General features: G+C 42.3%; 1 long non-coding RNA gene across 5 annotated transcripts; it reads right to left on the bottom strand.

The window, feature by feature from the left end:
- Nucleotides 1-37128: 37128 nt before the first annotated feature.
- LOC123092119 (uncharacterized) lies at nt 37129-41750 on the bottom strand. Of its 5 annotated transcripts, none has more exons than XR_006444262.1 (7): nt 41147-41749; nt 41018-41075; nt 40058-40608; nt 39802-39941; nt 38668-38743; nt 38228-38307; nt 37129-37675 (listed from the first exon to the last, which is right to left on the bottom strand). It is a non-coding gene; the product is annotated as an uncharacterized lncRNA (long non-coding RNA). The 5 variants fall into 5 exon arrangements; XR_006444261.1 differs by having other exon boundaries at nt 41018-41085; XR_006444260.1 differs by having other exon boundaries at nt 40058-41075; nt 41147-41750.
- Nucleotides 41751-72089: the final 30339 nt, after the last annotated feature.

Raw genomic sequence — 72089 nt, forward strand, 5'->3', positions numbered from 1 at the left:
TATATATGGAGGAAGAGAGGGGGAATTTCGTGGCCCTTGGTGGAGGGGTCTGAAATCAACCCTATCTCTGGTTTCCCCACACATACAGACTCTAAAAATAGCCTATACTAATGTATTTCGAAATTACATGGGCCTGGCCCAATAAAAAGGTGACGCATCACCTATAATAGCCTCTGGACAAAATTTATGAAGTGGCATCTTGTATATTTCGTCCAAGGCTTCATGCACTCGTTATGGTGGCTTCAAAGACCTGAAATCATCACTCGTAACTCCGTTCTTGTTCCCCTTGCGCATGCCATCATCTCCGTGCTTTCTCTTGCTCCAATGTTCATCCTTCTCCAAGATAGGCCCTTCATTTGTAAGCAAAACAAATGTATCCAATTTAGGCAGCATCATATTCTCATGAACATTAGAATCATTACCAAGAAACGAAAGTACCTGGTAATTTAGTTGGCGTGCGCGAGCTCTAGTAATTGGTCCAGTATGTATAGCAGCAGGGGCTGTGGGTGTAACAATGGTATTGATGTCCTCATCACCGACTCATTATTATTCCACACTCGCTATCTATAATATATAGTAATATATTCTAACTTTATGATAACATCACCTATTTTTATATTTTAGTTCTCCGATATCATGCAAAGTTATCCTCTTCATACCCACACCATAGTTTTATTTCTTGTTTCTATATGGAAGCAAACGTTCGGTGTACGTAGAGGAGTCGTATCAGTGGCAGATAGGAGTTGAGATAATATTGATTTTACCTTTAGTTCCTTATGGGTTCGACACTCCATACTTCTCACTTCCACCTTTGGAAAATGCTATGATGATTCCTTGCACTTGGGGATTACCAGGAAGCTGCTTAAATAGGCAGGGGCTAGGGTTTGAGTGTTTGGGGGGGGGGGGGGGGGGTTGGACTCTCCGATCGAGCTGGGATGGTTCAAGACAGAGGGAAGGGGAGGGATAATGGGCTGTGTAGGAGGGGCCTTGGGGTGAGAGATGAGAAGGGAAGAGCGGCCCAGCCCGGGTTTCGAAACACCAAAACATCCGAAGATTTTATCCGGCTATAGTGCCGCTATAGTTTAACCATTTGTGTATCAAACAGACTTCGAACGTGATAGAATTTGGTAGGTGGTCTATATAAAATATAATAAGACCGCACACAACCTTTCAACCCATTCCGAGAACATTTTTATCCCACTTAAAAAAATTCTGAGGTGCCGCTGGCGCGTTCGTGTGTCTGGTCTTGAAATGGTCAACAAAGAGAACGGGGTGAACCGACAACTATGAACGGATGCAAGTTTTGAAAGAATGACGGACAGAGTGCCGATGCAATGCGAATGAAGTGATGATGAATGAAACAAACATATAAAACAGACGCCGAAAATGAAAATAAATCGTAGGCAGCTGGAGCGTCGGTCTCGGGGTGTTATAGTGTGTCTCAATGTGGTCAGGCAGTTGGGTTAGCGTTGTGTAAGTGCATCTAGGGCCACCCCTAGCTGGTTTTAGAGTATTTACAAAAAACATGGTTGAGGGACTAATGTGTTTGCGAGAATGGTAGGATAACAAAGGTAGAAGTCCCTCATTGATGGTTTACGTACCAGAGATGACCCCTAAAAATGTATGAAGACATTAAAGACAATGGTGGTTCGTGAAGACATTCACGTTGAAGATAATGACGTGTGAAGACATTCACTTGAAGACTATGGAGTGCGAAGACATAGTTTCTTTCGTAGTTTCAGTTTCTTCTTTCTTGAGTCATAGGAACCACCGAAGTGTTAAGTGGGGTCCAGGTGAACAAAGTCAGAAGACTGACATGATGCTCAACCCAAATCCTATGTCTTCGAGTGAAGACAATGAGAGTAAATCTTATCCAGAGTTGGATGAGTCAGCTTTGCTTCTAGCCCAAGTCAAGCTGCCGCGTCTGTTTGAAATCCGACCGTTGGACACGTGTCGGTTCCTTACTGAACCAGGGTCATTTCGGGCATATCATGTCGGGTTGCCTCCTAGCTATAAATAGTCCACCCCCTACACAATAAATTGGTTGCTGCTTAGAGTTAGTGCACGACTTTTCTCGTTTGAGAGCAACCCACCTCCGAAGCATTTGAGAGAGAATCCTTGCGAGGACAAAGCCCAAAGCACCCGGAGCCCAAAGAGTGTTTGGCATCACTGAAGTCTTTCTGTCCGCGTGATCCGAAGACTTATTACACTTGAAGACTGTATATCTTCCAGTCAGTTAGGCGTGCATTCTGAGGATCCTAGAGTCATTGTGGATCGCCGATGAATGTAGTCTGTGAAGGTTTGGAAGTCTACCTTGAAGACTTACCAGAGTAATTGGGCGAGGACTAAGTGTCCTTAGCTCAAGGGGAATAAGGTGAAGATGCGGTCTTCTGAGTTCAATCTCAACGTCCCTAACTAGACGTACAGTTGTCACAACAACTGGAACTGGTCTACCAAATCCTTGTCTTCACCAAGCAACTGGTTATATCACTTCACCCTTACTTGCTGTTTAGCTTCGTGAAGTCATTGCCTGTTTACCCTGTTTTACTTCACTAAGTGAAGACATTCTCTCTGATTGCATAATTGGCTTCATACTATCTTCCTATTCTGATCCACTCTACCTAGCTAATGTTTGTCTTCATGTTTACTTCGTACTCTTTACTAGACTGTGGCTTGGCTAGTGTAGTTTATCTTCTTCTGCATACTGTATAGGTTGTATATGGTTGTCTATCTTCGAAGACATTGCCTGTCTTGAAGACTTCCATAAAAATTGCCTATTCACCCCCCTCTAGTCGATAACTAGCACTTTAAATTGGTATAAGAGCAAGGTGCTCCCTTGTTCTATGTGATTCGGTTTAACCACCTGGAGTTTTAGCTATGTCAACTACAGGGATAATCAAAGTCTTCGCCCTGTACCCCATCTTCGATGGCACTGATTACCCCTACTAGAAGAATAAGATGTGCATGCATCTTGAAGCCATTGATATCGACCTCTGGTATGTCGTCAAGACTGGCATTCCCAAAGTTAGTGAAGGCGTCACCATTGCTGATGTCAAGAGGTTCGCGCAACTGGACTCAACAGCCAAGGACATCATCTGTGGCCATCTGACCAAAGGACAATATGTCCATGTGAGTGCTCTAGAAACTGTGAAGTTAGTCTGGGACTGGCTGTCCAAAGTCAATGAAGGTGTTTCAATGCAGAGAGACTCAAGAATAGGGGTGCTTTATAATCTCTTCAAACGATTCAAGAGGAATGACAATGAGAATGTCCAGCTCACTTTCGACCGCCTCACTGATATCACAAATGAGCTTCGCGCACTTGATGCCATTGAGATCACCAAGCATGAAATAGTGAAGAAGCTACTAAGATCACTTGACAACTCATTTGACACTTTGGCCCTGGTGATCTAAGAGCGCCCTGACTTCAGAGATCTCGATCCATCTGACATACTTGAGAGGCTCAACACACATGAGTTCCAACTATCTGAGAAGATAGATATCTATGGTCCCAATTACGGCCGATCTCGTGCTTTGATGGCAAAGGTTGTATCCTCGTCTGAAGGATTTGACTGCATTTCTGATGATCCTGAAGACATCGGCAAAGATCTAGAAATGCTTGTGAGAAAGTTCCAAAAGTTCTCCAAGAAGAATCGCTTTTGAAAGTCTTCAAGATCCAGCTCCAGGAACGACGAGGCTCCCACTCGTGACCACTAGAAGAGAACATGTCACAAATGCAAGAAGCCAGGTCACTACATATCTAAATGCCCTCAATGGGACAAGGAAGCAAAGAAAAAGAAGAAGAGCAAGGAATATGACTCCGACGACAAGAAGCAGAACAAAACCTAAAATTCTTCTTCAAAGTCTTCATGAAAGTCTTCATCTTATAAGAAGAGCTCATTTGGCAAGGCACGTGCTTTCATTAGGAAGGAAATGGATTTAGAATAGGAGTCTGCTTCTGAGGAGGCAGAGGTGGAGTCTGAGGAGGAGTCTGATTCAGGCGTGGCAAGCTTGGCTCTAGCTTCGGCATTCATCGCCAAGTCGATCTTCAACACTGAAGACAATGGTCACGATGCCAACGCTGAAGAGAATGATGGCGACGATTCTGCTCCCACCTACTGCTTCATGGCACGAGGTGCCAAGGAAAACTCTCGCAATGCTTACTTTTAGACCTCCAGTGAAGATGACTCTAAATGTGAATGCAAACCCAGTTAAAAGACTCTTGCTAAAATTTCAACAGAACAACAAACAACCATGGAAAAGATTCAAAAATTGATAGAGAAAAGCGATGACCTGTTGGACGAGGAAATGAATCGAACCCAGTCCTTAATCAAAGACATCAAAAATCTTCGCGTTAAGTACGAGGTGCTTTAAAGTTGTCATGAAACCCTCTCAGCTACTCATGAGAAGCTTTCCTATGATTATATTCAAAGGAAGCAAGATCTAGAGAAACTGAGAGCGTCTCATGGAGATTTTCAAAAGGAAAATGATTCACTACTCGCTCAACAGATCAGTTCCACTCAGGAAGATTTTGTGCCACCTTGTTTAAAATGCCTTGAGCGTGACAATGCTATCTCTATTGCTAAATGTTCTACTACTTCTGAAGTTGCAATATCTTCAACTGCTGATGTGGTAACTAACCGCTCATATGAGGATGCCACTACTATTGCTGATGAGAATGCCAGGTTGAAGACATTGCTTGAAACATGCATGTACAAAAACCTCAAAGGGCATCAAACACAATGTGATGTCCTCAAGAAACAGATTCTGAACCGAAACCCTAGGAAAGAGGGTGTTGGTTTCGAGAGGAAAATGAATGTTGATGGTTCATACTGGAAGCCTGAGCAGTACCCCAAAACCACATGGGTTGCCACAAAGGGTCCTTCAGTGGATCCATCCACCTTATCTAGCTTCACTTGTGCTAACCCTATTATCATTGATGAGTCATTTGACTCAACCTATAAACTGTTCAAGAATCAGAATGGTGAAGTGTTTGCCAGGTTTATTGGAACTAACTGCATGAATGGGTCATCTATGAAGAAGATTTGGGTTCCCAAAAGTAGCCTTGAGAAGCTTCCCGTGAATGTCATCATGACACCACCAGGGAAGAAGACAAACCCCAGATCAAAGGTTTCATATGGCCCAAAGGCTTCATATAGACAAAGGACCTCACAAGGTCACCCTCAAAGGTGAAGTGTTTTGTAGGGAAATTATCATCAAAGTCATGAATATGAGCGTGTTTCTTCCAACCGCTATGTTCACAAACCAAAGATTTTTTCTGCATATTTGAGTACTATTCACCTCCCACAAAACTATTTGCTAGGGCTCCAAAGCCAAAGTTCTTAGAGACTTCACTTAGACTCATTAGTTCTAAGCCACCCCTTAAGTTGTGGGTGGTTAATAAGAATTAACTTCTCTTGCAGGGTCGCGTCTCCAGTGAAAAATCATTGACTTTTGAAGATAATGCTAGGGACCTAAAATATCTTGTGGGACGCAAGATAAAGTGCCATAATGGTCTTACAATTTATTTCGTCCCTGGATTTCTTGATGAACATCCCATCTTAGCATCCAAGAATATTAATTTTGATAGTATGCTTGTTCTTCAAATGTTTATGCTTCACAATACTCTTGGTGAAGCCTATCCTACTAACTGCACTGTAGGGTACAACTCCAAAAGCTACTGAATGGATTATGGATAGTGGATGCACTAACCACATGATTGTTGATCGAAGTCTTCTCATGGATTCAACTCTTCGACCATGTACTAAAATCCATATCACATTTGCTGACACTAGTAACAGCAAGGTATTGGGCCTAGGTAGAGTTGCTATCTCAAAGGATCAACACATTGATAAAGTGATGCTTGTTGAATCCCTTGGATACAACTTAATGTCCATCTCAATGCTTTGTGATCTTGACATGATTGTGATATTTGTAAAATATCGTTGCCTTGTGCTTATGGCTTCTGACAAATCTCTAGTCTTCAAAGGTTATCGAAGAGGTGATCTATATATGGTAGATTTCTCCACAGGACCACAGCTTGCCGTATGTCTTCTAGCAAAAGCTTTAGAGTGTTGCCTTTGGCATCGAAGGCTAGGACTTGCAGGCATGAGGAACTTGCACACTCTCGTGAAGAAGCACATCATTGGCATCGAGGGTGTCGAGTTCAAGAAGGATCATCTATGTGGTGCTTGCGAAGCCGGGAAGATGACTAGGGCAAATCATCCCTCGAAGACAATCATGACGACTTCACGTCCCTTCGAGCTGTTACACATGGACTTATTTGGCCCTCCTCACTACTCTACCCTTACTACCACAACACATCTTTATGGCTTTGTGATTCTTAATGATTATTCTAGATACACTTGGGTGCACATAATTCTCTATAAGACTGAAGTGCAGGATATCTTCAAACGATTTGCCAATCGTGCCATGACTAACTATGGCATCAAGTTCAAGCACATCAGGAGTGACATTGACATGAAATTCAGGAACACTAGCCTTAACACTTATCTTGATACATTGGGCATCACTCATGAGCTCTCTGCTCTGTACACACCTCAGCAGAATGGCGTCGTGGAGCGCAAGAACAAGACTCTTATTGGGATGGCTTGTACGATGCTTTATGAGTACAAGACTACAAGAAAGTTCTGGCCTGAAGCCATTGATACATCATGCCATATCATCAACAGAGTTTATCTTCACAAATTCTTCAAGAATACATCTTATGAACTACTCACTGTTAAGAAGCCAAACACAAGCTATTTCAAAGTGTTCGGTGCTAGGTGTTGGATAAGGATCCACATCACACTTCCAAATTTGCACCAAAAGCACATGAAGGTTTTATGCTCGGTTACAAAAAGGATTCGCACACCTACATAGTCTTCAACCTCTTTCACTATGAAGTGATTGAAACTATAGAAGCGCGGTTCGATGAGACTTACGGCTCACAAAGAGGTCACATGCCAAATGTGCTAGATGAAGCGTCTCCTAGTGAATCTATCAAGCTAATGGGTACTGGAGAAATCATACCCACCAAGGAACAGGGGGAAGAGGAAATTGTCATTCCAGCTCCTGCTCAACATGAAGACAATGTTGAGCCTGAAGACAATGCTGAAGATGAAGACAATGATTAGCAACAGCAAAATCTTTGCCCTGTTCATCCTCGTGTGGCCAATGAAGTTCAGATTGAGAAGATAATTGATAGCATCAATGCACCTGGTCCGCTTAATCAATCAAGAGCAACACAACTAGCAAACTTTATGGGCACTTTGCATTCATTTCCATATCCGAGCCCAAGAAAGTTGATTTAGCCTTTATGGAACCAAATGGATTCAAGCTATGCAAGAAGAGCTTTAACAATTTGAGCTCAACAATGTCTGGGAGCTTGTGAAACGTCCTGATCCTCGCAAGCATAATATTATTGGCACCAAATGGATCTATCACAACAAGCAAGCTGAACATGGTCAAGTTGTTAGAAACAAAGCTCGTCTCCTTGCTCAAGGATACACACAAGTAGAGGGAATTGACTTTGATAAAACCTTTGCTCCTGTGGCTAGGCTTGAAGCCATTCCTATACTGCTAGCCTATGCTAACTACAACAACATCCTCCTGTACCAAATGGATGTGAAGAGAGCTTTCCACAATGGCAAAATTCAAGAAGAAGTATATGTAGCACAACCACCTGGTCTGAAAGATCCAAAGCATCCCGATATGGTATACAAGCTCAATGAGGCACTGTGTGGCCTCAAACAAGCCCCTCGTTCTTTTTATGACACACTCAAAGACTTTCTAAAGAGCAAAGGCTTCAAACCTGGTTCTCTAGATCCCACTCTCTTCATGAAGACATATGATGGAGAACTGTTTGTATGCCAAATCTATGTGGATGACATTATCTTCGGCTGCACTAACAAAAGATATAGCGATAAGTTTGGGCATATGATGCAAGAGCAATATCAGATGTCCATGATGGGAGAGCTGAAATTTGTAGCGACCAGACCTCAAACAATCTGATCTCTGTGCATCAAAGTCATCCCTGGATCGATAACGCTGACACTCACAGTACTCGAGGATTTATAGCAGAGTTTGAATCACACACTTATTACATCGAATGTCTCAAAAGAGAGCTTATTACAAAAATATGGCTTAAGGCCATCTAAAATCGATAACAGCGGAAGGCTTGGAAGAATAAAGTGAGTCCATCAACTCCAACGACATCACTGAGTGAAAGACAACGACCTATGGCACCTTACTCGTCGTCTGAAAAGTCTGCAACATGAACGTTGCAGCCCGAAATGGGTCAGCACATGGAATATGCTGGCAATGTAACACAAGATAGTAATGAACAAAATAAATGCTATCACTACATGCATGTATGGCTGGTGGAAAGCTCTATGGTTACAGTTTTGCATAAAGCCAATTTTCCCTACAACAAAGGAATACATTTTATTTAACTATCATGGTGGTTGTTAAACATTGAGAAGGTTCCTCCAACTCAATCCCAATTAAGCATCATCATTAAACCCAATCAAATTATACTAAGAGTGATGAGATCAACATGATATTCCAAGAACTAGATACTCAAGACGTCCATAACCAGGGACACGGCTAACCCTGATTAGTTTGTACACTCTGCGTAGGTTTGCGCACTTTTCCCCATAAGACTCGAATACATCCATGATCGGAGAAACGATACATAGTCTTTCTGAAACAATAACTCTTTACTCTGGGTGGACAGTTACACCTACTTTCCCCTACATCTGCTAGCCCACCACTGAAAGAGGTCTTGAAACTTACTCAACTATGCTAGAGCCCATAATAGCTTGTGGCTGCACACATAAGTTTCTAGCATGAATAATCTTATGATCCCTTTGAGCCTGGGTGGCGGACTGTAGGATGATCACACGGGTACGTCGGGATATCCTAGGACAACACTGGATACTCTAGGTGCCCTGACAACCACTGGGTACTCCAGGGTGCCTTCAAGCAATCCACCCAGATGTGTATTAAAGTAGCCACCTTAAGTTAACCGTTAATAATAACTCTCACATCTGTCATGAATCACTCGAACCAAACCATGTCTACAAGCATAGCATAGCAATATAAGCATATACGTAAAAGTAAGCCCCAAAAGTTTGATAGTAAACAGGGTAATAGGTTCTACCTCATCATCTACTTCCCAAAACCCACATATTAATCAGATCCTAACCATGCAATTGTTTGAGGATTGATCTAATGCAATAAAACTGGGTAGCAAAGAGGTATGATCAAAGTGTTACTTGCCTTGCTGATGATCCGTGAAACCTAGAGACTCGTAGTAGCACGCTTCGCACTCCGGGTACTCTATCGAAAAAGAACAAGCATACAATAAGTACTCAACTAGTAGCACGGGTAAATCTCCAATAATAGATCTAACCAGAAAGTTCAACTTAAGAACTCCGGTTTGCAAAAAGAATCAAATCAAACGAGCAACGAAACTCAAACTGCGAAAGAAACAACATTCATTTATTAATCTGGACTTAAGTCAAATTTTACAGTACCAAAATCTTGTTCAAGTTGGTTAAACAGAAAGAGGGCTTCGTGACGAAGATCTAGGCGCTTGAATCGCCTGATTCCGATAAACGGGCAAAAAGAAAAACTAAAACGAAAATCAGGGCAGAAATCGCGATCGAAAATAATTGTGGAAAAACCCTGGAAAAGGAAAAACTGACGAATAGGCTAACGAATGAACGTTCGCTGTCTGCGGCTAACGGGTGAACACCGTTCGTTAAAACGAACGTAGGGACGAACGCCGCTATTTAGGTAAACCGAGAAAACCGAACTGATCTAATCTAAAAAAAATAAACCAAGGTTTTAAAAAAACCCGAGCGGGTTTAAAAAAACGAATTGGCGGAGGCGGCGGTTTCTACCTCCAGTGAGGCTCGGCTTGGGCAGCGGGGCAGCGAGGGGCGACGACGACGTCGGGCGGCGGCGGCTCGCGGCACGGCGGCGGCGGCAACGACGGCAACCAGTAGCGCCTGCGGGTGCGGGGCGGCCTGGTGGTGGGTGGTGGTGAGGCGCCGGGGGCAGCGGTATATATATATAGGGGGGTGGGGGCATGGCCGGCTTGGGCAAGGGGCGATGACGGCGTCGGACCCCCCCCCCCCGAGTTCGGCGGCGACACGGCGAGGCGAGGCGGCGGTGCTGGCGAGGCCGGCCCGGCTCGCCCAGTCGGGCGCACGGACATGTTTTTTGTTTTTTTAAATAAATTCCGCCGAAACAAAACAAATCCTAGAAAATAAAATAAAAAAAATCTAAAAATGCCAAAACAAATTTTCACCATCTAAATAAAATATTTAGAACAAGATGAACATTTTATTGGCCTAAAAATGCAATTTTTGAAAACGTGCAATTTTTCTAATCCAAATAAAATTGCAACAAAATCAAAATAAAACTATTTTTTTGATTTTAATATTTTTCCTCCAATATTTCATTTATTTTGGAGAAGTCATATTATCTCCTCTCATATATTTTTATTTTAGAAATATTAGGGAAGAAAAATAATTAAAACCAAATGATCCTCTTTTCAAAATTTGAGAAAACTCAAATATGAAAATAACGAAATCCCCAACTCTCTCCGTGGGTCCTTGAGTTGCATGGAATTTCTAGGATCAACCCAAAATGCAATAAAATATGATATGCAATGATGATCTAATGCATAACATTCCAAATTGAAAATTTGGGATGTTACAAACCTACCCCCCTTAAGATGAATCTCGCCTTCGAGATTCGGGTTGGCTAGAAAATAGGTGCGGATGGTCCTTCCATAGGTCTTCCTCTTTTTCCCAGGTGGCTTCATCATCGGTATGGTGGCTCCACTGAACTTTGCAGAACTTGATAACCTTGCTACGCGTAACTCGGCTATCAAACTCGAGAATCTTCACTGGTTTCTCCTCGTAGGTCAAATCGCTATCCAACTGAATCGCTTCCAGTGGCACTGTATCTCTCAGAGGAATATCAGCCATCTCCGCGTGGCACTTCCTCAACTGAGAAACGTGGAACACATCGTGAGCTCCTAACAATCCTTCAGGTAACTCCAACTTGTAAGCAACTTCTCCCATACGTTCCAAAACTTTGTATGGTCCCACAAAACATGGTGCTAACTTTCCCTTAACTCCAAAACGTTTAACTCCTCGAAGTGGGGACACACGAAGATATACTCTATCCCCGACTTCGTAGACAGTCTCCTTGCGTTTAGAATCCGCATAGCTCTTTTGCCTGGACTGGGCTACCTTGAGTCTATTGCGAATTAGCTTAACCTTCTCTTCAAACTCTTTAATCAAATCTGGTCCAAACAACTGTCGGTCTCCAACTTCATCCCATAACAATGGTGTCCTGTACCTCCTTCCATATAAAGCTTCAAAAGGGGCCATCTTCAAACTGGCTTGATAGTTGTTGTTGTAAGAGAACTCTGCATATGGCAAATTGTCGTCCCAACTAGATCCATAATCTAGCGCACAAGCTCTCAACATGTCCTCCAGAATCTGATTGACTCTCCCAGTCTGTCCATCTATCTGTGGATGAAAGGATGTACTAAACTCTAGCCTGGTACCCAAAGTTTTGTGCAACTGATTCCAGAACTTTGAGGTAAACTGGGTTCCTCTATCTGATACAATGGTCCTCGGAACTCCATGCAGACATACGATCCTGTTCATGTATATCTTTGTCAACTTAGCACTGGTGTCAGTGGTCTTCACTGGGATGAAATGAGCTACCTTCGTCAACCGATCGACTACAACGCATATCAAGTCATAGCCTGAACGAGTCCTGGGCAATCCCATGATAAAATCCATGCCTAGTTTATCCCACTTCCATTCGGGTATCGACAATGGCTATAGCAACCCTGCTGGCTTCTGATGCTCTACCGTCACTCTCTGACATACATCACAAACTGCTACATACTCCGCAATATCCTTCTTCATTCCGGTCCACCAGAAACTGTCCTTCAAATCCAGATACATCTTGGTATTTCCTGGGGTGAATCAAATACGGCGAATCATGGGCCACCTGCAGAATCAACTTCCTGATCTCTGGATCATTAGGCACATATACGCGGTCCTCAAACCATAAGGTATCATGCTCATCCTCACGTAATCCTTTAGCCTTTCCTTTGCTGATCCTTTCCTTTATCTCGGCAATCCCCTTGTCCGTCTTCTAAGCTTCCCTGATCTTATCCATCAAAGTAGACTGAATCTCCAATGCTGCTACATAGCCTCTCGGAACTATCTCCATACATAGCTCACGAAGATCCTCTGCTAACTCCTTGGGTAACTCTCCGGTCATGAGTGTATTGACATGACTCTTGTGGCTCAACACATCGGCTACTACGTTAGCCTTTCCGGGATGATAATGCAATCTCATATCGTAATCCTTAATGAGCTCCAACCATCTCCTTTGCCTGAGATTCAATTCCTTCCGCATGAAGATATACTTCAAACTCTCGTGATCCGTGTACACCTCACAATGGTTCCAGATGATAAAATATCTCCATGTCTTCAACGCATGCACTACGGCTGCTAACTCCAAATCGTGTGTAGCATAATTCAACTCATGGGGTTTAAGCTGTCGTGAGGCATATGAAACAACTCTTCCCTCCTACATAAGCACTGCTCCAAGTCCTCGACGAGAAGTGTCGCAATACACCTGGTAATCCTTGCGTTGATCTGGAAGAATCAACACTGGGGCTGTAACCAAACGTTTCTTCAACTCTTGAAAACCGGCCTCACATTCCTTAGTCCATTTGAACTTGGTGTCCTTCTTCAGCAACTCCGTCATGGGCTTTGCAATCTTCGAGAAATTCTCAACGAACCTCCCGTAGTATCCCGCGAGTCCCAGAAAACTCCGGATCTCTCCAGCTGACATGGGTGCTTCCCAATTTGTCACAGTGACAACCTTGGTGGGGTCTACTGCTATTCCTTCTCCAGATATAACATGTCCGAGGAATCCCACTTCCTTCAACCAAAACTCACACTTGCTGAACTTGGCATATAACTGATGTTCTCTGAGCTTCCCAAGTACCAAACGCAAATGCTCCTTATGCTCCTCTTCATTCTTCAAGTAGACTAATATGTCATCAATGAACACCATGACAAACTTATCCAAAAACTCCATAAACACCTTTTTCATCATGTTTATGAAATAGGCAGGTGCGTTAGTCATACCGAATGACATAACGGTATACTCATATAGCCCATACCTTGTGGTAAAAACTGTCTTAGGTATATCCTGCTCTCGAATCTTCAGCTGGTGGTATCCTGATCGCAGATCGATCTTGGAAAATACTTTAGCTCCTTGCAACTGGTTGAACAGATCGTTGATCATCGACAGGGGGTACTTGTTCTTGATTGTCACTTCATTCAATCCACGATAATCAACAACCATCCTCAACGATCCATCCTTCTTCTCCACTAGAAGCACTGGTGATCCCCAAGGTGACGAACTTGGGTGAAAATAGCCTTTATCCAGTAACTCCTTAATCTGCTTCTTAATTTCCTCCAAATCCTTTGCGGGCATCTTGTACGGTCTCTTAGATATTGGCCCTCTGCCTGGCAAAAGCTTAATCAAAAACTCAATCTCTCTATCCGGTGGCATGCCTGGCAACTCTTCTGGAAATACATCAGGGAAATCCTTCACCACTAGTACTTCCTCCTGTACAACTCCTGATAAGGAATTCACTTGAGTCCTCTTCGGCACATGCCAGGATACATACTTGATCCTCCTTCCTTCTGGGGTGGTGAGCATAATCGATTTACTGGTGCAATCAATGTTTCATCCATACATTGATAGCCAATCCATACCCAAAATCACATCCAAACCTTGTGACTCCAAAATTACCAGGTCTGAGGGGAAAACATGCCTACATATGGTCAATGGCATCTGAAAACATCCTTGGCTTGCCATATGCTTCGCTCCTAGTGAGCTTGCTAACATAGGTGTTCTAAGAACTTTTGGTGGGCAACTTATACTTATCCACAAATCCCCTTGATATGTATGAATGCGATACACCAGTATCAAAAAGAACGATTGTAGTAAATGACTTAACCAAAAACTTACCTATTACTGCATCTGGTTGCGCTTCAACCTCCTCCACGTTAACATGGTTCACTTTCCCCTTTTGAAAGGGTTGGGCTTCTTCCTAGAGCTTCCATTGCCATTTTCATTCTTTGCTTTAGAACACTTCATGGCGTAATGTCCATTCTTCCCGCACTTGAAACAAGTAATGTGACTTAGATCCTTCTTGGCGGGCGTTGCTGGGTTGGAATGGTTCTGGCCGTTGCTTCCTCCATTACCATTACCATTTTTGGGGCCACTATGTTTATGCAAACTCCCTCCATTGCGATTGTGACCTCCATGGTTATGGTGAAGGTGTCCTCCCGAGTTCAGGGTAAAACGGGGCCTCTGCTGAGCTCCAGAATTGTACATACTTCCTCTTGCGGTTGTCAATCTGCTGCTGCTTCCCTTCAATCATGAGAGTTCTATCTACCAACTCCTGGTAGTTGTTGAAAGTTGCCACCATCAACTGCATGCTCAGCTCATCATTCAGTCCTTCCAGAAACTTCTCCTGCTTAGCTGCATCCGTAGCAACGTCATCTGGGGCATAACGTGCTAACTTACTAAAGTCATCCACATACTAGCCCACTGTGCATCCTCCTTGGTACAAGTTGTGAAACTCACGCTTCTTCATGGCCATAGCTCCTGCTGAAACATGGGCTGTGCGAAAAGCTTGCTGAAACTGGTCCCATGTGACAGTGTCGATGGGGTAAGTGGCTGTGAAATTCTCCCACCATGATGCTGCGGGTCCATCAAGCTGATGTGCAGCAAAATGCACTCCGCATCTGTGCATCCTACAGTGGTCAACTCCCTTCCAATCTTGCGGAGCCAATCATCTGCAACTATCGGCTCGGTGCTACTGGAGAACACCAGCAGATTTAGCCTTAGAAAACGAGCTAAGTGATCAACAGGTAGTGGTGGTGGTGGGTTGTTGTTGTTGTTGTTCCCCTGATTTTGATTCTGGACTAGTATCTGCATCAAAGCATTCTGCTGCTGGATCAACTGAGTGAGCTCCGGTGGGAAAGCAAATCCATTGTCGCGTCTCGGAGGCATCTGATGGGTTTAGAAAAGATGAGAAAATAGAATAGAAATAGATCCAGAGGGAAAACACTACCCATATACGCATGAGACAAACACAAACATATCACTTCAATCAATTTCAAACAAGGGCTTACATCGATCTAACTATCGTTACAAAAGTGCTCGGACTATACTATATACATGGGGAAATACTACTACTGATATGGTGGTCGACTAGAAAACTTGATCGATGGAAGACTCCATGATATCTGCTCCAGATTCATCAACATAGTCATCATCGCTATCATCAGGGTCCGAGTCGGTGTCGTCGATGATGATGTAGTTCTCCGGACAAGTGGAATCATCATCCTCTCCTCCTGGTGCAGGGTCTCCAATGAATACTCCTAGCTTCTTTGTCAGATCGTCATTCTTCTCCACGGGTATCGTCATTTCCTCCTCATATCCATCGCGTGTAGACTTGAGTTCTTCCTCCAACTCTGTGATCCGGGTCATTGCCTTCTTCAGATCTATCATGCCTTCGCACATCTGGTTCTCCTGGCGAAGAATGTGCTGGTTTAACTCCTGGATGAAAGCTGCAATGGACCTATCCCTCCTAGTGCTGATCATCTCCCATTATTCATCTCGGCGCCCACAAATCTGGTAGATAGTATCCTTGAGATCCTTGTGGTAAATTTCTCCAATGCGTCCCATGGTGATGTGGGCTGCCATGCTCTTTCCTAGACTCCAGGTTGGTGCATCAAAGGAAAACTCTATAGGCTCAGTGACTGGCATGAACGTCTTTCCTGGAACTTGAACTCAAATCATCCAACGCTCCTCTTCTGGTAAAGTGGCGATGTAGGTCCCGATGAAGCTTGGTATTCCAATGTTTAGATATCTAGTAACTTCCTTCAAGTGTCGTCCAAAAGGTGTATCTTCATCCGGTTGAGTGAACTTGTTCCTTGTATCCGCCATCCTAAAGAGTAGAAAAGGGAGAGGAGTCAGAAATGAGAAGAGAGTAGTGATCTAGGGCTTTAGCTTAGTGGTCGTGTCTTACAGTCAGCGTGTGCTCTGATACCATCTTGTAGCGACCAGACCTCAAATAGTCTGACCTCTGTGCATTAGTGTCATCCCTGGATCGGTAATGCTGACAAACACAATACTCAAGGATTTATAACAGAGTTTCAATCACACACTTATTACATCGAATGTCTCAAAATAGAGCTTATTACAAAAATATGGCTTAAGGCCATCTAAAATCGATAACAGCGGAAGGCTTGGAAGAATAAAGTGAGTCCATCAACTCCAGCGGCATCACTGAGTGAAAGACAACGACCTATGACACCTTACTCGTCGTCTAAAAAGTCTGCAATATGAATGTTGCAGCCCGAAATGGGTCAACACATGGAATATGCTGGCAATGTAACACAAGAGAGTAATGAACAAAATAAATGCTATCACTACATGCATATATGGCCGGTGGAAAGCTCTATGGTTACAATTTTGCATAAAGCCAATTTTTCCCTACAACAAAGGAATAAATTTTTGTTTAACTATCATGGTGGTTGTTAAACATTGAGAAGGTTCCTCCAACTCAATCCCAATTAAGCATCATTATTAAACCCAATCAAATTATATTAAGAGTGATGAGATCAACATGATAATCCAAGAACTAGATACTCAAGACATCCATAACCGAGGACACGGCTAACCATGATTAGTTTGTACACTCTGCATAGGTTTGCGCACTTATCCCACAAGACTCGAATACATCCATGATCGGAGAAGCGAGACACAGTCTTTCTGAAACAATAACTCTTTACTCTGGGTGGACAGTTACACCTACTTTCCCCTACATCTGCTAGCCCACCACTGAAAGAGGTCTTGCAACTTACTCAACTATGCTAGAGACCATAATAGCTTTTGGCTGCACACGGAAGTTTCTAGCATGAATAACCTTATGATCCCTTTGAGCCTGGGTGGCGGACCGTAGGATGATCACACGGGTACTCCGGGATATCCTAGGACAACACTGGATTCTCCAGGTGCCCTGACAACCACTGGGTACTCCAAGGTGCCTTCAAGCAATCCACCCAGATGTGAATTAAACTAGCCATCTTAAGTCAACCGTTAATAATAACTTTTGCATCTGTCATGAATCACTCGAACCAAACCACGTCTACAAGCATAGCATAGCAATATAAGCATCACGTAAAAGTAACTCCCAAAGGTTTGATAGTAAATAGGGTAATAGGTTCTACCTCATCATCTACTTCCCAAAACCCACATATTAATCAGATCCTAATGATGCAATTGTTTGAGGATTGATCTAATGCAATAAAACTGGGTAGCAAAGAGGTATGATCAAAGTGTTACTTGCCTTGCTGATGATCCGTGAAACCTAGAGACTCGTAGTAGCACGCTTCGCACTCTGGGTACTCTATCACAAACAAACAAGCATATAATAGTACTCAACTAGAAGCACGGGTAAAACTCCAATAAGATATCTAACCAGAAAGTTCAACTTAAGAACTCCGGTTTGCAAAAAGAATCAAATCAAACAAAGGAACAAAACTCAAACTGTAAAAGAAACAAGATTTGTTTACTAATTTGGATTTAAGTCAAATTTTACAGTACCAAAATCTTGTTCAAGTTGGTTAAATAGAAAGAGGGATTCGTGACGAAGATCTAGGCGCTTGAATCGCCTGATTCCGATAAACGGGTGAAAAGAAAAACTAAAACAAAAATCAGGGCAGAAATCGCGATTGAAAATAATCGCGGAAAAACCCTGGAAAAGGAAAAAACTGACGAACAGGCTAACGAACGAACGTTCGCTATCTGCGGCTAACGGGTGAACACCGTTCGTTAAAACGAACGTACGGACGAACGTCCGCTATTTAGGTAAACCGAGAAAACCGAACCGATCTAATCTAAAAAACTAGGTTTCTAAAAAACACGAGCGGTTTTTCAAAAAAAAAATAACGAAACAGCGGCGGCGACGGTTTCTACCTTCGGTGAGGCTCGGCTTGGGCGGCGGGGCAGCGAGGGGGCGACGGTGACGTCGGGCGGTGGCATCGAGGCGGCGGCGGCGAGCGGCACGACGGCGAGCGGCGGCAACTGCGGGTGCGGGATGGCACGGTGGTGGGTGGTGGTGAGGCGGGGGGGTATATATAGGAGGGGGGCGTGGCCGGCTTGGGCAAGGGGCGACGACGGCATCGACTCGGGGTCGGACTCCCCGAGTCCGGCGGCGACACGGTGAGGCAAGGCGGCGGTGCTGGCGAGGCCGACCCAGCTCGGCTGGGCCGCTGGCCCAATCGGGCACGCGAACATTTTTTTGAAATAAATTCCGCCGAAACAAAACAAATCCTAGAAAATAAAATAAAAAATCTAAAAATACCAAAACAAATTTTTACCGTCTAAATAAAATATTTAGAACAAGATGAACATTTTCTTGGCCTAAAAATGCAATTTTTGAAAACGTGCAATTTTTCTAATCCAAATAAAATTGCAACAAAATCAAAATAAAACTATTTATTTGATTTTAATATTTTTCCTCCAATATTTCATTTATTTTGGAGAAGTCATATTATCTCCTCTCATATATTTTTATTTTAGAAATATTAGGGAAGAAAAATATTTAAAACCAAATAATCCTCTTTTCAAAATTTGAGAAAACTCAAATATGAAAATAACGAAATCCCCAACTCTCTTCGTGGGTCCTTGAGTTGCATAGAATTTCTAGGATCAACCCAAAATACAATAAAAATATGATATGCAATGATGATCTAATGCATAACATTCCAAATTGAAAATTTGGGATGTTACAAAATTCTTCCTTGGTCTTCAAATCCGTCAACAGAGAAATGGCATCTTCGTATCACAAGAGAAATACCTCAAAGATTGCCTGAAGAAGTTTGGAATGCAAGATTGCAAAGGATACACGATGCCAATGCCAACCAAAGGTCAATTGGGCTCCGATGACAATGGTAAAGAGTTCGATCAAAAGGTATACCACTCCATGATTGGTTCTTTATTGTACTTATGTGCATCTAGGCCAGATATAGTGCTTAGCGTTTGCATGTATGCCCGATTCCGAGCGGCACGAAAGGAATCACATCACCTCGCGGTGAAGCGAATACTTCGATATTTGGCTCACACCCCAACACTAGGATTATGGTATCCAAAGGGCTCAGATTTTGATCTAGTTGGCTTCTTAGATGCTGATTATGCTGGTGACAAGGTTGATTATAAGTCCACATCAGGCACATGTCACTTTCTTGGATGATCTCTTGTCTATTCGTCTTCAAAGAAGCAGAACTGTGTATCACTATCCACTGCTGAAGCTGAATATATTACCTCTAGATCTTGCTGCGCTCAGCTTCTGTAGATGAAGCTAACCCTCAAGGACTATGGCATCAACATGAATAATGTGCCCCTCTACTGCCATAATGAAAGCACCATGAAGTTTTCTCACAATCTATTCCGGCATTCGAAAACAAAGCACATTCAGATCCGTCATCACTTTCTCAGATACCATGTGTTGAACGAAGACATTGATATCATTCACGTCAGCATCGACGAGCAATTGACAGATATCTTCATGAAGCCCTTGGATGATAAAAGGTTTTGCAAGCTGCGGTGTGAGCAAAATATCTTAGAATCCTCAAATGTCCTGTGAATGGACACACATCCTAACGCTTATGCACATTGATCACTTAGGTGCGCAACAAACAAAGTAATGTATGTCTTCAATTCATGAAGACATACACTCTTAGTGTGAATAAATTAATGCGGAAATTGACTTTGGAGCGCCATGATAATTGTGCGCCGTGTCTGGATCTAATACTTCCTATACAGTGGGTAACGCCACCACCAACTTTTCTTGAATATTTTTGGCGCCATATTGCATTATCTTCATAGTTGGTTTGTCTTCAACATTGGTTTATCATCATGTTTTATCTTCACAATGCTTTGAATTTCATTGCTCAACTACACACACACACACACGCACACACACACACACACACACACACACATTATATATATATATATATGTATATATATATATATACACAGCCCGCAAAAAATACATACACACATGCATACATACATCTGGGCTATTCTGTTTCACGAAACAGAATATTATTCTGTTACCCTACTCGAACTGACGGTTTCAGGCCGTTGTACTGATGTTTTTGAAGCGGTTGAACTGATGCTTTCAGTTCTGTTTAACAGATCGTCTTCTTTAGTTCAATTTTTCTTTTGCAATTTTTTTGTCAAAAAGGGGCCTGTAATATATCGTTGGAAAGCTCTCGACAACCATATTCCAAGTATATTGAATGTTTTTGCAAAATCATTATGGTTTAAGAGCATTTTTCAAAAAACCATTTATTTCAAAATCGAAAACGTGAATCATATTTTGGACTGAATTTTCAAACGGTTTGTCGGAATTGAGCAAATAAGATGGCGCTGGAAAGCTGGTAAAAATATGCATCTTCCATATATCTATTGTTTTTTCAAATTCTATATGATTTAAAATTATTTTGAAAAAGTATGAAAATTTGGGCGAAATGTATTTTCGTAATTTTTTGCGAACGGTTTGTCGGATTGACGCAACTGATACGGCGTTGGAAAGCTATGGAAAATGCGCAACTTTTTTGTATTGAAATGTTTTTCTAATTCCTTATGGAAAATACAGTCAAATTTGATTTCGAACGCGTTTTTTTAAAAAGTTTGTTGAAATGAGGTAAATAATATAACATTGGAAAGATATCGAAAATAGGAAACTTAGTCATGTTGAACGTTTTCTCAAATTCGCAACCGTTGAACAGTAATTTGGATTACGGTGAGACCCATCGTGCTGTTTTTCCGTGAGAAAAAACAGAGTAGTTTTGAATGGTTCCGAAAAAAGAGTACTTTGAACGGATGTCTTTATGATTTTGTACTTGCTCCCATCTTTTAAGAGTAATTTTGAATACGATGAGACTCATCGTATTATTTTTTGTCCGAAAAACAGAGTACTCATACTGATCTATTTGTGTGTTTGTACTGAGGTATTTTTCAGGGTATTTTGAATGGTTGCGAAAAAAGAGTACTTGTTCTGATGTTCGTATGGGTTTGTACTGAGCATGTTTTCACATACTAGACTTCACTATGTTTTTTCGGTATCATAGTCCCCGAACTTGCATGGTTTATATTGTTGAACTGAATGATATTTTTTAAAAGGAAAAAAAATGTGTGTTTGTTTTTTAACTCAATTTTCTTGCAAGATGTTTTGGACTTCTCTTGTTTTGCGGTGGAACTTTTACCATTTGATTTTTTCTTGGGTTTCATTTTGTTTGAGTTTTTTTTCTCGAACTTATCTGGGACGTCGTGTTGAACTTACAACTTTTTTAATTGTGAACTTGTTGTGTTTTTACAATGCCAATATGCAGGAGAGTAGGGCGAGGGCAAGAAGGAAGCTGTGTGTGGTGATCATGGAAGCACTACACAGCTGAGCCACAACGGTGGTTGATGGCAAGCCGGCACGGCACGACGTGTGGCGGAGAGGCATGGGGACGAGTGGGCGGCGCACTGACATGTCACTTGAGAGCGCGTGCTAGATTGACCTCATTCTCCCATTTGGATGGATCAGTTGCAGAACTTCGACGTCAATGTCACAGAATACGAAAAGCTAACAATCTTTTATTTTTCAAACTGATCATTGTTTTTAATTCGTACTGATCAATATTTTTTGATTCAAACATTTTTTTATTCTTGTATCACATCAAGCTGTCATGTACTATACCTTCTTTGAAGAAGTAGCAATCATTTCATCATATACATATATTTTCTTGTCCGAACTTATTGTATCATCATCACTGAACCCGCATGGTTTCTGTAGCTGAACTAAAATAAACTTTTACCCAAATAAATGTGAACATTGGGACGTTTGTACAACAAGAACTAAATCTAATACCAATATCGAACTTGCAGGTTCCATACGCAAGCTAGCTACCAACATCAAATTTACTGATCCTAAAATCAATCACCACCATAAGAAGACAATAAAGTTCTCCAAATGATTGCTCGAGGAAGAGCTAGCTGTTGAATCCGACCACATTTACCGCTGGGAGCAGCAAACCACTAGTTTGTAGAGGGATTTAGCAACGTCGGCAGCCGCCATCTCACAACTGAGAATCAAACCAAATATTCAGGCGAATAAATAAGTGCACAAGAGATATTTCTTTAGCAAGACATTTTCACGGAATAGGCAGACCAAACTTTTTCAATGAACAGGCAAAACAATTTCTTATAAAGCTTCCTAGCCCATTAGCTTCAAGCTTTACAAGACAAACTTATTTCTAGGGGCAGAACAGAAGATGAACTTCTAACCTGCAGTTTTTCGCACTGAATTCCAATCACATGTTGAACTTTCTAACCTGCAGTTGCAAAGAAGCCGTCCAAAGTGAGGCTAGACAAAGACGTCTGGTTGGCTCTTGCCATATATGGATAATTTCTAGAATTTGGTAAAACAATTGAAGTTGCTTGGTGTGGTTAGTATCACTATCACCATAACTAGATACATGTACTACTTTTTGACTATAACAAGAAAAGAAAGCACTAGCTAGTGTTCAAAATATAGAAAGGGTGATATTTCTTAAATACAAAATTCAGAAAATAATGGTGCTCTATATCAGATTATTGATGCATGAAAATCGCATGAACTTCATATACTGCAATAGAGTTGCATCAAGTGCACACACACATTGGCGCGCGTCTTTTTTTTAGAACGGAGACGCACGATGCGTCCGGCTTTAAATTAATAAAGCCCACCAGCAGGCAGCATCCATAGGTAATACAAAATAGGGAAAACAGTTTTAACAAGCTAAAAGGGCCGAAGCCAAAAAACAAAGGACAAGCAGCTGACCGCCGCCAGGAGATATAACATAAATAGCAGTGCGACAGGCAGCCAGCCAAAGGGTAGCCAAAAAAGCTCCAAAAGCATCAACTTAGGCTCGGGCCTCAACTTGGATCGCGCGGATCCGCTCCATGGCTTCCCGCATCCGATCCGCATCACGCCGTTTCCCCAACAGAGTCCATGTCCGTAGGAACACATGGCATTTGAAAATAATATCAGCAGGGTGGTTAGGGAACTTGTGTTCGATCGTCATCTTATTGCGAATGGTCCAAAGAGACCAGCATAGCGCCCCTACGCATCGCCACAATACATGACCGAAACTGCCCCTATACGCAAGAAGGAGCCTACGCAGGTCCGACGTCGAGTTGGGGTTCCAGGTTTGGTCGAAAGCCGAACGGACGACACTCCAGGCGAAACGGGCCAGGTGGCACTTGAAAAAGATATGGTTGGCATCTTCATGCTGACCACAGAGCGTGCAAGTACCATCCGAAGGGCCATGTCTAATGGCAATGTTGTTGGAAGAAGGAAGGCGATCTCGGAAGAGTTGCCAAAGGAAAATTTTGATCTTCAGAGGGATGGCCGCTTTCCATAGCCCCCTAGCTATGTCTAGTGACGGTCCTTCGGTCATCTTGTTGTAGAGGGATTGGACCGAGAACTTCCCAGAGTTTGTGAGGGACCAAGAGACCGTGTCCTTCTCGGGGAGAAGAGTGAAGCCTTGCACCTTAGCTAGGAGCCCATCCCAGCTGGCGCGTTCATGAGTGAGGAGTGGACTTTTGAAGGAGATGGCGGGAGGGTTACATCTAAGCGCATCGGCCACCATAATGTCAACGTTGGTAGCCAGTTGGTAGATGGCAAAATGGCTCTGCCAGAGGGGCTCCGGACCAAGCCAGTGGTCGAGCCAAAACTGCGTAGAAGCCCCATTATTAACATTGAACTTGGCTCCGAGAGTGAAGGCAGGCTTAACAGCCTGGATGTCGTTCCAAAAAGATGATCCCTTCGCCTTTGAGGCAAAAAAATTTCCGTCCGGAAAGTATTTGGCTCGGAGGATTTCAGCCCAGAGCCCTTGCTCGTTTTGGGAAAGTTTCCAGATCCACTTGGCAAGGAGCGCCACATTCATAAGTTTGGAGTTCAGGATCCCGAGACCACCAAATTTCTTGGGGCGGCAAAGCGCCGCCCACTTGATAAGGTGGTATTTCTTCTTGGTCCCAGTTCCTTCCCAAAAGAACTTAGACCTGGGTGTGTCCAGTTTGGCGTGAACACCGTCGGCCAACAGGAACATGCCCATAGTAAATAGGGGCAGGGAAGACAGACTGGAATTAGTCAGAATCAGCCTAGCCGCAGAGGAAAGAAACCTGCCACGCCAGGGGCTAACCCGATTCGCCACCTTGCCATATAAGGGTTCCCATTCGAGGATTGAGATGTGTTTGTCCGAGATGGGGAGCCCTAAGTACTTAAATGGAAAACTCCCTAGTTTGCAATTAAGTAGGATGGCAATGTGGGTGGCCTGGTGATCGTCCATCCCTGTTGGCCGATTCGCCACCTTGCCATATAAGGGTTCCCATTGGCGCGCGTCTTGCTACACCGAAAGCTTGCGATGAACTGTTTAAAGTTTGAAAACTGAACCTTTTGTTCTCAAGTACTGACACTACAAAATATAAATATATATCCATTGTTTCTAACACAAAAGAGTGACCACAAATACCAGCACTAAAAAATGCACTCTACAGGTATAGACTACAACATACTTCACATTACAGGATTGCAATTCTTCTTGTAGATGATATATTTTTTCGACGAACTGATGAACTGAACAAGATTCACATGAGAGAACTGAAAACAAAAATAAATGGCCTCTGGGTTCCTCATATAGCAACTAAAACTTCAGTACAAGTACACCTTTTATTGCTGCACTACTACTTAAACAAGGTAAATCAATAAAAACTGAACTAACAAACATCTACGTAATATCTTTGTGCATGCCCATGGCGGCAGTGTGCAACTGTCGAGCATGTAGCTCGAGTGCTGGACGCAAATGCCCTAAGTGGTGGCCACTATCGCCGCAAGAATGTTGGACGTATTGCCAACTAGCATCCACGAAAACCGAGACAAAATTGAGTCTTGCACAAGATCAAACTAATATAAACGCTTGCTGCATCCATCAGCAGTCATGCATAACCCAGCAATGTGCAAAGCAAAGGGGCTGGTGTGTTCTCCCCGTGTGTGTGCTCAACTTGGACGGATGTGCAGTGCTTGGTGAAGATGGTGGCTGCAACCCATGATTCTACTTGTACTAGCGTCAACGCTCCACTTGGACGGCTGCCAGCACCCCTGGTGGATGAGCTCGCGCCCCAGGGCAGCAAGGCGGCCAATGAGAACTATACACGGTTGTTATTTTTCTCAGCAACGAACCACGACGAGGTGGAGGTGAGGAGGGGAAGCAGGGTATGGAGCAGCTCCCGCCAGAAACGGGTGCTCTCACTCGTGGCCGCCGTCGATGGGGCACCGACGATGGGATTCGATATCAGATGTGCAGCAGAGAGAATTTCATGGGGAATTCAACTAAATTCGATTTTTTGCACGCGGAAAAGAATGCCAGAACGTTTGAGACAGTAGTGTGTGAACTTGTCTATGTCATTGCCAGTACCTAACTTGCTCATCTCCAGCTCTTCGATATTTTTACTGCCGTTGTTGTTACCCCCATTTTTGAACCTATCTTAGTGCCATATCTGAACCTCCATTTACTATTTTATTGAACTAAACCAAAAATAAAAATCAAGCTTAATTTAAGTTAACTAAAATTTAGAGATTGAACTTAACTAAGATAACAAACTGAACTCTCTTTAGTTACTACTAGCTATGCGATCAATTTTTTCCTACTCAGAATAACAAAAAGTTCTTCACTCATTTACCAACTATAGTAAGATGGCATGGACAATCTTAATAAGCATAACAAGATAGCATGGACAAGGAGACCAGACTTGCAACAAGAAATTATTCATTTATTAACTCATCAAGTTTCTAGAAACTATTAGCAGGATACAAACAGTACTATCTTGTGATATATGATGGCAAAGAAAATTAGTACTAAGACAGAAAGAAGCATGCTGAAGCTCAGTTAGAAACGGAGTAGTAGTATCTTAGATGCATGAAAATGAAGCACTTTTCGGTTACTCAAATAACAAGGGGAATACATCAGATAGCTGAAGTAAAAATAAGAGTGACTTAACTTGAACTTGTGGCCGCGCACGAGATCACTACAGCATTAGCATGTCCATGCTGTTGAACTGATGATTTATTTGTCATTGCACTGTTGTAACATAAGCACTAGAACAAGTATCAATGTAAATTGATGCTTTTTTGTAGGTTTTTGGGAATGATAATTTCTGTTTTGTAAATATATAGAAGTTTTAAATACGTGTTCTGCACCATTACAAATGTTTGTACTGCACATGTCCATAATAATTAACACAAGAAAAGCACCTTGTGGGTTAGGAAGAACAGGGCACTTGAATCAAAATTGACACTAAAGAAACTCGCTGCAAATCATTACTTATCTAGGTGATATATCTAAACTTACAGAATTTTAAAATTTGAACTAACGATATTTCAGCACGCACACCAACTATTCTGTGTCTTTTCATGGACCGATGTTAGAATACACATCGAACAAATATTAAGTATAATACAAACGTTCTCTATTCATGAACTGATATTTCTTCTTCTTGTGGACTGGAGAAAAGAGAACAAAAATACACACAGAACTCACGCTAGAATAGACACTGAAGAAAAAATAATTTCTTCTCTATGAACTGATGATAGAATACACAAATATTCAGTATTCTGTCGTCAGGGTTTTTCATGCCAGAGAGTACAAGAATGAGCAGAAAAAAAGAATCATTCACATGCAAGTACCGCAGCAGTACAAGTTCAGTATCATCTCTTGCACACACACCTCCTCACCTGCTTCATGTGCGCTTCTCCCTTGTTGATGCATGCACCTGCTGCATAGCCCCTTCGCGGGTTGCACCTAGCTGCGACAAGTTTGGCATTTGCACAAACATCAACTGAGCATGTATCATAGGTTAAAAGGATCTCAGTTGGTTTGCATAAAAGAGATGTACTACTGAGAAAAGTTGTGTAGCCTGACAAAGGTTGTGCAAGCAATAAATTCAAATGTAACGAACATTACATTAGCAAGAGATGTTGGGATTGATAAGTTGAGTCCACTTGACCTTTTATTATAGCCGATAGTGCACTGACGCACGTGTATGCACAACATCCTTACTCCAGGCAATGACTGGACAACAGGGACAAAAGGTTTTCTCACCAAGGAGCCACAACCCACTGTCGACCGAAGGAACTGATAACAGAGGAGCTCGTGGACGTTCTCAGCCACAGATGTTGAATGGCTTTCCAACTGATGGGTTTTTGAGGCTTTCTGATTAACAGATTTTTGAGGAACAGAGGAAGGGGGTCTGGCCGTGGAGGCGCCGGGGGCAGCGATGATGGGACGAAGGCGGCAACCGGCAGGAGGGAGGCACGCGGCAACCGGGGGTAGGGTGTGCATCGACCGGGAGGAGGGAGGCGTGCGGTGCCGTGGGTGGAACACACGTCGGTAGGGAGGACGGAGGAGTGCATCGGCCGGAAGGAGGGAGACACGCATCCGCCGAAAGGAGGGCGGCGCGCGGCGACCGGGATGTGACCATGTGAGGCGCGTGGATGATCAGGGGAATGGAGGCGCGGGGTAGGATCTAGTCGGGGGAGGTGGAGATGATGAGACGGGGTGTTTTTTTGTTTGGGCCGTGGTTGAGCTCGATGAGCGAGCAACATCCAGCGCTAGGTGAAGATGGTGGTTGAAGTTCTGCTCAGACTATGGTCAGAGCTCAACTTGGACGGCTACCAATGATTGTGATGGACGAGCTTGTGATCGAGGGTAGCTGCAAGTAGGAGAACACCATGACCAGAGGCTGTCGAGATGAGTAGCGACCGGGGCCTATCGATGGGGAGCTAACCTGGATAGACGGCGATGATGGAAAGAAGGTGGAGAGGAGTAGCACAAACCGGACTCGGGCTGGTCGCGGTGGTGGTAGATCCCCCGGGTGGGGGCGAATCATGGCCGGGGCCGTCGAAGCCAGGATGTTCTCAGGCTGGAACCAAGGGAGAAGGTGGGCAAGGGGGCGGCGACCGGAGCCGAGGGAGAAGGTGGGGGCGGGGTGGCGAGCTGGGGGAGAGGGAACAGCGAGGCGGCGCACTGAGGGAGACGGAAATAACAGATCGCGCCCTTATAGTGGCGAGGGTACCAGAATATTTTTATGTTACTAGTAACAAAATATTATTATGTATATATATGTATGTATGTATATATATATATATATATATATATTGTTCTGTCCTCTACAACTTTCACTTATAGCTATATCTTCAAGTCGCGCTGGGGGAGAAAAGAAGGTGCAGCGGCACCCTGGAGAGAGGAGGTCACGGCAGCGCACTACAGGTGGGGAAGGTGTCAGTCGGGATGATTTTCTTTTTCCTTTCTCGGTGGGTAGGAAAAAACAGATCGCGCCGTTATAGTGGCGAGGGTACAAGAATATTATTATGTTACTAGTAACAAAAATATTATTATGTATATATATGTGTGTGTGTGTGTGTGTGTGTCCTCTACAACTTTCACTTATAGCTATATCTTCAAGTTGAATTTTTCTGCACTCAGTGAATGTGATCAGACCCTAACCCCATCCATGCTTATCTCTCCTCGTACCTCTAAATCTTCATATGCATTCTGTTGACACGTGTCGATTATCTTCATTGTGTCCTTGTCAATCGAAGATTAATAGACAAACATTTAAAAGGCTTTTATTATACTTATCCTTTTTCCTGAATCCGGAGAAGCCAGAATGACCACCTGACAAACCAGGCGCGTGTGGGGTCATGGCACAACATTTAAGTTGTTGCATGCATGCCACGTGGTGCTCAAATGTGAACCACCAGGGGCAGCTAAGTAATTACACTGCATTACCCCTTCCGTATAAATAGCCAGCCCCCTGCAGTCATTAAATCCTACCTCCCCTCGTTGTCTCGCTCAAACTCTAGCACCATCACTAGCTTCCGTCGTCGCCGAAGAAGAAGCGCTTCGCTGTCGTGGCTTCTCCGTCGTCGTCCTCACGCCGGCTGTGGATATCTTCCTCCTGCCGTTGCCGTAGGTGTCTTCCGCTGCCAAGTTAGGGCGTGGGAGATTGGACTGCTCGGCCTCCTTCCACAACTCGTCAAGCAGTTCGTGTCTGTTCTTGAGCGATAACTAAAATTCTATTTTACCGCATGCTTGATCCGTTAAAACTTTCTATATCTTCAGAAAGTTGTTTGTTCACTTCCAAATCTGGATCTTCCATACTATAGCATCTCATAACCCGCGAATACTTTCACTTATGCTTCACCACTAGTTAGATTCTTGACTTGTACTTATTCATGGATTCGTACAAATCCGGAACTAACTCATATCAATAAATGAATGTCTTTGCACTATGAGATCAATGTCTTCAAACTAATTTATCTTCAAAATCCTCTGAGAATGCATATGACCTCTTCCCCTTCCCTTGCATCTCTAATGCTGTCACAGGTACATGTCCGTGGGAGAGTCCCTTGGTTCTCATAGTCTACATTCATTTGCATAATTCTTACACCATCATATTGGATCACCTGAAGCCAGTTCTTGTCTGACAAACAGAGCGAAGCCTAACACCATTGTGTAGCCTTTCAGTTTTGTGATGCCAATGGCCAGTGGCAAATCTGCAAAGAAAGGCGGCAGACAGCACTGTGACAATACTACAAAAGACCTACCACCTGATCTCTATGAATTGTACAAGTCTGATCCTGAAGAGAGCTATGGTGAGCGCAAATCTCGCTTCTAATGGATTCAAAGATATTGGACAGAGCAGTGGTTCCTATATCACTTTGTGACTGCAGAGTACGTAGACAAGAACGTTGTGAGGCCACCCTGGGCTAATATTGTATACAAGAACTTCACCCCAGGACCAAAGCTGAAGCCATTGAGAGAGTCTTCTTTCCTTGCATGGTCCAAGGACCAATGCCATAGAATGCCGACCGATCCAGTCCTCGATGGTGTTGTGAGGATGATCTATTTGAAGCCAATCTCCAGTTTGCTAAAGCTTCAGCAGTTCAGAACAAGAGGCCTTTGGGATTGACTTCAACCCTGGACTAGCTGCACCAAGGCCCGATGGCTCGTGAGGCCGAACCAAATCTTATTGGCCCCTTTGATGACTTTGACTCATTTTTGGCACATTGTGCAGCACAGAGGGCAAGCATTGAAGAAGATGCTGAGGATGAGGAACAAATTGCAGCTCCAGAGCCCCAGAAGCCTGTAAAGAAGCCAAAAACTTCAAAGACTTCCGCTGCACCAAAAGCTTCAAGAGTGAAGCCATTGAAATATGCACCTCTTGTATCCAGTGTGCAGTCTGAAGACTTGTGTCATACTTCTGTGAAGACTAAGGCCTTACTCCAGAAAGCATTCTGTGTCATGATGAAGATGTAATTGATCTATCCAGTGATGGAGATATCGCTGATGATGCACTTGAGCTCCTGATCAAGATCAAACAGGAGGCTGAAATCTTCAAAGATTTTCCTCTGTTTGATGCTGATATTCTGAACAACTTCATCGATGAATGGTTTGAAGACACTTCCCTTACCATTGATGATCTGCAGCTTCCCGTTGGCATCAATGTGACGTTCCAAGGCTACATTGCAAAGGAGCTTGCCGTCGCTCAAAAGTTCATTGAGCAAAAAAACAAGATTGACCATGAAAAGGCTGTCTTCAAGAAGCACATGGCCATGCTTAGTGTCACAGATGTCCAGAACTTCAAGAAGATGATGGCAGATATCAAGGTTGAGTTCCATAAGCGTCGTGATGAATCCAAGGGCTCCCGAGAGCGCCTAAAATATTATGCTGAGAAATGTTTTCAGGATCACAATGAAGCCTCGAAGAGAAAAGCACTTGGGCATCAAGGCATTAACCCCAAGTTGGCTGCTAAGAAGAAGAAGCCAACCCAAGATGAAGCTGAAGCTCCAAGGCAGGAAAGGCCAAACATTGTCTTCCCTGCAAACATGACTGGCTTGAAGCCAAAGGTTCCATCATATGCTTTTGAGAGGAAGAAGACGAAGCAGGTAGAGGATGAAGCCAGGACGTGCAAGCATCAAGAAGCCTCTGATGCCGTTCCATCACATAAGAGGTTGAAGACAAAGCCTTCTAAGGCTTCACGAAGGACTCAAGCACCAACTGCCTCATTTGCTCCTGAAGAGGCACTACTAGTTGATCCCATCTCTGTTGCCTTACCAGCCTCCTCCAAACGCGTGCACCATCTTGTTGTACATGAGCCTGCTGCCATAGAGACTCAAGAGTCCAAAGATATTCCAGCTATTGATACCACCACAGCTGAAGACATTGGTCGTGAAGACAATGTAGATGATGATGAAGTCCTTCCTCAGGTTCCCCAGATCATGCCAAAACCGGTATCATCGCCTGCTCCCACGAGCAATGAACAGATGAGCATTGACGGTCCCGTGACGCCAATCACTCATGATGATTTATGGGAAGAGCAACACCCCAACAACTCACTCCATGAGTTCATTCCGCGCACTCCACCAGCTCAAGTCACTACTCCAGTGCTTGAGACTCCCCAAGAAACTCCTGAAGACATGGAGAAGACCACTCCCTCACCGCAGGCATCACCCTCTTTTTGAAGGCTTCGTCGTGGCCCAAGGCCAACGGCCTCCATGTCCAGCATTCCTAAAGAGGATGTGCAAGCCAAAAGCTCAGTAGCATGTCAAGTGCTCCCTGAAGCCATCCCCTTAGAAACTTCTCAAGAGTCTAAAGCAAAAGAGGTTGAAGATATTCCGACTGCATCAACCGAGGAAAGAGCAGAAGAAGATCAAGCTGTTATTCCCCCTTCTAAACCAAGTGTGATTCCAAATGTAATTGTGCCTGACCCTCTAGTACTTGAAGCTCCTGAAGGTACTACGAATGATGCTACTGCTGCCACTCATGCTGAAGCCAATGACGTTGTCATAGCTGAAGTTAATGTGCAACCTGAAGCCACTCTTCAGTCTGAAGCCCCTCATGCCACAGAAGACATTCAACCATGTACCTCCGATGTTGCTGCTGCTCCTCCTGTACCACACACTATGGCATGGGCCTTCAATCAGGAAGGTGAGCTGATCAGTGTCAGATGGCCTATCATGACACCTCCTGAAGCTCCTGGTCCCCAATATGATTACCACATCAAGCAAAGGCCTCAGACACAGAAGCCAAAACCAAGAATGCCCAGGCTTCCCAGTGCTGCCACCACTCAGGGCTCCTGCAGTGTCTTAAGCTTCAGAGAGCACAACACATTCTTTGATAGTGCCAAGAATCCCTACAAGAAGCCCAAGATCTCTTCTGACATGTTCTGGAGTCATCAGCAAAGCAACTATTACTCATGCATCTTGTACAACTAGGACACGATCTTCCTCACAAGCATCTGTGTTGTGATGCCATTGCTGGACTGCCTTGCCTTGAAGAGACTCTTGATTTCTTTCGTAAAGTTGGTCTGTGATGACCCACAAGTATAGGGGGTCTATCGTAGTCCTTTTGATAATTAAGAGTGTCAAACCCAACGAGGAGCAGAAGGAAATGACAAGCGGTTTTCAGCAAGGTATTTTCTGCAAGCATTTAAATTATCGGTAACAGAGAGTTGTGTGATAAGATAATTCATAACAAGTAACAAGTTATCGGTAACAAAGAGTTGTGTGATAAGATAATTCGTAACAAGTAACAAGTAACAAAAGTAAACAAGGTGTAGGAAGGTGGCCCAATCCTTTTTGTAGAAAAGGACAAGCATGTATGAACTCTTATATAAAGCAAAGCACTCCCGAGGACACATGGGAATTACTGTCAAGTTAGTTTTCATCATGCTCATATGATTCGTGTTCGTTACTTTGATAATTTGATATGTGGGTGGACCGGTGCTTGGGTGATTTCCTTCCATGAACAAGCCTCCCACTTATGATTAACCCCTCTCTCAAGCATCCACAACTACGAAACAAGAATTAAGATAAATCTAACCATAGCATGAAACATATGGATCCAAATCAGCCCCTTACGAAGCAACACATAAACTAGGGTTTAAGCTTATGTCACTTTAGCAACCCATCATCTACTTACTACTTCCCAATGCCTTGCCCTAGGCCTAAATCATGGTGAAGTGTCATGTAGTCGACGTTCACATAACACCACTAGAGGAGAGACAAACATACATCTCATCAGATTATCGAACGAGTACCAAATTCACATGATTACTTATAACAAGACTTCTCCCATGTCCTCAGGAACAAATGTAACTACTCACAAAGCATATTCATGTTCATAATCAGAGGAGTATTAATTATTATTAAGGATCTGAACATATGATCTTCCACCGAATAAACCAACTAGCATCAACTACAATGAGTAATCAACACTACTAGCAACCCAGAGGTACCAATCTAAGGTTTTGAGATAGAGATCGGATACAAGAGATGAACTAGGGTTTGAGAGGAGATGGTGCTGGTGAAGATGTTGATGGAGATTGACCCCCTCTCGATGAGAGGATCATTGGTGATGACTATGGCTTCCATTTCCCCCTCCCGGAGGGAAGTTTCCCCGGCAGAACAGTTCCGCCGGAGCCCTAGATTGGTTCTGCCCAGGTTCCGCCTCGAGATGGCGGTGCTTCGTCTCGAAAGCTTCCTTCCGATTTCTCCAGGTCATAACACACCATATAGCAGAAGATGGGCATCAGGAGCCTGCCAGGTGGCCCACATGGCAGGGGGTGCACCCAGGGGGGTAGGGCGCGCCCTCCACCCTTGTGGATGGTAGGTGGCCCCCCCTGTGGTGCTTTCTTCGCCCAATATTTTTTATTAATTCCAAAATGACTCTCTATGAAGTTTCAGGAATTTTGGAGTTGTGCAGAATAGGTCTCTAATATTTGCTCCTTTTACAGCCCAGAATTCCAGCTGCCGGCATTCTCCCTCTTCATGTAAACCTTGTAAAATAAGAGAGAAAAGTGATAAGTATTGTGCTATAATGTGTAGTAACAGCCCATAATGCAATAAATATCAATATTAAAGCATGATGCAAAATGGACCTATCAACTCCCCCAAGTTTAGACCTTGCTTGTCCTCAAGTGAAAGCCAAAATTGAAAAATATGTCCACATGTTTAGAGATAGAGGATTCGATAAAATAAAATACGGACATGAGGGCATCATGATCATCTTTAGAACAGCAGCTTATAATGTAATATAGTTTCTTGTCTTAAAGTAACAATTCATTAACAAGGTAAAGTATGAATCAAAAACCTCATTGAAAACTAACAAACTATGATCTCGGTCAGTAAATCAATTGCAATTTATCATAACATCGGAAAGAGTCAATTCAAGAGCTTTTTAGCAAGTCCACATACTCAACTATCATTTAGTATTTCATAATTGCTAACACTCACACGATACTTATGGGTTCAAAGCTTCAGTCGGACACAGAGAAAGATAGGGGCTTATAGTTTCGCCTCCTAACCTTTTACCTCAAGGGTAATGTCAACAATAATAATTTATGATAACCTACATCCGAGTGGATATATATATCTGGATCTCTCCAACACACAGTGCTTGCCAAAAGGAAAAAGTTTAAAAAGGAAAGGTGAAGATCACCATGACTCTTGTATAAGGGTAGAAGATAAAAGATAAAATATAGGCCCTTCGCAGAGGGAAGCAAATGTTGTCATGCGCTTTTATGGTTGGATGCAAAAAATCTTAATGCAAAAGAACATCACTTTATATTGTCGCTTGTGATAAAAAAACTTTATTATGCAGTCCATCGCTTTTATTTCTTGCATATCACAAGTTCTTATAAAGCTTATTTTTTCACACTAATATATCATACATATTTGGAGAGCAATTTTTATTGCTTGCACGATGACAACTTACTTGAAGGATCTTACTCAATCCACATGTAGGTATGGTGGACTCTCATGGCAAAACTGGGTTTAAGGGATGTTTGGATGCACAAGTAGTATCTCTATTTTGTGCAAAGGATTTGGCTAGCATAAGAGGGAAAAGCAAGCTCAACATGTTGGAGGATCCATGACAATATAACTTCTATTCGGATATAAGAAAACATAACCCATTATGTTGTCTTCCTTGTCCAACATCAACTTTTTAGCATCTCATATTTTAATGAGTGCTCATAATTACAAAAGATGTCCAAGATAGTATATTTATATGTGAAAACCTCTCTTTCTTTATTACTTCCTATTAATTGAAACAATGACCAAAACCATGTTTGTCAACTGATAACCCACAAGTATAGGGGATCGCAATAACTTTTGAGGATAGGGTATTCAACCCAAATTTATTGATTCGACACAAGGGGAGCCAAAGAATATTCTTGAGTATTAGCAGTTGAGTTGTCAATTCAACCACACCTGGATAACTTAGTATCTGCAGCAAAGTGTTTAGTAGCAAAAGTGGTATGATAATAAAGGTAATGGTAGCAAAAGTAAAGATAAATGTTTTTGGGTTTTTTGTAGTAGTTGTAACAGTAGCAACGAAAAAGTAAATAAGCGAAGAACAATATGTGAAAAGCTCATAGGCAATGGATCAGTAATGGATAATTATGCCGGATGCGATTCCTCATGCAATAGTTATAACATAGGGTGATATAGAACTAGCTCCAGTTCATCAATGCAATGTAGGCATGTATTCCGTAAATAGTCATATGTGCTTATGGAAAAGAACTTGCATGACATCTTTTGTCCTACCATCCCGTTGCAGCGGGGTCCTTACAGAAACTAAGAGATATTAAGGCCTCCTTTTAATAGAGAACCGGAACAAAGCATTAGCACATAGTGAATACATGAACTCCTCAAACTACGGTCATCACCGAGAAGTATCCCGATTATTGTCACTTCGGGGTTGTCGGATCATAACACATAGTAGGTGACTATAGACTTGCAAGATAGGATCAAGAACACACATATATATTCATGAAAACATAATAGGTTCAGATTTGAAATCATGGCACTCGGGCCCTAGTGACAAGCATTAAGCATAGCAAAGTCATAGCAACATCAATCTCAGAACATAGTGGATACTAGGGATTAAACCCTAACAAAACTAACTTGATTACATGGTAAACTAGTTGACCCGTTGCGCCAAATGGCGCAGAGACCTGCTGAAGACATGTTGTCAATGAAAATAGTTTAATGCTGCAAGAACCTTCAACTAAAGCCATGTTCGTGATGAAAATAGTTTCCTTTACTAAGGACATGCCATGTATATACACTCGGTTTACTTGTGGTCTGCTAAATCCATATGCGCCTTGAAAAAAACATGGTTTAATTTGCAGAGGCTAACGTGTTTCAAGTATGAATAAGAACTACGAACTCTTTTTGTGCGATTCAAACACATTTCCAGAGAGAGAGAGAGAGAGAGAGAGAGAGAGAGAGAGAGAGAAAAGAATACCCCTCTCTCATTATGATAATTATTAGAAGGTATTAAATTCGAAATAGACAATTTCATTTACTTGAAGCACTTGAAAAAAGAGAACTTTGACATACTTTTACGCAATGCTCATTTAACCTCTGAAGGACTACACAATGCTCATTTAACCTGTGAAGGACAAAAATATTCCACCGTCTCTGAATGATGAACTAAACTAAATAAGAAATACATACGGTAAATTCATTCAAAGTAGAAAAAGGATACATGGTGTTATATTAGTAAAAGAAATTACATCATTAGAAGAGAAAAGGGAAGAAAACCAAACATGAGATTGAGATTAATACATCGAGGAGGAGGTCGTAGACATCACTGTGATCATTTTGCGGCCTAAGGAGCAAAGGATCCATGGTTTTTATATGCCTTCAACTCCTTGCGAAGACCCTGCAGCCATCACAATCATTCATGAAACAAAGAGGGGAAACAGACACCTCAACAAGATTCTTGAGGAAGTGCCCAAGGAAAGAAAAAAGAATGTTAGGTCTGAACTGTCAGAACATGCTCATAAATATGAACTGTCAAGGGCAAGATGAAATGCGAGAACAAGCACTGATGAGTAATGATATACTGAAAATTTCCTTTCTTTGTTGTTTTCGAATATACATCGAGGCACTCAGGTTGTACTCATATCCACAACCCATTGAACAAATGGAGATTGCTATATGGTGGACTACCTACAGATTACTAACTTTACAAAATCCCTCGCATCCTCTCAATTTCTAATCCTATGGAAATCATTGTCATTAGGCACCTTTTGACCATTATATCCAGAATCGAACGGTTTGGGGTATGCCAGAGGGTTTAAGAATCTCCTGAGAAGCGCCAAATGCTTTATTTCACTCCAGTTTTCATCATGACCATCAAATCCTGATCATGCAGTCAACAATGCCATGCCTTTGGTGCCTTTGTTGCACAAAGGCAGAGGATATGCATCCCTCAGTTATGTATGCTAACGCCTAGATCATATTCCATCTTGTTGGCATATGCAATCAGGCATTGGGAAGGTGTATATGGAATCATTAGGTTTCCTGAATGCGATGCCCCTTATGTCACTATGGTGCAGTATTTCCAACATGTGATGCTTGAATCGACTCCATCTGCAGTTCAAAGAAACAATTCGAGTTTCATATACCACTATATCCATTTACACGTTAAGCAAAGATGGGCAAATATTCACGGGTTTATAACTAATAGAAGTGAACTTTAGAAGTCAAACAAACTGCTCCGATGAAGGCAAGTTAGGATTAGGCAGTAGGCATTAGTTTGCCTTGAAATTGTAGGTAATCACTTGCATTGCAACAAATGGAATAGTTTTTCGTTAAATTCATGAACTACCTTGTAACATGATAGAACATCTGACAGAAAGATCTCTTTCTGATGTGCTCAAATCATGATAATACTGGGCATATTATTTTTAGATGAAGATGCTAGTACTCGTTTTCATGGTTCAGATTTCGGCTTGCTGACTGCTGTCACTACAAGACTATGAGTATATTTTTCTTTAAAGGACTCCATGGCATCAACACGTAGTTTCCATGGCAAGCTTACTCTGCTCAAATTATGTTTGTTACATAGAAGAAACATGCATAGAAAAAAAAGTCTACAACAGATAACTAAAACATTGGTTGTTATTAAATGTGATCACCAACCTCACAATGATGCTATGAATTCTCATCCGACGGAAACTGGCTTTGGACTTCTTCCAGCCTGCCACTTCATGATGTACTACCTATTCAAAATAGCAAGAGTGTGTAGTAAGGAACTGGACAAGAACCATCCCTTGGAAGCTCCTGTTCTACCCCAGCAAGAAGCCAAGAACAGACACATCCTCTGTGACCATAGTAGGTACGAAAGCGCTGGCAAAGCACACCAAGGCACCATGGCTTGCAAAACAGGTATAACGGTCGAAATAAGAGCACACATCCCGCTCACACGCAACCACCAAATATAAGCATAAAACGGAAGTCACACGAGACTGGAAAATAAGACGACCCCCGGATAGATCCGCAACAGAGAGACAGTCAGTCAATCAACAACCATGACAACATGCACAAAAAGATAAATATATCTTGAGCCACAGATAACGCACATGCATTGGAAAAGGAGAGCAAATCTTGAGCAGCAGCAGCTGGTTGCAGATGCAAAAATAGAACAGTTCTTCCAACCTACAAAATGAACACGGACAGAACCATAAGAATATAGTAGGCATAATAATGTAGGCATAGAGCGCATCTATTCCATCAACCGCCCAAAATACATATGGAAGTCCATTTAGTAAGTGCAGAGCAACGTGATGGCATCGGAATAATTCTTTTTACCAAAGGAAATAACATTGCTCATTATATTAAGACACTACATTCCCAATTCCTCTGCCTCGTGAACTGGGACTGCACACTTTTAACAGCAATATCTGACATAGAGGTTGATAAAGCTTATTATACTGTCTAGGTTGTACAATTTGATTCCACACCCGCGACTAAGATCAACTTCTTTATTAAAATGTTGCTTTCTCAGGTGGATCATCTAGAGCCTAAAGAGGAAACTATGCTGAAGGTCCCTGGTTATAGCAGTCATGTGCAGTTTGTTGTGTTGAAATCCTTCGCCTATCCTCTTGAAGAAGGGTTTGACGAGATTATTGTCGCAACAACAAGAACTGAAACAGTGGTTGGCGATACAGACATAGCCGTTCATCCCGAGGATAAAAGGTATAAGCATCTCCATGGAAAGCATGGCATTCACCCGTTAAATGGCCGAAAACTCAAAATAATCCGCGATGCTGTTAGTGGAACCCACTTTTGGTACTGGAGCTTCATTTAGGTATTGTTGCATAAAGTTTATGATATGGTCTTTAAAGAATGGTTGTTGGGTTATTCCACTTGATTAGTATAAATTTAGGTGATGACATTCAATGAAATATCATAAACTATGTACTGTAATATTCACATTTATATTTTGCTAATGCTCACCACAAAAGACAAACTAGAACTTGCTAGTCTGAGTCATGGTTTTCGAGTCGCGACTCATGCGAGTCGCTCTGGGGCAGTGACTCGGAAGAAGTCGAGCTTGCGTTGTGACTAGTCGCGACTCAGGGTCGCGAGTCGACACTAAGCTAAGTCGACCATATTTTTGCGACTCATAGACTAGTCGTAGACTAGTCGCGACTAGTCGAGCGACTCAGAATCCATGGTCTGAGTGATATTGATTCTTGTATAAACATCTCTACCTTTTACATGGTTGTCCACCTGTTCTGATTAAAACTCAACATGATTGTTTTCTCCTCATCAGACTGAAGCTCGTCCATGCATGCGCGTATAGAGATGAGGATAACCATACACCCAGATGAAGGGCCAAGCTGAACATAAGCTGCAAATAAGAAACAATAGACAACTACAGAATCTGTTAAGAGCCCAAATTAGCTAATAAAAAATTAAAAGATCAGCAAGTACCAATGCAACTCTAATTATTGTCAGGCAGGTTACCTTCAACGGAAACAAATCGGGCCTTTGGTCGCTAGCCTCATGGGGCACAACTTTTGCGATTCCTCTGCTTAAATTCCATCTACAACCAGTAGCCATTGCCAGCAGGATCCATGACTCGTCTCCGCCTTTTTTGGCCTTCTACAATCTGATAATAAATTCCTAACATGGCGGCATGAAAAACCCCGCCACAAGAACTCACGTCTGCTGGGGGAGTGATAAAGGAAATATATCTGCAAAAAAAGACTAAGTGGGAAGCACCGAATCCTGTTTCCATGAAGCTCTAAAAACACAAGAACTCATGTCTGTTGGTAGTGTTATAAAGGAAATATGTGAATATGTGCATGTAAGGTTGCCTCATTTCTGAAAACACAAATCCGCCCTAACTGAAAGCACATGAATAAGTAAGAAACAAGAAGTGGAAACAGTGCCCAGCGTAGCTGAACTGAAGAAGGACCTCATCTACAATCCGATAATAAATTCCTAACATGACGGCATGAAAAACCCCGCCACAAGAACTCACGTCTACTGGGGGAGTGATAAAGGAAATATATCTGCAAAAAAAGACTAAGTGGGCAGCACCGAATCCTGTTTCCATGAAGCTCTAAAAACACAAGAACTCATGTGTGCTGGTAGTGTTATAAAGGAAATATGTGAATATGTACATGTAAGGTTGCCTCATTTCTGAAAACACAAATCCACCCTAACTGAAAGCACATGAACAAAATGCAGATTCTCTCTTCTTTAAAGATGTTACATGACTCGGCATCTTCCTTTAGGAAAGGAAAATAGTACATAATCAATAGTGCAATAAAGTTCTGTAGGTAAACAAAGAAAGAATTTTGGTCACCACAAATCTCATTTAGCCTCGTTGTGATCTCTTATCTTCCTCATGTTTACATCAATCACAAACAATAGCATCAAAATGAGATAACAAAGCTTAACAGGAGGGAGAAAAATCACCTTGATCTTCTTCAGATCTCTAGCTAAATTCTTCTTATTCTTCCCTTCGTCCTCAGATCTGCACACGTCTATGTATAGATAACTAATCAGTTTTGCTAAAGCAACGCGCAAAGCAGATCCATACCATACCTTGAGATCGCAGGAGCAGCAAAGCAGGTTGGAGGCAGCACACACGCGATCCAGCTCCAGGACCGCCCATGGCCACGGCCGCATTCCAAATCTCCAGTCGCCAACGGCACGACCACAAATGTTTCTCACCCGTCCGCCTCACACACTGCGGTCAGCCGCGAGCTCGCCTTCTCTCCCGTGCTCTACCCTCCCCCGATCCCCTTCTTCCCTCCCGTCGCTCTCTCAGTTTTCGATCTGGAGCGGGAGGGACCGACGGAGCCATCCAGCGGCGGCGGCTGCAGCCGTGGCGACGGCCCCGGCATGGGCCTGACGCGACCACGCAGCAGTCAGACAGGGGAGGAAGAGAGGTTGCGAGGTGGATCTGGTGGCGGTGATGCCGTGGCTTGAGGCTTCTGCCGATGGCAAGGAGGAGGAGGCGGGTGAGGAAGGCGGAGCTCGGGCAGAGGTGGGAAGGAGGCAGCTGCGAGCAAGGAGAGGGAGCGGCGGGAGGGAAGGAGGAGAGAGGCCGTGCGGTGGCTATGGGGATCGGGGGGCATTGGGCAAGGGGGGTAGGGTTCTTCTGGCGGCTAGAATGGGAGTGGGAGTGGGACGAGGCGAGGCTAGGATTGGACGCGGAATGCACGGAGCAGATTGGCCAAAACTTTTACACGGGGGGACGACGAACCCAGCCAACAAGCACACGACGTGAGCCCACACGTCATTGGCCAGCAAAAATGACCATGAGGTGAAAATTGGTTTTTACTGCTGTGAAGATCCAACGGCTCAAACGCGTCAGAGGGCAGATCCGACGGCCGACGAAGCTTGCAACCAGGGGAGCATTCTGGAGGAGGGTTGGCTAGCCTCTTTTTTGTTTTAAATCTCATCCAACCCATCACCGTTCAGCAAGCCTACGATGGAATTACTCACGCACGACGATGAGGATCATGAAATTGGTGATGGAGGATGGTTGATGATGACGACGACGACGAATCCCCCTCTCTGGAGCCCCCGAACGGACTCCAGATCAGCCCTCCCGAGAGAGATTAGGGCTTGGCGGCGGCTCCGTGTTGTAAAACATAATGAAACTTTCTCCTTGATTTTTTTCTCCCCAAGACGGAATATATGGAGTTGGAGTTGAGGTCGGAGGAGGTCCAGGGGGCCCACGAGATAGGGGGCGCGCCCTAGAGGGGGGCCCCCCTATCTCATGGACAGGCCGTCGGCCCCCTGGCACTAATTCTTTCGCCAAAAATTCTTATTAAATCTGAAAAGTGCCTCCGTGGATTTCCAGGACATTCCGAGAACTTTTCTTTTCTACATATAAAACAACATCATGGCATTTCTGCGTGAAAACAACATCAGTCCGGGTTAGTTTCATTCAAATCATGCAAGTTAGAGTCCAAAACAAGGGCAAAAGTGTTTGGAAAAGTAGATACGTTGGAGACGTATCAACTCCCCCAAGCTTAAACCTTTTCTTGTCCTGAAGCAATTCAGTTGATAAACTAAAAGTGATAAAGAAAAACTTTTACAAACTCTGTTTGCTCTTATTGTTTTAACATGAAAAGCCAACATTCAAGTTTCAGCAAATATTACGAACTAACCATACTAACAATAACACAAAGGTCTCACAATTACTCATATCAATAACATAATCAGCTAGCGATCCATAATAATAAAATTGGGATGACAACACTTTCTAAAAATAATCATAACATGATATAACAAAATGGTATCTCGCTAGCCCTTTCTGAGACCGCAAAACATAAATGCAGAGCACCTTTAAAGATCAAGGACTGACTAAACATTGTAATTCATGGTAAAAAAGATCCAGTCAAGTCATACCCAATATAAACCAATAATAATGAATGCAAATGACACTGTGCTCTCCAGCGGGTGCTTTTTAATAAGAAGGGTGATGACTCAACATAAAAGTAAATAGATAGGCCCTTCGCAGAGGGAAGCAGAGATTTGTAGAGGTGCCAGAGCTCGATTTTAAAATAGAGATTGAATAACATTTTGAGCGGCACACTTTTGCTGTCAACGCAACAACTATGAGATGGTTGTATCTTCCATACTACATGCATTATAGGCAGTCCCCAAACAGAATGGTAAAGGTTTATACTCCCCCAACCACCAACAAGCATCAATCCACGGATTGCTCGAAACAACGAGTGCCTCCAACATACAACATCCCTGGGGGAGTTTTGTGTAATTATTTTGATTTGCTTTGATCTTTTTGGATCATGGGACTGGGCATCCCAGTTACCGGCCCTTTCTCGTGAATGAGGAGCGGAGTCCACTCCTCTTGAGAATAACCCACCTAGCATGGAAAATATAGGCAGCCCTAGTTGAAACATGAGCTGCTCGAGCATACAAAACAGAATTTTATTTGACGGTTTGGAGTTTGGCACATACAAATTTACTTGGAACGGCAGGTAAATACCGCATATAGGAAGGTATAGTGGACTCATATGGAACAACTTTAGGGTTTAAGGAGTTTGGATGCACAAGCAGTATTCCCGCTTAGTACAAGTGAAGGCTAGCAAAAGACTGGGAAGCGACCAACTGAGAGAGCGACAACAGTCGTAAACATGCATTAAAATTAATTTACACCGAGTACAAGCATGAGTAGGATATAATCTACCATGAACATAAATATCATGAAGGCTATATTGATTTGATTCAACTACATGCGTGAACATGTGCCAAGTCGAGTCACTCAATTCATTCAAAGGAGGATACCATCCCATCATATCACATCATAATCATTCTAATAGCATGTTGGCACGCAAGGTAAACCATTATAACTCATAGCTAATCAAGCATGGCACAAGCAACTATAATATCTAAATGTCATTGCAAATATGTTTACTTCATAATAGCTGACTCAGGAACAATGAACTCATCATATTTACAAAAACAAGAGAGGTCACGTTCATACCAGCTTTTCTCATCCCAATAAGTCCATCATATATCGTCATTATTTCCTTTCACTCACGACCGAACGATGTGTTGCATTGGACTAAGCTGGAATCTGCAAGCATTCAACTCGAGAGAGAAGACAAGTAATATGGGCTCTAAATTAAATAAACAATCATGCATATAAGAGCCACTAAGCATTTTCAATATAGTCTTCTCGACCCCCAAAAGAAAGAAAAGAAAATAAAACTATTTACACGGGAAAGCTCCCAACAAGTAAAAGAAGAACGAGAAATCTTTTTGGGTTTTCATTTTAATTTCTACTACAAGCATGGAAATTAAACTAACTATTTTTTTTGTTTTTTCTTAAGGTTTATCAAACACACAAGAAGAAAACTAGAAAAAGGAATTTAAACTAGCATGGATAATACAATGAAAGAGTATGAGCATCGACGACTAGTGTGTGAACATGAATGTAAAGTCGGTGAGAAATACGTACTCCCCCAAGCTTAGGCTTTTGGCCTAAGTTGGTTTAATACCAAGGACCGCCGCTACTCTCCCTGGTGTAGTGGGAGGTGTAATCAGGATACCACTGGTTGGTCATCTCCGGATCCCACTGGACAAATGATGCACGATAAGGGTCCAGCTCAGGTTCCGGCTCAGGTTCAGGTTCCGGAGTAAAAGCTTGGGCTAGATGGTTATTCACCGCCTCCGGCATGACAAGATGACTTTTTGCAAGCAAATCAAATAACAGAGGTGCGGGCAAAATAATAAACTCAAAGTGTTTCTTATTAAATCTAAGTCTATACAGGAGCATCTTCTCTTCGTTGTCACCAATAAACTTGTGTGCTACCATGCTCTTGTAATCTAAAATGTGAGGAGGTAATTTTGTCTCCTCCTCCTCAAGGTGCCTAATGGGTATCTGAAAATGTTTGGCAAAACGTGCAGCATAGATACCTCCAAATATGGGGCCTTTTGTACGATTCAGGGCTAGCCATTTAGCAACGACGGCACCCATACTAAAAGTATTGTCTCCCAGCAAAGCATGTTGAAGAATAATAATGTCGGGAACGCTCAAATTTCCACTATTCCCACGACCAATCAAGCATCTACTAGCAAATATGGCAAAATAGCGTAAAACAGGAAAGTGTATGCTAGAGACTTTTGCCTCAGAGCCCTTCTTTGTCTCTTCTACAACAATAGTTTTAACGAAGCCATCCACATCTTCACGATGGGGTTCCTCTAATTCTCCCTCATAAGGTATCCTACATACCACGCAAAAATGACGTAAAGACATTTCTTTGAATTCATCATATAAATGAAATGATACTGCAGGCGGTGACTTCTTAGGATAATAATAAAAGTTTTGCATGAAAGTATTGGTAAGTAAGAGATACTGATCGATTCGGTTGTTCATGAAACCGGTGAGGCCTGCAGTCCCGATTAAAGCATAAAAGTCTTCATGAATTCCGGCTTCTTTCAAGAAATCCTCACACGGCCATTCACATGACCGTACTTCTGCTAAGCGAGGAAGATTATACTTGGGTTTTTCCTTCTCTTTGTCTTGTTTTTCCTTAGAGCTTTGGCTAGAAGAGCCTTTAAAGAACCTCCTTAACATTTTTTGAAAATTTCTGAAATTTTAGTTACTTCAAAATAAAAGTGAATAAAACTAAACAAGATTGATAGCAACTACTCCTACATGTGCCTAGAGCCTATATCATGCATTGGAATTACTTGGGACCTCGAAAATTTAACATGCAAGCTCAAGAACCTGGTCACCTATGTAGCAAAAATTTGCAATGAATAAAGCACTAGAACAAAAACTAATTGGACCAATGGAGGAGTCACATACCAAGCAACAATCTCCCAAAGCAGTTTTGCGAATGGAGCTTTGAGCTAAGAGATTGAAAGTCGCAGCAAAACGAGCTAGAACTCGGGCTTGAGCTGGATGGGGATTTTTTGGGTAGAAGATGAAGTGTGTGGGTGCTGGCATAAGTGGAGGGGACCCACCAGGGGCCCACGAGATAGGGGGCGCCCCCTACAGGGGGGCGCCCTCCTCTCTCGTGGTCTGGTGCTTGCCCCTCGTGCAGTGTTTTCAGAGCCTAAAATCCTCAAATATTCCAGAAAAATCATACTAAATTTGCAGGGCATTTGGAGCACTTTTATTTTTGGACTATTTTTTAATGCACGGATAATTCAGAAAATAGACGAATAATACTATTTTTGCTTTATTTATTCTAAATAACAGAAAGTAAAAAGAGGGTATAGAAGGTTGTGCCTTCTAGTTTCATCCATCTTGTGATCATCACAATGAATCCACTAACAAGGTTGATCAAGTCTTGTTAACAAACTCATTCCGAATAACACGGAACCGGAGAAATTTCGAATAACACTAAGTTACCTCGACGGGGATATGAAAATCTCCAACAATAAGAATATCATAATTTTTCTTGACAGTAGGGAGAGGAAATTCAAAACCTCCAAAAATGATAGTTGGAAATTTTTCAATAGAATTGATGTTATGAACTTGAGATTGTTTCCTCGGAAAGTGTACCGTGTGCTCATTACCATTAACATGAAAAGTGACATTGCCTTTGTTGCAATCAATAACAGCCCCTGCAGTATTAAGAAAAGGTCTACCGAGGATAATAGACATACTATCGTCCTCGGGAATATCAAGAATAACAAAGTTCGTTAAGATAGTGACATTTGCAACCACAACAGGCACATCCTCACAAATACCGACAGGTATAGCAGTTGATTTATCAGCCATTTGCAAAGATATTTCAGTAGGTGTCAACTTATTCAATTCAAGTCTACAATATAAAGAGAGAGGCATAACACTAACACCGGCTCCAAGATCACATAAAGCAATTCTAACATAATTTCTTTTAATAGAGCATGGTATAGTTGGTACACCCGGATCTCCATGTTTCTTTGGTATTCCACCCTTAAAAGTGTAATTAGCGAGCATGGTGGAAATTTCAGCTTCCGGTATCTTTCTTTTATTTGTGATGATATCCTTCATATACTTGGCATAATTATTTACTTTCAGCATATCAGTTATGCGCATACGTAAGAAAATAGGTGTAATCATTTCAGCAAATCGCTCAAAATCCTCATCATCCTTTGACTTGGATGGTTTAGGAGGAAAGGGCATGGGTTTCTGAACCCATGGTTCTCTTTCTTTATCGTGCTTCCTAGCAACAAAATCTCTCTTATCATATCGTTGATTCTTTGATTGTGGGTTATCAAGATCAACAGCAGGTTCAATCTCTACATCATTGTCTTTGCTAGGTTGAGCATCAACATGAACATTATCATTAAGATTATCTCTAGGTCCATGTTCATCACCTGATTGTGTTTCAGCATCAGAAATAGAAATATCATTGGGATTCTCAGGTGTGACTACAGTAGGTTCACTAGAAGCATGCAAAGTTCTATCGTTTTTCTTCTTCTTCTTTTTAGAAGAACTAGGTGCCTCTAAATTATTTCTCTGAGAATCTTGCTCGATTCACTTAGGGTGGCCTTCATGATACAAAGGTTCCTGAGTCATTCTACCAGTTCTAGTAGCCACTCTAACAACAAAGTCATTTTTATTATTTAATTCAACAAGCAAATCATTTTGAGCTTTGAGTACTTGCTCAGCTTGAGTAGCAACCATAGAAGTATATTTGCTAATGCGGTGACATTCATCTTTAACTCTAGCCAGATTATCACCTACGCGTCCTATCTCGAAAGCATTATTCTTTAACTCTCTACCAACATAAGCATTAAAACTTTCTTGTCTAGCCATAAAGTCATAAAATTCATCTAAGCATGGGCTATGAAATTTAGTAGAGGGTATTTCAACTTTATCGTATCTATAGAGAGAATTTACCTTTACTACCTGTGTCGGGTTATCAAGACAATGTGGTTTTTCAGGCGGTAAATTAAGACCATGTATTTCTTCAATAGGAGGTAAATTCTTAACATCTTTAGCTTTAATAACTTTTTCTTTCATTGATTTCTTTGCCTCTTGCATATCTTCAGGACTGAGAAATAAAACACCTCTCTTCTTCGGAGTGGGTTTAGGAATAGGCTCAGGAGTTGGCTCAATTGGTTCAGGAATTACTTCAAGAACTGGCTCGGGAAGAGTCCAATTATTTTCATTACTCAACATATTATTTAATAGTATTTCAGCTTTGTCGACTGTTCTTTCCCTGAAAACACAACCAGCACAACTATCCAAGTAGTCCTTGGAAGCATCAGTTAGTCCATTATAAAAGATATCAAGTATTTCATTTTTCTTAAGAGGATGATCAGGCAAAGCATCAAGTAACCGGAGAAGCCTCCCCTAAGCTTGCGGGAGACTCTCTTCTTTGATTTGCACAAAATTATATATTTCCCGCAAGGCAGCTTGTTTCTTATGAGCAGGGAAATATTTAGCAGAGAAGTAATAAATCATATCCTGGGGACTACGCACACAACCAGGAGCAAGAGAATTATACCAAGTCTTAGCATCACCCTTTAATGAGAACGGAAATATCTTAAGGATATATAAATAGCAAGACTTCTCATCATTAGTAAATATGGTACCTATATCATTCAACTTGGTAAGATGTGCCACAACAGTTTCAAATTCAAGGCCATAAAAAGGATCAGATTCAACTAAAGTAATAATATCTGGATCAATAGAGAATTCATAATCCTTATCAGTAACACAGATAGGTGAAGTAGCAAAAGTAGGATTGTGTTTCATTCTAGCATTAAGGAACGGCTGCTTCCATTTAGCTACAAATTTCTTAAGATCATTTCTATCGTTGCAAGCAAGAATTTCCATACCAGCCTTTTCATTCATAACATAACCCTTAGGAACAACAGGTAAAACATAATCATTGGGGGGACCTTCATCATCGCTATCATCAGTAATAGGATCTTCATTCCCCCTAAATCTAGCAAGTTGTTCATCAAGAAATTCACCTAATGGCAAAGTAGTATCACGCACAGAAGTAGTTTCATCATGCATAGCAGAAGTGGCATCATCAATAACATGTGACATATCAGAATTCATAGCAGTAGCAGGTTTAGGTGTCGCAAGCCTACTAATAATGGAAGGAGAATCTAGTGCAGAGCTAGATGGCAGTTCCTTACCTCCCCTCGTAGTTGAGGGCAAAATAGTAGTTCGATCGTCTTTCAAGTTCTTCATAGTGATCAACAGATATAAATCCCAAGTGACTCAGAGAATAGAGCTATGCTCCCCGGCAACGGCGCCAGAAATTAGTATTGATAACCCACAAGTATAGGGGATTGCAACAGCTTTCGAGGGTAGAGTATTCAACCCAAATTTATTGATTCGACACAAGGGGAGCCAAAGAATATTCTTGATTATTAGCAGTTGAGTTGTCAATTCAACCACACCTGGATAACTTAGTATCTGCAGCAAAGTGTTTAGTAGCAAAAGTGGTATGATAATAAAGGTAACGGTAGCAAAAGTAAAGATAAATGTTTTTGGTTTTTTTTGTAGTAGTCGTAACAGTAGCAACGGAAAAGTAAATAAGCGAAGAACAATATGTGAAAAGCTCGTAGGCAATGGATCAGTAATTGATAATTATGCCGGATGCGATTCCTCATGCAATAGTTATAACATAGGGTGATATAGAACTAGCTCCAGTTCATCAATGTAATGTAGGCATGTATTCCGTAAATAGTCATACGTGCTTATGGAAAAGAACTTGCATGACATCTTTTGTCCCACCCTCCCGTTGCAGCGGGGTCCTTACAGAAACAAAGAGATATTAAGGCCTCCTTTTAATAGAGAACGGAACAAAGCATTAGCACATAGTGAATACATGAACTCCTCAAACTACGGTCATCATCGAGAAGTATCCCGATTATTGTCACTTCGGAGTTGTCGGATCATAACACATAATAGGTGACTATAGACTTGCAAGATAGGATCAAGAACACACATATATATTCATGAAAACATAATAGGTTCAGATCTGAAATCATGGCACTCGGGCCCTAGTGACAAGCATTAAGCATAGCAAAGTCATAGCAACATCAATCTCAGAACATAGTGGATACTAGGGATCAAACCCTAACAAAACTAACTTGATTACATGGTAAATCTCATCCAACCCATCACCGTCCATCAAGCCTACGATGGAATTACTCACGCACAGCGGTGAGCATCATGAAATTGGTGATGGAGGATGGTTGATGATGACGACAGCGACGAATCCCCCTCTTCGGAGCCCCGAATGGACTCCAGATCAGCCCTCCCGAGAAAGATTAGGGCTTGGCGGCGGCTCCGTGTCATAAAATGCGATGAAACTTTCTCCTTCATTTTTTCTCCCCGAGACGGAATATATGGAGTTGGAATTGAGGTCGGAGGAGGTCCAGGGGGGCCCACGAGATAGGGGGCCACGCCCTAGGGGGGGGGCGCCCCCCTGTCTCGTGGACAGGCCGTGGGCCCCCTGGCACTAATTCTTTCGCCAAAAATTCTTATTAAATCTGAAAAGTGCCTCCGTGGATTTCCAGGACATTCCGAGAACTTTTCTTTTCTACACATAAAACAACATCATGGCAGTTCTGCTGAAAACAGCGTCTGTCTGGGTTAGTTTCATTCAAATGATGCAAGTTAGAGTCCAAAACAAGGGCAAAAGTGTTTGGAAAAGTAGATACGTTGGAGACGTATCATCAACTCTCAACAATTTTTTATTCATCATACTCTTTATATGTGAAGTCATTAATCTCCATAAGATCATTATATGATCCCTTTTTATTTCTTTTTATTCCCTCAAGATCATAGTAAGATAGCAAAGCTCTCAACTTAAAACTACTCTCTATTATATAACTCACGAACTCGATTACATAGATAGAGATCAAAACATAACTCAAAGCTAGATCATACTAAAACTTTATTCTACTAGATCAAGATATAATCAAAGGGATCGAACTAACAAAAATGATAAAAGTAAAGGTGTGATGGTGATACGATACCGGGGCACCTCCCCCAAGCTTGGCAGTTGCCAAGGGGAGTGCCCATTCCCATGTATTTATGTCTCTTTCTTCGAAGGTGGTGATGTGATATTCTTGGCGATGATGCCCCTTAGGATGTGATTCTCCTCGTCGAGCTTATTAATTTGCTGCTTAAGATTCATTATTTCCTTGTGAAGTTTACCCATGACTGCTAGTGCTCCAATCACCCATGGATGTTTCATAGCTGCGAAGAGAGAAATTTAGCAGTGGTAGGGATGACCGAATCCCTTGTTTTTGTTTTGAGTTGTTTCTGTAGCAGATTTGTAGCAAGATGTCTTCGCAAGAGTCGGTCGGAGAGAGTCGTGTCTCTCATCCGACACCGGGGCCACTTCGGGTAATCAATGGAGGAAGAGATGGAGGCTGACTTGAAAAGGGTGGATGCGATGGGGAGGATCAAGAAGATACCTCTCATCTTCAAACTAGATTCATGATGGAGGAACTTCAGATTATATAATGAGTTTTTACCGACTAAAAGAAGTAGTGTGCAAGAAAATGGAGTCCGGAGGGCACATGAGGTGGCCACAAGGCAACAGGCGCGCCCGGGGGTAGGGCACACCCTCCATCCTTGTGGTCTCCTCGTGTCTCTTTCGGACTACTTTTAATTTCCCTAATTTTTTAAATACTCCAAAACAGAGAAAAAAATGCTATTAGAATAGTTTTGGAGTCGGTTTACTTACCGTACCACATACCTATCCTTTTCGGAGTCTGAAATGTTTTGGAAAATATCCCTTATGTACCCCTCCGGTGTTATGGTATTAATTATATTTGTCTCAACATTTATGGGAGTACCTGAGATATAATGTTTGATTCTTTGACCGTTTACCACCTTCGGGTTTGTGCCTTCGATGTTGTTGATTTTGATGGCACCGGAATGACTGACCTCCTCGATAATGTAAGGACCTTCCTATTTAGAGAGAAGCTTTCGTGTGAAAAATCTTAAACGAGAGTTGTATAGCAAAACATGATCACCTACATTAAACACATGCTTTTGAATCCTTTTGTCGTACCATCTTTTAACTTTTTCTTTAAATAACTTGGCATTCTCATAGGCTTGGGTTCTCCATTCATCAAGCGAGCTAATGTCAAACAACCTCTTCTCACCGGCAAGTTTGAAATCATAGTTGAGCTCTTTGATTGCCCAATGAGCTTTATGTTCTAGTTCAAGAGGTAAGTGACAAGCCTTTCCATAAACCATTTTATATGGAGACATACACATAGGGTTTTTATAAGCAGTTCTATAATCCCATAATGCATCATCAAGTTTTAGAACCATTTCTTACTAGATCTATTAACAGTCTTTTGCAAAATCAGTTTAATTGCTCTATTTCTCAATTCTACTTGACCACTAGACCGAGGATGATATGGAGATGCAATTCTATGGTTAACATCATATTTAGCAAGCATTTTACGGAAAGCACCATGAATAAAGTGTGAACCACCATCAGCCATTAAATATCTAGGGACTCCAAACCTCGGAAAAATAACTTCTTTAAGCATCTTAATAGAAGTGTTATGATCAGCACTACTAGTTGGGATAGCTTCTACCCACTTAGTACGTAATCAACAACAACTAAAATATGTGTACACCCATTAGAGGAAGGAAAGGGTCCCATATAATCAAAGCCCCAAACATCAAATGGTTCAATAACAAGTGAATAATTCATAGGCATTTCCTAACGTCTACTAATATTACCAATTCTCTGGCATTCATCACAAGACAAGACAAGCTTACGAGCAACCTTGAAGAGAGTAGGCCAATAAAAACCAGATTGCAATACCTTGTGTGCAGTTCTATCTCCTGCATGGTGTCCTCCGTAAGCCTTGGAGTGGCACTTGCGTAGGATCTATTCCTGTTCATGCTCAGGTACGCAACGTCTAATAACACCAGTTACTCCTTCTTTCTAAAGATGTGGGTCATCCCAAAAGCAATGTCTTAAATCATAGAGAAACTTTTTCTTTTGTTGGTATGTGAAACTAGGTGGTATAAATTTAGCAACAATATAATTAGCATAATCATCATACCATGGAGTATTACAAGAAGCATTTATGATAGCTAATTGCTCATTAGAAAAACTATCATCAATAGGCAGTGGGTCATCAAGAACATTTTCTAACCTAGAAAAGTTGTCTGCAACAGGGTTCTCAGCTCCCTTTGTATCAATAATATGCAAATCAAATTCTTGCAGCAAGAGAACCCATCTAATAAGTCTAGGTTTAGCATCTTTCTTTTCCGTAAGATATTTAATAGCAGCATGATCAGTGTGAACAGTTACTTTGGAATCAACAATATAAGATCTGAACTTATCACAAGCAAATACAGCTGCTAAAAATTCTTTTTCACTAGTAGCATAATTTCTCTAGGCACTGTCTAGAGTTTTACTAGCATAATGAATAACATACAATTTCTTATCAACTCTTTTCCCTAGGACAGCACCAACAACATAATCACTAGCATCACACATAATTTCAAAGGGTAAATTCCAATCAGATAGCTGCACAAAAGGTGCAAAAATCAAGGCCTTCTTAAGTATTTCAAATGCTTCTACATAATCATCATTAAAAACAAAAGGAACATCTTTTTGCAAGAGATTAGTGAGAGGCCTAGAAATTTTAGAGAAGTCTTTAATAAACCTCCTATAGAAACCTGCATGACCAAGGAAACTTCTTATACCTTTGATATCTATAGGACAATTCATCTTTTCAATAGCATCTACATTAGCTTTATTTTAAGTGCATCTAGTGCCACCCCTAGTTGATTTTGGAGTATTGACGACAAACTTGGTTGAGGGACTAATGTGTTTGTGAGAATTGTAGGATAACACAGGTAGTAGTCCCATATTGATTTGGTTTACCTACCAAAGATGACCCCTAATAATGTGTGAAGACATTGAAGACAATGGTGGTCTGTGAAGATATTCACATTGAAGACTATGACATGAGAAGACATCGCATGAAGACTATGGAGTGCGAAGACATAGTTGTTTCGTAGTTTCCTTTTCTTCTTTGTTGAGTCATTGGAACCACCGTACTATTAAGTGGGGTCCAAGTGAACAAAGTCAAAGTGACTGAGGTGATGCTCAACCAAATCCTATGTCTTCGAGCGAAGACAATGAGAGCAAATCTTATCCAGAGCTGGATGAGTCAGCTTTACTTGTAGCCCAAGTCAAGCTGCCGCGTGTGTTTGAAATCTGACCGTTGGACACATGTCAGTTCCTTAGTGACCTAGGGACATTTTGGACAAATCTGGTCGGGTTGCCCCTGGCTATAAATAGCCCACCCCCTACACCATAAATTGGTGGCTGCTCAGAGTTAGTGCACGGCTTTTGTCGTTTGAGAGCAACCCACCTCCGAAGCCTTTGAGAGAGTAACCCTTGCGATGACAAAGCCCAAAACACCCAGGGCCAAAGAGTGTTAGGCATCACTGAAGTCTTTCTGTCCGCGTGATCTGAAGACTTATTACACTTGAGGACTATGATTCCTCCAGCCGGTTAGGCATCATGTTCTGAGCATCCAAGAGTCATTGTGAATTGCTGGTGAACAAAGTTCTGAGCATCCAACAGTCATTGCGGATTGCCGGTGAACAAAGTCTGTGAAGGTTTGGACGTCTCCCTTGAAGACTTACCAGAGTGATTGGGCGAGGACTAAGTGTTCTTAGCTCAAGGGGGATAAGGTAAAGACGCGGTCTTCTGAGTTGAATCTCAGCCTCCCTAACCATACGTACAGTTGTCATAGCAACCGGAACTTGTCCAACAAATCCTTGTCCTCTTCAAGCAACTGGTTCTATCTTTCACCTCTCTTTACTTATAGTTTGTCTTCGTGAAGTCATTGCCCATTTGTCTGATCTGATTGACTTCACTGAGTGAAGACTATTTACTATTTGGCTTCATACTATCTTCCATCCCGATCCTTACTACCTAGCTGCTGATAGTCTTCGTACTTTCACTTCATTGCTTACTTGACCATGGCTTGTCAAGTGTAGTCTACCTTCCACTGCATATCAATAGGTTCATTTCTATTGTTTGTCTTCAAAGCACCCATGTTTTGAAGACTTTCATAAAAATTGCCTATTCATCCCCCCTCTAGTCGAATACTAGCACTTTTCAATTGGTATCAGAGTAAGGTGCTCCCTTGTTCTGTGTGATTTGGTTTAACCACCTGGAGTTTAGCTATGTCGACTGTAGGGATAATCAAGGTCTCCACTGCGTTCCCTGTCTTTGATGTCACTGATTACCCCAACTAGAAGAATGAGATGCGTATGCATCTTGAAGCCATTGACGTCGACCTCTGGTATGTCGTCAAGAACGGTGTTCCCAAGGTCGGTGAAGGTGTTACTGCTGCTGATGTCAAGAGGTTCATTCAACTCGACTCGACTGCCAAGAACATCATATGCGGTCATCTGACTAAAGGACAGTATGATCGTGTGAGTGCTCTGGAAACTGCGAAGCTAGTCTGGGACTGGCTCTCCAAGGTCAATGAAGGCGTCTCCACCTAGAGAGATTCAAGGATCAGTGTTGTTTGCAATCTCTTCAACCGCTTCAAGACAAATGACAATGAGAATGTCCAGCTCACATTTGATCGCCTCACTAATATCACAAATGAGCTTCATGCACTCGGCATCACTGAGATCACCAAGAACAAAATCGTCAAGACACTTCTGAGATCACTTGGCAACTCATTTGACACCCTGGCCCTGATGATTCAAGAGCGTCTTGACTTCAAGACTCTCGATCCGTCTGACATACTTGAAAGGCTCAACACACATGAGTTCCAGCTATCTGAGAAAAGAGATATCTATGGTCCCAACTATGGCCGAACTCGCGCTTTGAAGGCAAAGGCTGTTTCCTCATCTGAAGAAGAATCCGACTGTAGTTCTGGGGATCCTGAAGATATTGGAAAGGAGATTGCTATGCTTGTGAAGAAGTTCCAGAAGTTCACTAAGAAGAAAGACTTCAGAAAGTCTCCAAGATCCAGCTCTCGAAATGATGAAGCTTCCTCTCGTGATCACAAGAAGAGAACATGCCACAAGTGCAAGAAACCTGGTCACTACATCTCTGAGTGTCCATAGTGGGACAATGAGACCAAGAAGAAGAATAAGAGCAAGGAATATGATTCCGACGACAAAAAGAAGAAGAAATCCTCAAAGTCTTCTTCCAAGTGATAGAGGCGGGGTGTCCCGATCTTTCGATGAGATGATAACTATCGATTTGGTGGAGACGACTTTGATGATCTGACTACAAACATGCACGATGTTGCGCCTTAGCAATCACTAAACCAACTCCGAGAGGTTATGGACCAAGCCGGAGCACGATCAACCTGACCACGAAGGTCTATTCCTGCAAGCAATCGAAGAACAAGCAAGAATATGATTAAGCAATCTGAATATTGCGAGTATGGATGAAGTATTAATAAAAGTGGGGTTTCATAACCGGTCTTGGACTGGTCGTTGGAAACAAACGAAGTACACGAAGTTGCAGCGATGGCTAACTTTTAACTAAATAAAACCCAAGTCTAAACGATGCCTTAAGGGCTATATTTATAGGGAAAAGAGAGGGGGTTTTGTCCACCCTTGGCAAGGTGGGACTAAAACACCTCCTAAGTCGTTTTCCCTATAACATGGACTCTAAAAATAGATTACATGTGCCTGGCCCAAAATAAGGTGGCGCAACACCAATAATAAGCTATGGATGAAATTTATGAAAGGCCATCTTGTATATTTCGTCCATCATCTTGTATGTCATCATGGTGGCTTCAAAGTCCGGAAATCTCCACTTGAACCTCCGTTCTTGTTCTCTTCGCACGCACTTTCATCTCCATGCTTGAACATGCTCCAATGTTCAACCTTCTTATCCGTGCTAGGTCCTTCATTTGCAAGCAACACAAATGTATCTAAGTTAGGCAGCATCATATTCTCATGAACACTAGAAACATTACCAAGAAACGAAAGTACTTGATAATTTAATTGGCGTATCTGAGCTCTAACAACTGTTCCAAGAGGTAAAACAGTAGGGGATATGGGTGTAATTGTGGTAGCCATGTCCTCATCATCCTCCCCTTCTTAAAAACAAAGCTGTCCTCGGTGTTGCTTACTCTGAAATCTGGCTAACAAAAGAGACAAGGTGTACACGTTGTATATGTATATGTCATCCATTGTCACTGATCTCAGTTGGGGCACATGTGACACGGTTATACAAGAGCACCCTTCAAAAGTCGTGAAATATAAAGCCAATATATTATCACAAGAAGTCAAAGGCATGAAAAAATTGCAACTCAGTTTGCACATATAAGTGAAGATCTTATTCATATCAAAAGATTGGCAATGCTTATCATTAAATCATCCCAACATTGATGAACCATCACCAAGATTAGAGGTCATATCAAAATGATTAAACATTGACACAATTATTTTCAAATGTATTTGATCCAAATTTGAGTTATTCCCTGATTCAGTTGATTCTTTTGCATCGATAGTTAATTCAATGGGTGCACTCAAAATTGTTTGATCATATTGCAAAGTCAAATCATCAACATAATCCTCTAAAATAATTGGTGTGATCAAAGTAGTGAGTAGCTCATTGCATGGTGCATTTAAATTGACAAGGCAAGCATCATACTCATGTGGAGGTGGAAGATTGGTACCTTTGTTATTACCTATTACGATCGACTCGGATGATGTAGGCACTCTCAAAGGTGATGTGTCACATGGTGGAGGTGATGTAGTCCTCACACAAATGGATGTGGTTGTCATAGTACGCATAGCAGTGGAAGGAACAACCATATCATCACTTGGAATGTGCTCCTTGCGCTTGTTCTCCTTGTAGGTAACACGTCGTTTTATTTCCTGTTCAGCTTTGCAAGCAAGACGAAACAAATGGTCCATAGGATAACACTCTTCATGAATTAGTATCTCCTGAATATCACGGTTTAGTCCATCCCAAATCTATCCATAAAATCATCTTCAGTTTCCTCTAAAAAGGAGTGCAACAAGGTAGTTTGTAAATCATCATAATATTTTATTACAGTGTCGCTACCTTGTTTTAAATGTTGTAGTTTTTTAAGCATGCCACGAGTATAATAAATATCGACGAATCTATCTCTCATGACAAGTTTTAAATCATCCCATGTATTAGGTACATAATCAGGGTATAACCGACAATGTTCACTCCACCAAACAGTAGCAAAACTAGTGAAAGTACCAACCGCGACCTTAACTTTTTGATGTTCAGAATAATTATGGAAAGCAAATATAGCATTTATTTCGAACTCCCATTCAATATATAAGTCAGGCTTAAAACGACAATTAAAAGATGGCATGGCAACAAGAACCTGATCATGTGCATTTGGATGTTTGTGCACCTCTCGTGACAGTTGTGGTGTTTGCATAGGTGATGGCACGTCTCCCACGATCGACAAACCCCATGAATTGACTCTAGATCCTGTCATGATTAGTAGAAACAAGAAACAAAATCCAAAAATAATGTCCGTATGAACTACTGAGAAGTGATGGTAAAACGCTCACAGTATAGCAAATCAAAGCCTTACAAGTTCTTACCATGCAGCAGGTGGTGACCGGCAACCAGCGGTGTCAAATAACTCCAAGAGTTGGGTAAAGTGATTGCCAGGTGAACATATGTATGCACGATGTAGAAATATGTGGAGCTGGGTTGGCTTTATATATGTGAAAAAAAATGCTACAACCACGTTAATTAATGCAAGCTGAAAATTCGTTCAAAGTGGTCGAGTGCTGGTCCTAAACTAGACTGTACTAAAGACGCGAGCCTAAGACACAAGTGAAATTCACAAGATGTTGCCAACACCACACTTTGGTACAAACCCTCTTCCACTTTTTTTCCACTCCAATGTAACTGTAGTGCGTACTGGTTTATAGCACAACAAAGCACCGCTAATATTTTTTTTTCTTTCTCCAAAGTCCAAACGTGCCCACTAGAATCTGCAATCAACAAACAAGGAAGGCTCAACAACAATGATGCTCCGTGGAAACCGAACCAAATCCTGCCCTTTTTTTCTCCTCACGTTCCTTAAACGTGAATGCCTAGGACTTCAAACAAAACAGTTTTTTTAGCTCCACTTCTCCCAAACGAATCTCCTCTCTTTCTCTTTGGCCGCACCAAACCTGCCCTTTAATTCTGCTCTTTTTTCTATCCGAAGTTACCAAACCAGGAAGATTCGGTCAGATCTGTTTTTTTTCAAACACACAACCGAGCTCTTTTTTTCCCACAGCCAAGTACTAGCACAACAAAGCGCTATGTTTATTTTTGTCTCCTTCCTTCTTTATCTCCGGAAAATCAGGGATTAACCAAACAGATCAACGCTTGCCTCTTATGTCTGGTCGATCCCTTGTTTCCTTCTATCTCTTTCTTTCTTGCTATGAATACGTGGAATATTCTTTCTTAAACACCACGTACTTCTCTCTCTCTCCTTGTTTACCACGAAAAAGGACAGATAAACGTGTTGACTATTTCCTTTTCTCTCCGCAAAAAAAGGATCAGCGCTCAACACATTCCTTGTATACCTTTTTTTCTTTCATTTTCTTTTTTGCTCTCCCAAACGCATCTGACTTTCCAAAACACCATAAGTACTTCTCCGCAACAAACCTTCCAAACAAAGGACCCGCCGATCTTGTGTATAGATTTTTTTTAATGCCAACGGTGGGTGGGCGATTCTGATTCCCTTCCAAACTCTGCCTCGTCTTTCCTTCTTTCTTTCTCTCACGCTGGATCAATGAATCGAAAAGAAGCAAGTTCCCACATGCATGTCTTTCCAAAGAAAAACAGATCGGTAAATACTTTTCTTGCTCTATCTCTTACCTTTTTTTTTCCACTCAATTTCCAGAAACGTGATGGGCTTGGACTCCAAACCGAACAGACTGTTCTTCTTCTTATACTCGCTGCAAATCCTATCCAAACTCCGAGTACACCTTTTAGTTGATTCCCAAACCAAACCAGTGTTTGTTCTCTCTCCAGAACAGCAAGCGTACCAATCAAATTTGCCAAAATCACAACTTGTAGAACAAGAACCACAGATCAGATTTCTTTTTTTCTTCTTCAGATTTCTTTCTCTCTCTCTGAGATGAATCACACAACAAGATGAAACGAGAAGATGATGACAACGAATGACGAAAGCGGATGGATGGTGGTGACGGCGGTGAACGAAATAAGTGGCAGCGGATGGTGACAATGAAGTGGATGATGGTTGTTGTGGAGACAGCGTGAACAAAACGTGACTAGAACCCGAAAATCTAAAAGTCTAGACACTAGAAACCAACAACTCGACACATGATGCAACCAAAAATTCAACAATGCAAAAACTAAGTGATTATAGCGAAAGGCTCAGACTGTCTGGGACACGGATGACTAATCTAACTTTTTTTTTGGCTTTTTCATGGACTGTAGGTATGAATGATAGATGTGATCTAAACGATGAAAAACTGTAAAATCTCACCGAGCAACCTGAAAACTGATACCACTTGATAGAGGCGGGGTGTCCCGATCTTTCAATGAGATGATAACTATCGATTTGGTGGAGACGACTTTGACGACCCGACTACAAACATTCACGACGTTGCGCCTTAGTAATCGCTAAACCAACTCCGAGAGGTTATTGACTAAGCCGGAGCACGATCAACCTGACCACGAAGGTCTATTCCTGCAAGCAATCAAAGAACAAGCAAGAATATGATTAAGCAATCTGAATATTGCGAGTATGGATGAAGTATTAATAAAAGTGGGGTTTCAGAAGCGGTCTTGGTCTGGTCATTGGACACAACCGAAGTACACGAAGTTGCAACGATGGCTAACTTTTAATTAAATAAAACCCAAGTCTAAACGATGCCTTAAGGGCTATATTTATAGGGAAAAGAGAGGGGGTTTTGTCCACCCTTGGCAAGGTGGGACTAAAACACCTCCTAAGTCGTTTTCCCTATAATATGGACTCTAAAAATAGATTACATGGGCCTGGCCCAAAATAAGGTGGCGCAACACCAATAATAAGCTATGGACGAAATTTATGAAAGGCCATCTTGTATATTTTGTCCATCATCTTGTATGTCATCATGGTGGCTTCAAAGTCCGGAAATCTCCACTTGAACCTCCGTTCTTGTTCTCTTCGCACGCACCTTCATCTCCATGCTTGAACATGCTCCAATGTTCAACCTTCTTATCCATGCTAGGTCCTTCAATTGCAAGCAACACAAATGTATCTAAGTTAGGCAACATCATATTCTCATGAACACTAGAAACATTACCAAGAAACGAAAGTACTTGATAATTTAATTGGCGTATCTGAGCTCTAACAACTGTTCCAAGAGGTAAAACAGTAGGGGATATGGGTGTAATTGTGGTAGCCATGTCCTCATCACCAAGTGTTCGTCAAAATCTTCATCACACAAGAAGAGCTCATCAAGCAAGGCTCGTGCGTTTGTTGGCAAGGAGATGGATTCAGAGGAGGAGTCTGCATCTTAGGAGGCAGAGGTGGAGTCTGAAGAGGAATTTGATTCTGGAGTAGCAAGCCTGGCTCTAGCTTCTGCGCATGTCGCCAAGTCCATCTTCAACACTGAAGACAATGGCCTCGTCACCAACGTTGATGCCAAGGATGAGGATGACTCTGCTCCCACCTACTGCTTCATGGCACGTGGTGCCAAGGTAAACTCACGCGATGCATACTTTCAAACATCAAGTGAAGATGACTATGAATGTGAATCTAAACCTAGCTACAAAACACTTGCTAAAATTGCAACTGAACAACAGAATGCTATGGAACATATTCAAAAGTTGCTAGACAAAAGCGATGACCTGTTGGATGCAGAAATGACCAGAACTCACTTCTTAATTGAAGACATTAAAAATCTTCATGTTAAGTATGAGGAACTTGAAAGTAGTCATGAAACACTCTCAACTTCTCATGAAAAGCTCTCTTATGATTATCCTCAAAGGAAGCAAGAGCTTGAGAAACTGAGATCGGCTCATGAAGATTTTCAAAAGGAGAACAAGTCACTCCGTGTTCAACAGATCAGTTCCGCTCAGGAAGGATTTGAACCACCTTGTCCATAATGTTTTGAGCGTGATAATGTTGTCTCTATTACTGAATGTTCTACTGCTATTACTATTGCAATATCTTCAAATGCTAATGTGTTAACTAACCCCCTGCTGAGGATACCACTACTATTGCTGATGAGAATGCCAGGTTGAAGACATTTCTTGAGACAGGAATGTACAAAAGTCTCAAAGGGCATAAGACATTATGTGATGTCCTCAAAAAACAGATTCTGAACCGAAACCCTAGTAAAGAGGGTGTTGGGTCCGAGAGGAAAATGAATGTTGATGGTCCTTACTGGATGCCTGAGCAGTACCCCAAAACCACATGGGTTGCTACAAAGGGACCTTTAGTGGATCCATCTACCTTGTCTGGCTTCTCTTGTGCTAACCCAATTATCATTGATGAATCCCTTGATACAAACTATAAATGTTTCAGGAATCAGAATGGTGAAGTGTTTGCCAGGTATATTGGTACTAACTGCAGGAACGGACCACCTCTTAAGAACATCTGGGTACCCAAAAGTTGTCTTGAGAATCTTCCCGTGAATGTCATCATGACACCACCAGGGAAGAAGATAAATCCCAGACCAAAGACTTCATATGGTCCAAAGGCTTCATACAGACAGAGGACTCACTAGAGTCACCCTAACGCCAATGTTTTGTAGGGAAACCATACTCAGACTTTTGAATATGAGTGTGTTTCGTCAAACCGCTATGTTCATAAAACCAATAACTTTTCTGCTTATTCTTATGAGTAATATTCACCTCCCGCAAGGCTATTTGCTAGGGCTCCAAAGCCGAAGTTCTCAGATGCTGCACTTAGACTCATTGCTTCTAAGCCACCCCTGAAGATGTGGGTGGTTAAGAAAACTTAACTCTCTTTTGCAGGGAAAGGTTTCCAGCCGGAAATCAAAGGCGTCTGGTGCTTATGCTAGGGACCTTAAACATCTTGTGGGACGCAAGATAAAATATCCAAATGGTCTTACTATGTATTTTGTCCCGGGATTCCATGACAATCATCCTATTTATCCTAACCAAGATCTAAACTTTCATAGTCCACTTGTTCGTCAAATGTTTATGCTTCACAATACCCTTGGTGAAGCCTATCCCCCAAACTGTACTGTAGGGTACGACTCCAAAGGCTTTAGAATGGATTATGGATAGTGGCTGCACTAACCACATGACTGGTGATCGAGGTCTTCTAATGGATTCAACCCTATGCCCGTCTGACAAAAGTCACATCACATTTGCTGACACTGGTAAAAGCAAGGTATTGGGTCTGGGTAGAGTTGCAATCTCAAAGGATCAACACGTGGATAAAGTGATGCTTGTTGAAACCCTTGGTTTCAACTTAATGTCTGTCTCAATCCTTTGTGATCTGAACATGATTGTGATATTTGGAAAATATCATTGCCTTGTGCTTATGGAATCTGACAAGTCTCTAGTCTTTGAAGGGTATCGAAAAGATGATCTGTACATGGTAGACTTCTCAGTAGGACCACAGTTGGCTGTATGTCTCCTAGCAAAAGCTTTAGAGTGCTGGCTCTGGCATCGGAGGCTAGGACATGCTAGCATGAGGAACTTGTACACTCGCGAAGAAGAAGCATGTCGTGGGCATCGAGGGCGTCAAGTTTGAGAAGGATCATGTATGTGGTGCTTGTAAAGCTCGGAAGATGACTAGGGCCAAGCATCCCTCGAAGGCAATCATGACAACATCACGTCCCTTCGAGCTGCTTCACATGGACTTATTCGGCCCTACTCAATACTCTACTCTTACTACCACTGCTTGTCTCTATGGCTTCGTCATTGTTGATGATTACTCAAGATATACATGGGTGCATATAATCCTCTACAAGAATGAAGTGGAGGATGTCTTCAGATGATTCGCCAATCATGCCATGACGAACTATGGCATCAAGATCAAGCACATCAGAAGTGATAACAACACAGAATTCAAGAACACCGGCCTTGACACTTATATTGATACACTGGGCATCACTCTTGAGTTCTCAACTCCTTACACACCTCAGCAGAATGGCCTCGTGGAGCGCAAGAATAGAACCCTCATTGAGATGGCTCGGACGATGCTTGATGAGTACAAGACTCCAAGAAAGTTCTAGCCTAAATCCATTGATACTGCATGCCATGTCATCAACCATGTTTATCTTCAAAAGCTTCTAAAAAGACATCGTATGAGCTACTAACTAGTAAGAAGCCAAACGTCAGTTACTTCAGAGTATTTGGTGCCAGGTGCTAGATCAAGGATCCACATCACACTTCAAAATTTGCACCGAAAACACATGAAGGTTTTAGGCTTGGATACGGAAAGGATTCGCACTCCTACAGATCTTCAACCTCTTTCACTATAAAGTGGTTGAAACTGTGGATGTGTGGTTCGATGAGACTAACGGCTCGCAAAGACAGCACCTACCAAATGTGTTAGATGAAGTCCCTCCTAGTGAATCTATCAAGCTTATGTGTACTCGAGAAATCATACCTTTAGAAGCTCAGGCCGAAGAAGAAATCATCATTGCACCAAATCAACCTGAAGACAATGCTCAGCCTGAAGTCAATGCTGAAGCTGAAGACAATGATCTGCAAGGGCAAAATCTTGGTCCAGTACATCCCCAAGTTGCAAATGAAGTACAAATTGAGAAGATAATTGATAGCATCTGCACCTGGTCCACTCACTCGTTCTAGAGCAACGCAACTAGCAAATTTCTGTGGGCACTTTACATTTGTCTGAATAACCTGAATGGATTCAAGCTATGCAAGAAGAGCTTCATCATTTCGAGCTGAACAATGTATGGGAATTGGTCAAGCATCCTGAGCCTCGCAAGCACAATATCATAGGCACCAAATGGATCTATCGCAACAAACAAGATGAGCATGGTCAAGTTGTCAGAAACAAGGCTCGTCTAGTTGCTCAACGTTACACTCAAGTAGAAGGGATTGACTTCGATGAAACATTCGCTCCCATGGCAAGGCTTGAAGCCATTCGCATATTTCTAGCCTATGCCAACCATCACAACATTCTTCTGTACGAAATGGCTGTGAAGAGTGCTTTTCTCAATGGCATGATTGAAGAAGAAGTGTATATTGCACAACCACCTGGCTTTGAAGATCCAAAACACCCTGATATGGTATACAAGCTCAACAAGGCACTGTATGGCCTCAAACAAGCTCCTCGCGCTTGGTATGACACACTCAAAGACTTCCCAAAGAGCAAAGGCTTCAAACCTGGTTCTCTAGATCCTACACTCTTCACAAAGACATATGGCGATGAACTATTTGTGTGCCAAATCTATATGGATGACATTATCTTCGGCTGCACTGACAAAAGATACAGTGATGAATTTGGGCACATGATGCAAGAGTAATATCAGATGTCCATGATGGTGAGCTGAAATTTTTCCTTGGTCTTCAAATCCGTCAGCAGAGCAACAACATCTTCATATCGCAAAAAAAATACCTCAAAGATTGCCTGAAGAAGTTTGGAATGCAAGACTGCAAAGGATACATGATGCCAATGCCAACCAAAAGTCATCTCGGTCCCGACGATAATGGTAAAGAGTTCGATCAAAAGGTATACCGCTCCATGATTGGTTCTTTACTTTACTTATGTGCATCTAGGCCAGATATAATGCTTAGCGTTTTCATGTGTGCCCAATTTCAAGCGGCACCAAAGGAATCGCATCACATAGCCGTGAAGCGAATTCTTCAATACTTGGCTTACACCCCAACACTAGGATTATGGTATCCAAAGGGCTCAGAATTTGATCTAGTTGGATTCTCAGATGCTGATTATGCTGGTGACAAGGTCAATCGCAAGTCCACATCAGGCACATGTCACTTTCTTGGACGATCTCTTGTTTGTTGGTCTTCAAAGAAGCAGAACTGTGTGTCTCTCTCCACTGATAAATCTGAATACATTGCTGCTGGATCTTGCTGCGCTCAGCTTCTATGGTTTAAGCAAACTCTCAAGGACTATGGTATCCATCTGAAGCATGTGCCACTCTACTGCGGCAATGAAAGCGCCATCAAGATTGCCAAAAACCCAGTTCAGCACTCGAAGACAAAGCACATTCAGATCCGTCATCACTTTCTCAGAGATCATGTCATGAAGGGAGATATTGATATCATTCACGTCAACACTGAAGAGCAATTGGCAGATATCTTCACAAAGCCCTTTGATGAGAAAAGGTTTTGCAAGTGGCTGTGTGATCTAAATATCTTAGAATCCTCAAATGTCCTGTAGTTGGACACACATCCTAGCGCTTATGCATGTTGATGACTTAGATGTGCAACACACGAAGTAAGGTATATCTTCAATCAATGAAGACTTACCCTCTAAGTGTGAATACTTTAACATGGAATTTGACTTCAGAGCGCCACGATAATTGTGTGCCGAGTCTGGGTCTAATACTTCCTATACGGTGGGTAACGCCACCACCAAATTCTTACTGAAGTGTTCTCTTGGCGTCATGGTTGAATATTCTTCGCATTTGGTTTGTCTTCAACAGTGATTTGTCTTCAAGGTTTATCTTCGCAATGTTGAGTTTGTCTCTATATATTCTGTCCTCTACAACATTCATTTATAGCTATGTCTTCATTCTTGAACCTTTATTTATCTAAGTTAATGTGATTGGACCCTAACCTCTTATGTGCTTCTTCCTCAAATTCTATCTGTCCAAATCATATGCACTGTATTGAAACCTGTCAATTGTCTTCTCTGAGTCCTTGTCAGCAGAAGACAAAGTGACAAACATTTAAATCTGGCTTTAATGCTGTATCCTTATTGCCTGAATACCTGAGAAGCTAGAATGACCACCCCACAATCCAGGCATGCATGGGAACATGGAACAACTTTCAATGAGTTGCATGCATGCTATGTGTCCATCAGATGTGAACTGCCAGGGGCACTTGTGTAATTGCATTGCGCTGCCCTCCTCCTTCCTATAAATACTTACCCCCTCATGGTCAATATCTGTTCTTCCACCTCGCCACCTCGCTCAAACTCCAGCGCCTTCGCTAGCTCGTGTCGATGCCGGAGATGAAGCGCTTAGCTGCCACAACTTCTTCAACGCCATCCTCATGCCGGTCGCGGACTCGTCCTCTCCGCCGCCACCGTAGATGTCTTCCGCCGCCAAGTTAGGGTGCGGGAGATTCAACTGCTAGGCCTCTCTTTCAACCTCGTCTAGCAGTTCGTTAGCGAATACTTACAGCGTCACATCGAATCTCCTGAAGCCAGTTCTTGTCTGACCAGCTGATGGAAGCCTTTCACTATGTTGAAGCCAATCAGTTTGAATCTTATGGCTTCAGAAAAATTAGCACGGAAAGCTGGAAGGCAACGCCGTGGCAACACTACACTTGATTTGCCTCCTGGTCTGTATGAACTGTACAAGTCAGATCCCGAGGAAAGTTACACCCAGTGCAAGAACCGGATTCAGTGGATCCGAAGATATTGGGCTGAGCAATGGTTCAACTACATGTTTGTAACACCTCAATATGCGGAACAGAATGCCATCAAGCGCCCATGGGGTGACTGTCTATACCGCTTGGTGCCAAAGAGCAAGGCTGAAGCCATTGAGCAAAAGTTCTATCCTTGTATGGCCAGAGGACCACAGCCTAAGAATGCCGACCCATCTTCTCTTTTATGGTGTCGTGAAGACAATCTTTTCAAGTGCAACTCTCAGTTTGCTAAAGATTCTGCTGGGAAGAACCAAAAGGAGTTTGGCCTCAACTTCAACCCTGGCCCCTCCGCTCCAAAACCTGATGGGACTCGTGAAGCTAATGAGAATAGAATTGGCCCCTTCGCCAATTTTGACGGGCTTCTATCTCACATTGCTGCCCAGAGAGCAGCTGTGGAGAAATCTGCTAGAGAAGGTAATTCTGATGATGCTCCCACACCGCCAAAGGAGAAAAAGAAGAAGGCAAAAGCTTCAAAGCCATCTGCTTCACCAAAAGCTTCAACTAGGAAGCCTCTGACTACTACACCACCCGAATCTAGTGTGCAGTCTGAAGATTTATCTCGCGTGTCTAAGAGGGCCAAGAAGCCAGTGCCCAAGAAGGCCACTAGGCAACCTCTGAATCAGTTTGCCGTTCTGTGCAATGAGGTTGACACCATTGATCTGTCTAGCGATGAAGATCTCGGTGATGATGCTCTTGAGATGCTTATCAAGAGCAAGCAAGAGGCAGAAATCTTCGACGATCTACTCCTCTTTGATGTTGACATTCTGAACAACTTCATTGATGAATGGTTCGACGACTAGCGCATCAGTATTGATGATCTTCAGCTTCCGGTGGACATTAGCGTCACATTCCATGGAGCCATTGCTACTGAGTTGGCCTTGGCTCAGAAGATTGTCGAGCTCAAGAACAAAATTGATTATGAGAAGGCTCACTTCAAGAAGAACATGGCCAAGCTCAGCATGGCAGATGTTCAAATCTTCAAGAAGATGCTGCATGACCTCAAGGAAGAGTTCCACAAGAAGCACAATGAAGCTGAAGGCTCACGAGAGCGCATGAAGTACTTCGCTCAGAAATGTGTTCAAGCACACAATGAAGCTGAGAAGTGCAAAGCTCTTGGGTGCCCTGGCATCGATCCCAGGATGGCTGCCAAATAAAAGAAGCCTGCTGTGAGCCAAACTGAAGCACCAAGGCAAGAAGAACCTCACATTGTCTTCCCTGCCAGGATGACAGGCTCGAAGCCTAAGGTCACCTCAGCAGCTTCAGAGCTGAAGAAGACAAGGGCAGCTGAAGCCGAAGCCAAGAAGCACAAGCACAAGGATGCATCTGATGATGCCCCTTCCAAGAAAAAGTTGAAGACTAAGGGAACTAAGTCTTCAAAGAAAGAGCGTGTTGTGGCCTCTCAGCCTCTCATTGTTGAACCCATCTCTATCGCTCCTCCAACTGCCACCAACCAAGATCGACATGTTGTGATCCATGATGTCTACTACGCAACCTTCTTCTTGTAGATGTTGTTGGTCCTCCAAGTGCAGAGGTTTGTAGGATAGTAGCAAATTTCCCTCAAGTGGATGACCTAAGGTTTATCAATCCGTGGGAGGCATAGGATGAAGATGGTCTCTCTCAAGCAACCCTGCAACCAAATAACAAAGAGTCTCTTGTGTCCCCAACACACCCAATATAATGGTAAATTGTATAGGTGCACTAGTTCGACGAAGAGATGGTGATAAAAGTGCAATATGGATGGTAGATAAAGGTTTTTGTAATCTGAAAATATAAAAACACCAAGGTAACTAATGATAAAAGTGAGCACAAACGGTATTGCAATGCTAGGAAACAAGGCCTAGGGTTCATACTTTCACTAGTGCAAGTTCTCTCAACAATAATAACATAATTGGATCATATAACTATCCCTCAACATGCAACAAAGAGTCACTTGAAAGCCAATAATAGCGGAGAACAAACGAAGAGATTATGGTAGGGTATGAAACCACCTCAAAGTTATCCTTTCTGTTCTATCTATTCAAGAGTCCGTAGTAAAATAACATGAAGCTATTCTTTCTGTTCAATCTATCATAGAGTTCGTACTAGAATAACACCTTAAGACACAAATCAACCAAAACCCTAATGTCACCTAGATACTCCATTGTCACCTCAAGTATCCGTGGGCATGATTATACGATTGCATCACACAATCTCAGTTTCATCTATTCAACCAACAAAAAGTACTTCAAAGAGTGCCCCAAAGTTTCTACCGGAGAGTCAAGACGAAAACGTGTGCCAACCCCTATGCATAGGTTCATGAGCGGAACCCGCAAGTTGATCACCAAAACATACATCAAGTGGATCACGTGAATATCCCATTGTCACCACAGATAAGCACAGCAAGACATACATCAATTGTTCTCAAATCCTTAAAGACTCAATCTGACAAGATAACTTCAAAGGGAAAACTCAATCCATTACAAGAGAGTAGAGGGGGAGAAACATCATAAGATCCAACTATAATAGCAAAGCTCGCGATACATCAAGATCGTGTGAAGTCAAGAACACGAGAGAGAGAGAGAGAGAGAGAGAGAGAGAGAGAGAGAGAGAGAGATCAAACACGCAGCTACTGGAACATACCCTCAGCCCCGAGGGTGAACTACTCCCTCCTTGTCATGGATAGCGCCGGGATGATGAAGATGGCCACCAGTGATGGGTTCCCCCTCCGGCAGGGTGCCGAAACGGGCTCCCGAGAGGTTTTTGGTGGCTACAGAGGCTTGCGGAGGCGGAACTCCTGATCTATCTTGTTGTTCGATGGTTTTAGGGTATATGGGAATATATAGGCGAAAGAAGTCGGTCGGGGGAGCCACAAGGGGCCCACGAGGGTGGAGGGTGCGCCCAGGGGTGGGTGGGCGTGCCCCCTATCTCATGGCCTCCTCGAAGCTTCCCTAGCTTGCACTCCAAGTTCCCTGGATTGCTTCTGTTCCAAAATTAACTTTCCCGAAGGTTTCATTCCGTTTGGACTCCATTTGATATTCCTTTTCTTTGAAACACTGAAATAGGCAAGAAAACAACAATATGGGTTGGGCCTCCCGTTAATAGGTTAGTCCCAAAAATAATATAAAAGTGTACAATAAAGCCCATAAACATTCAAAACAGATAATAAAATAGCATGAATGCTTCATAAATTATAGATATGTTGGAGACGTATCAACATCCCCAAGCTTAATTCCTGCTCGTCCTGGAGTAGGTAAAAGATAAAAGAAAGAATTTATGAAGTGTGAATGCTAGCAGGTGCACAAGTTTGATCAATGATAATTTCAATCACCTTTTCTAGCATGATTATATGTCATAACAGTAGTTCATATCATAAACTTCTCAATATCAAGTAACAAGCTATTCACATGTTAAAGCATAGACCATAAACTTTCTTGAAAACTAGCAAACTTCATTCTCAGTCATCAATCAATTACAATTCATCTTATTTTCAGGAAGGGTCTATGTCAGATCTTTGATTTAGCAAGCTCCACATACTCGACTATCATATAGTCTTCTACAATTGCTAACACTCACGCAATACTTATGTTTATGGAGTTTTAATTGGACACTGAGAAAGATAGGGGCTTATAGTGTTGCCTCCCAACGTATTCACCTTTGGGTGATGTCAACAATAATAGTTCATGCTAACTTACATCCAATTGGATATATATATATATATATATATATATATATATATATATATATATATATATATATCAGGATCTTTCCAACACGAGGTGCTTGCCAAAGGATAAAATGAAAAATGGAAAGGTGAAGATCACCTTGACTCTTGCATAAAGGTAAAAGATAGGCCCTTCGCAGAGGGAAGCAGGGATTTGCAGAGGTGCTAGAGCTTGATTTTCAAATAGAGATAAATAATTTTGAGAGGTATGATCTCATTGTCAACATAACAACCAAGAGTTCCCAATATCTTCCATACTACATACATTATAGGCGGTTCCCAAATAGAATGGTAAAGTTTTTACTCCCCCTCCACCAACAATCATACTCCACGGCCATCCGAAACAATGGGGTACCGTCCATACCAACAACAGTCCTAGGGGAGTTTTTTTTAATTATTTTTGATTTGATTTTGATCTTTTTATCATGGGACTGTGATGTAGGGCAGAACCCTATGTGGACGATCTTTCATGTTTGAAGTGGATCCTACGGGGAATCACGAAGAACACGTGGAAGCACAAAGGGGAAACATGGGGAAAACGAGAGAGAATCACTAAACTGACATAGAATCAATCACACGAGTGCTAGATCACCGAACACAAAGAGATACACGAGATCCAAAGTCAACAAAGGTAAAGATACAAAGGAACCGATCTTCTCCATGAGGAGGTCTTGGGGGTCTTCCCTAGAAAGGGGTCTTGAATCCGCTTGGGGGATCTTCTCCGAAGAGGTCATGAGCTCCGAGGAGAAGTAACCAAGTGGATGAGCAAGGCTCTCACACAAATATGAGCTAAACCAAT

Source organism: Triticum aestivum, chromosome 4B, assembly GCF_018294505.1.
Source record: "Triticum aestivum cultivar Chinese Spring chromosome 4B, IWGSC CS RefSeq v2.1, whole genome shotgun sequence".
Lineage (NCBI taxonomy): Eukaryota > Viridiplantae > Streptophyta > Magnoliopsida > Poales > Poaceae > Triticum > Triticum aestivum.